The sequence below is a fragment of the Callospermophilus lateralis genome, unplaced genomic scaffold (assembly GCF_048772815.1).
Source record: "Callospermophilus lateralis isolate mCalLat2 unplaced genomic scaffold, mCalLat2.hap1 Scaffold_413, whole genome shotgun sequence".
NCBI lineage: Eukaryota > Metazoa > Chordata > Mammalia > Rodentia > Sciuridae > Callospermophilus > Callospermophilus lateralis.
In genome coordinates, this window is record NW_027514365.1 from 1,065,035 (window position 1) to 1,137,123 (window position 72,089).

At 43.4% G+C, this 72,089-nt stretch overlaps 1 pseudogene; it reads right to left on the bottom strand.

Moving 5' to 3' along the window:
* Nucleotides 1-16,707: 16,707 nt before the first annotated feature.
* LOC143388010 (protein-tyrosine kinase 2-beta-like) lies at nucleotides 16,708-59,258 on the bottom strand (annotated as a pseudogene).
* Nucleotides 59,259-72,089: the final 12,831 nt, after the last annotated feature.

The following is a 72,089-nucleotide window of genomic DNA, read 5'->3' on the forward strand; positions in this document are numbered from 1 at the left end:
AAATTTAAATAGTCAAAGCCAACATAGGTGTGAAATATCATATGTGTCATAGACATGTATGTTTTATGTATAAATACTGCACATTCTTAAATTGACACTTTGGGATTATATAGTTTTAGAATTTTTTTTTCCTCTCTGATTCATCTGGTTATCTGTAGTTCAATTTGTGAAGTGCCAAGAAGTCATTGACAGTGTTTCTTCATATCCTGTAATTTCTATTCTTATCATTATTGCACATTTTATACATTCCTAAATTTAGGTTCCTCATGCACTCTCTTTGAACATTCTCTTAAAGATTCCTCTTGCAGAAATAGTTACAGAAAATGCTAATTATGTGATATAAGTAGTTTTGGAGAGTTGTCAGGTGTTAGGGGAGGAAAATTACTTATTTCTGGAGTAAGTTTTGTTTGGAAAATAGTCTCTTAAGGAAAAAAACACCAATATGTGAAATGGCTGCCATACCTTGAATAACTCCTTCCTTCACAACCCCAAGCTAACACCTGAGGTACAGTTATAATTTCCAGTACCACAGAGTTTGCCATACATTATACAACCACATCTGGGAAGGTCACATTATTTCAATAATTGCATAGTTAACAGACACTCATTGAAAGGCTATAACATGTTAAAAAACATGGCTCATGATAAGCACTGGTCAATTAATTAATTTAATGATTGTAATGAAAGTAAAGGGGAAACAATCTCAATTGCTATCATGGTGTCTTGTAAAGCACATTTTTCATAATGATAACTATTAAGTTAAAATTTGTTAATGTTTATGCAGGAATGGAAAATTTAAGTTAGAGTGTCATAGATATTCTAAAAGCTAAACATCACAGTGCCTTTCACAATGTGATGCAGCGGCTGCAAGCCCCATTAATAAATCAAATTATCATGGTAGTAAAAACAACCCACAAAAGTCAAGAGTCAAATGAAAAAAACTAGAAAAAAAATTGAGCATATGTCATCTAAATACCCAGATTTTCTAACATACTTATCAATATTAATCTTTTTTATTAAATAAGAAAATGAATAAATAAGCAAAAACATGAAAATGTAAATGTGTCATACTCCTGTTAAAATTCTCCTCTGCCCTTCCTTTTTCAGTTCTATATAATTTAATTCAAAATTCCCAGAAATGTTTCTTTCCCCCATACAACATTAACAAAATTTCAGCATTTTGCCTGAAGCTATGGGCTGTCCTAATCCCTGAGGAAAGAGATACCAGAAAAAAAAAAGAAGTTCCACTTTTTTTCTCTACAATTTTAGAAAGTAGAGAGTATTGTACATTACAAAATTCATTCTGGTAATATCACATGTTGAGAACTTTCCCAAAGTTGTCAACTGTTCTCTCCATTATATTATGGAGACGTGTATGAGAATACGTAATTCTGTTCTGCTTTCCAACTTTAAACAACATGTGGATGTCTCATTTGAACCAAGTAGTCTAGATTCATAGAGTTCAGAGAACAAAGCTATAGGTGTAAAATGCAGAGAGTAATTTCTATGTTTGGTCCTCCACTTTATTGTTTTCATTATTTGTTGATTTAGTAACCACATTTATTTCTATTTCTTCACGGTGTAAAGATAAATCAAAGCTGCTTTTTCACTTATGTGTAAAATAAAAATAAATCCAAAGATACTATAGGACTCATTATTAAAAGGAAACGTTTAAGAATCTTTATTTCACTTTAAATGGCAGTGTGCATGTGGGTGAGTGCGCATGCGCGCCCGCACGCGCACACGCATGCACACACACACACAGACACACACTCCATAAATAACCTAAAATATCTCAAGACCAAGCTTACTCATATATTTAAAAATTAAAACACTGTTAATTAAGTCACTATTTTAACATTAACAGATCATCTAAAAATATTTGATAGTATTCAAGGATTGCTTAGATTATGGGAAAACATACAGTATCCTACCCTACTAGGGAAGGGTGTGAACTGCTCTCAAATTTTTAAAAGAAAGTTGGAAATATGTAAAAAAATATGAAGTGTAAGCTCCCATTAACATACCAATTTTAATTTCATTGATATTTTACATATTAAATCAAATAAGTACCGCAAATACACAATGTTAGGTACACTGACTTTCTGCTTGCAATAGACCAGAAAAGAAAAGAGACCATCTAAATGCCATGAGAGGACAGAGAGGAAGAATGGCAAAACAAGTAGTGTCACCTTTGTGGAATACAACACAGAAAAGGATCTGTTTAAAATGTATGTGGTTATAGTATTCTTCAATTTGCATAAGATAGCATATATTGTTCACATATCAACAGAAAGTTTTAATCAGGAGTAGCAAATGAATAGAGGATACAGCGAGATGATTCATAAATTTAAAAAATATATTGCCAATAAACATGTTGAAAACATGATTTTTCTAAATTAATTTAGAATAAATTAATTCTTTTTGAAAATAGCATACATTTTGTTTTAATAATTTAAAGTTCTAAAAAAAGAGAGAAATATTTATCCATAAACAACTTAAAAACAGCAGTAATCTTTCATATATAACATATATACATAGATTATTTCCCAAAGGCTATTTATTTCTGGTCACTGATCTTAATACTGTGAATGTAGAAAGTGGAATAATAAGATTGAACAACCTAATTTTTCTCCTGTCTTGGTTTCTTAAATCTTTCTCAAGGAGAACTCACCTTCAAGTGAAAATATCTTTCAAAAAGTAGGAATCCCAATGGAGTGTTTGGGTTAGCTATGATATAAGGAAATAATTGTAAATTATTTTCTTAAAACCCCTCTTGCTCAACAGTCATTTAAAATATTCAGACACATGCACACATACAAAAACAGGCCATTTTCAAAAGGAACATTATTTTGGAATAAATAAAGAACTAGTCAAAATATTGTTCAATAAAGAAATGTTTTCATGTCATATGACATTGATCAGAAAGAAAAATGGAGTAGGGTGAAGGGATGAATTACATGCAAACTATACCATTTGGATGCCACAGGTTCTCTATCCTGAGAGAGGGGGGAAAAAGAAAAAGTTAAAGCAATCTCATATCTCAGCTATACATACAGCACACCCATAGATTCTTATTTTAGAGTAAATCTAAGTTACATGTGATGTGAATAGCCATATGTAAAAGAGAAAGCAGACTCTCCTCATAAAAATGATAACAGAAAATAGGATAGAAGAAGACACTTTCTCAACTATGGTACAGGAAGTTATACAGCTTTTGATGTAGAAGTTAATCTGAAGCCTGGAGTGGAAGACCCACATGCTGTGAGTAAAATGCACCTCTCAGTAGGCTCCTGAACCTAGGAAAAAATGCATGGTTAAATTAAGCTCTGATTTGTACCACACCTAATGGGAAAATCTAAGGTTAGATTAAGAAGTGTTTGATAACAGTTAACATTCAGGCAAAGGTCAACATAAGCAATGGGCAACATTGCCTGTAGTTTATATAATAATGAGTGATTTGAAGATTTTATCATTCTCATGTGGGTGACCGCGCGCGCGCACGCACACACACACACACACACATACACCATAAATAACCTAAAATATCTCAAGTCCAAGCTTACTCATATATTTAAAAATTAAAACATTGTTAATTAAGTCACTATTTAACATTAATAGATCATCTAAAAATATTTGATAGTATTCAAGGTTGCTTAGATTATGGGAAAACATACAGTATCCTACACTTTTCTATTTTAAAATTCCCTTTAGAATTAGAGAGTATGATCAGTATTGGTAGCTCTCACAGTCTCTCATCTCTACTTCCCCCTATTATGAGAATGCTTTATATTTCAATGTACTTATTAAAGTACACTGCCAATTAGAAAATATAGAACATGTATATTATTTTGTTTTGCTCATTTATTAATGAAGAAATATTTATTTACTAATGCATAATAATAATTTTAAAATTCTCTTTTCTATTTTAAGCCCGAATAACCAACGATATGTGTTTAAACTGTTCAATCAGTAATTATCATCTATCACATGATTCTTAATTGATTTATGTCCTGGTATTAATTCCCTAAGGCTGCTGTGAAACAAACAGAAAACCAAACAAAAACAAAAAACTTATTGTTTTGGTACATTAAAAACAGGATTGTATTGTCCCATAGTTCTGAAAGCAAAAATTCTGTGTCTCCCTCTTTTTTCTTTTTTGGTACCAGGGATTGAACTCAGGAGCACTTGGCCACTGTGCCACATCCACAGCCCTATTTTGTATTTTATTTAGAGACAGTGTCTCACTGAGTTGCTTAGTGCCTCCCTTTTGCTGAGGCTGGCTTTGGGCTCTCAATTCTATGATCTTAGCCTCCTAAACTGCTGGGATTACAGGTGTGTGCCATCATGCTGGCCTGTGCCTCCCTCTTAATTTGGCTCACAGATAGTGTTATCTGCCTGTTTGCATTGTCTTTTCTGTGTTTCTGTGTTTACCCTTTTCCTTTTACATAAGGATATCTGTTACACTGTATTAGGGCCAAGCCTAATAATCTGATCTTAATTTGAGCATCTTCAATACTATTTCCAACTAATGTTATGTTCATAGGTATGGGGAACTGACACTTCAATAACTATATGTGGGATACATTTTAAACTGTAACAGTCCCTAAATTCAGGAGGAAAAAGACACTCCTATAAATGGCATCACTTACATCAAGTATTTTTTATTGAGGGAGTGGAAAATGGTAGGGAGTGGAAAGTTTTCCAAGATGAAAAAGAAACAGTAGCTGATATGTGAAGTTTGGAAAGAATGGCCTAGGTTGTAAGAAACCACAATACTGGCTAAAAAAGTTCCCTCACCTTTTGAATCACTGACAAATAGGGGATCCCATTCCTATTTTTGGATGGGAGATGCCTAATATATAATGATAGTGTATTTTGAGGAAAAGAATTACCATAACTAGCCTGTAATAGTCTAGAATTACAAGTGTTAATTCTATGAATTGGTGGCAAAAAAAATTCCTAGCATTTTATTAAGCTGACTGAATCATACCATTTATCTATTTCATTAATTTATTTTGAGATCATATCCAGGATAGGTACAAGACACAAGGGCACAAAGACAAGTTAACCACCTTCTGTTCCCTCAAAAAGACTGTAATTGAGGTGACAGCCTTACCAGAACACCCATAGAGAGGAAGAATGGCAAAACAAAATGTCATCTTTGTGATGTAAAACATGATATACTCTATATGGAAAAGGATCTAAGTTTAAAATGTATGTAGTAATAGTATTCTTTAATTTGCATGAACAACAGAGGTCACTTTAAGCAATTGCTCTGAAACTACTTTCCACTTGGGCACATATGCAAGATGCTTGTAGCATGCACAAAATATTCTTATGGACAAAGAAAACTTGTTAACAAAATTTTTTAAAATTATGGTAAAGATACTAAATAATTCAAAATCATTGCTGTATTAACATTCCTCAATGTCTCTGTACCAATTAAGTATAATGTCTCTTCTTCTCCCATAAAAGAATATGTGAGTAATGTTACAGAAATAATGTTGACTTTACAATATGTTACAAAAAATTACTCATAAACTTTAATAATGTTCTATTTAGTATACATTGATTTTAGTGCAACTGACATAGACAAAGAGGAACATAAAGATGTCAGATGAGCTTCTCTGGCTTAGAGAGTATGAGCACTATTGATAGCTCTCAGTCTCTCATCTCTACCTCCCCCTTTTATGAGAATGCTTTATATTTCAATGTATTTATTAAAGTACACTGCCAATTAGAAAATATAGAACATGTGTATTATTTTGTTTTGCTCATTCATTAATGAAGGAATATTTATTTATTAATAACTATGTTCTGGATATTTAGTACATGCCCTTGAAGAATTACATGTTAGGGATAATAACAGAAGACAATTAGACAAACAGATGATAAAGATAACCTTGATTAGTATTAAAAGCTGTGGAAAAAAAAGAAAGAAATGAGATACAAAGAGTGAGTAGTGGAGCAGATGGAAAGCTCTTTTAGAATGGAATCAAGGAAGGTATTGCTGAGAACATTTCGCCACGCTGCATCTGTGACAGAGCAACAAGAGAAGAAAACAGCCACAGCAAGCCCAAATGGTATGAGGAAGTCAGGGATGGTGGCAAAACAAAGTATTCCAGATTCTTACCACATTTATAAGTAGAAAATGTATTTTTAAGAGGCACTTCCCCCCTCATTTTTCCTTTTATTTAATTATATGCTGGATTATAAGATTTAATAACCATAAAGCACAGCCCATTAGTAATTGCTATAAAGGTTCAAACTCTAAGAATGAGCAAGTAAAAGAGCAATATTTTTAATATCATATTTAATTCAAAATACATGCTTATTTTGCCAGAAACACTTAATTGTGTTTACAGCTGTTAAATGGTACATCATCAGACGGCCAAATAGATGCTGTTTAGGGAAAACTTTAAACAAAATTATTTCCTAATGAAAAATTAGAACTCTTTCCTAATGTGGTGAAATACTTAGAAGTAAAATTTTCCTAATTTTAAAGTGCTAGCCTGCATGAGGTCCTGGGTTCAATTCCCAGCACTGCAAAAGAAGAGGAGTTCTCTTTTATTTTTCTGATTTTAAATGACACATTGAAATAAATAATCGGTGAGAGAAAATGTGTGTGTGTGTGTGTGTGTGTGTGTGCGCTCGCGCACGAGTGTATGTGTATAAGCTGCTATAACCAAGTACCATAGACTGGGTGGTTTATAAATAACAGAAATTTATGTCTCACATTTCTGGCAAGTGGAATCCTGAGACAAGCATGCTAGTGTAGCTACAGGTTATGGTAGGGTTCTTTTATGGTTTGGGGGCTGATGATTTCTCCTATGTCCAAATATGGTGGAAACAGAATGACAGAGCTTTAGGTATCCTTTTATTACAGGTACTAATCTTATAATGAGGGCTCCACTTTCATGACCTTCCAACACCTTACATTCTAATACCATCACATTGGGGTTATGATTTCAACATACAAATTTGGGGGATACAAACATTCAGTACATTGCGGGGTTTGTGCGTGTGTATGTGTGTAAGTGAAAGTATGATTGTGGGGTTTATGTACTCATAAAAATTCAGCTGCCTTTGTTTTCAGGCATGGTATATTTCTTTTTACATGCAAGCTATTAATAGTGAGAATGCATATACCCATATTCTAGGTGCGTCTGGTAAAGACATTTATTCACGTCTAACTTTCTGGCTTTTTATTCTTGTGGCTTTATTTCAAACCTGTAACCTCTATCATCAGTGTCTTGCTCCCTGCCTTGTCTCTCTCTTAGCTTCGTACTCTTGACTTCCAAAGTTGCCCATAACATCAGGCTTTCACAGCTTCCTCTGGTCTTGAAGGAGGAAACACTCAAATTTCTTTATCCACCACGGATTTCACTATGGACACTACAGAAATATATAAGATAATTAGAAACTATTTTGAAAATTTGTAATCTAGTAAAATAGAAAATATTGAAGACATTGACAAATTACTAGAGTCATAGGATTTACCCAAACTGAAGCAGGACTATATATACAAGTTAAATAGCAGTTTCAAGGAATGAAATCAAAGATGCCATCAAAAGCCTACCAACCAAGAAAAGCCCAGGATCAGATGGATTCACAGCTGAGTTCTACAAGACATTTGAAGAAGAATACCAATATTTCTCAAATTATTCAATGAAACAGAAAAGGAGGGAACACTTCCAAACTCATTCTATGAGGCCAATCATCCTGATTCCAAAACCAGATAAAGACACATCAAGGAAAGAAAACTTCAGACCAATATCTCTAATGAACGTAAAAGCAAAAATTCTCACTAAAATTCTGGCAAACCGAATACAAAAACATATTAAAAATAGAGTAAACCATGATCAAGTGGGGTTCATTCCAGAGATGCAAGGTCAGGTTCAACATACGGGAATCATAAATGTAATTTATTACATGATTGGACTTAAAGATAAGAATCTCATGATCATATCAATAGATGCAGAAAAAGCATTCAACAAAATACATCACTCCTTCATGTTCAAAACACTAGAAAAACTAGGGATAATAGGAACATATTTCAACATTGTAAAAGCTATCTATGCTAAGCCCAAGGCCAACATTTTTCTAAATGGAGAAAAATTGAAAGCATTCCCTCTAAACACTAGAATAAGACAGGGATGCCCTCTTTCACCAATTCTATTTAACAGTCTTTGAAACTCTAGCCAGAGCAATTAGACAGTTGAAAGAAATTAAAGGAATATGAATAGAAAAAAATAAACTATCACTATTTGCCAATGACACAGTTCTATACTTAGAGAATCCTTAATGTTTCAACAGAAAACTTCTAGAACTAATAAATGAATTCAGCAAAGTAGCAGGATATAAAATCAACACCCATAAATTAAAGGCATTTCTTTATATTAGTGATGAATCCTCTGAAAGAGAAATTAGGAAATTTACCCCATTCACAATAACCTCAAAAACAAAACAAAACAAAAAAAACCAAAAAACAACAACAAAAAAAAAATACTTGGGAATCAATGAAAGAAGTAAAAGACTTCTACAATGAAAAGTACATAACACTAAAGAAAGAAATTAAAGTAGAACTTAGAAGACAGAAAGATCTACCATGTTCTTGGATAGGCAGAATAAATATTGTCAAAATGACCATAGTACCAGAAGAACTATACAGATTTTTTGAAATTCCAAACAAAATCCCAATTATATTGCTCACAGCAATAGAAAAAACAGTAATTCATTTGGAAAAATAAGAGACCCAGAATAACTACAGCAATCATTTACAAGAAGAGTGAAGCAGGTGGCATTACTATTCCAGACTTTATACTACAGAGCAATAGTAACAAATACAGCATGGTATTGGCACCAAAATAGACTTGTAGACCAATGGTACAGAATAGAAGACTCAGAGACAAATCCACATATATACAGTTATCTCATACTAGACAAAGGCACCAAAAACCTACATTGGAGAAAAGATAGCCTCTTCACCAAATAGTGCTGGGCAAACTGAAAATTCATGTGCAGCAAAATGAAAGTAAGTCCTTGTCTCTCACCATGCACAAAACTCAACTCAAATTGGATTAAGGACCTAGGAATTAAACCAGAAATTCTGCACCTAATAGAAGAAAAAGTAGGTCCAATTCTTCATCATGTTGGATTAGGTCCTCAATTCCTTAACAAGACACCCAAAGCACATGAAATTCATTCAAGAATCAATAAATGGAATGGATTCAAACTGAAAAGTTTCTTTTTAGTAAAAGAAACAATCAGTGAGGTGGAGAGAGCCTACAGAACGGAGCAAATTTTTACCACATGCACATCAGATAAAGCACTGATCTCCAAGATATATAAAGAACTCAAAAAACTTAACACCAATAAAACAAGTAACCAATCAATAAATGGGCTAAAGAACTGAACAGACACTTCTCAAAAGAAGATATTCATTCAACCAACAATAATATTAAAAAAAAAATGTTCAACATCTCCAGTAATCGTGAAATAAACATCAAGAGTAGAGTAAGATTTCATTTCACTCCAATAAGAATGGCAGTTATTAACAATATAAGCAACAATAAGTGTTAAGGAGGATGTGGGGGGAAAGACAAACTCTTACATGGCTGGTGTGGCTGCAAATTGGTGCAACCAATCTGGAAAGCAGTATGGAGATTCCTTAGAAAACTTGGATTGGAAACGCCATTTGATCTAGCTATCCCACTCCTCAGTTTATACCCAAAGGACTGAAAAACAGTATACTATAATGATACAGCCACATCAATGTTTATAGCAGCTCAATTCACAATAGCTAAACTGTGGAAAAAACCTAGATGCCCTTCTATAGATAAATGATGAAGAAAGTGGGGTATATATACACAATGGTATATTACCCAGCATTAAAAGAGAATAAAATTATGTCATTTGCAAGTTAATAAATGGATTTGGAGAATATCATGCTAAGTGAAGTAAGCCAATCTCAAAAAACCATTGGCCAGATGTTTTCTCTGATAAATGGATGCTGATTCTTAATGGGAGGAGGAGTGGGGAGAGTGGAGAAGAGTTTGGGAGGAATGGAGAAACTTTGGATAGGCGAAGAGAAGGGAGGGAGCAAGGGCGCAGGGAAGATGGTAGAATGATATGGACATCATTACCTTAGGTACACGTATGAAAACCCTAATGGTGTGACTCTGCTTTGAAATGAAAAATTGTGCTTTATTTGTGTACTATGAATAGAAATGCATTCTGCTATCATGTATAACAAATTAGATCTAATAAATAAATTTTGAAAAAAATTCTTAACTCACTTAATACTTCTGTTGATCTTCTCTATTGTATACCAACCCTTTCTTCCTTTTTTTTCTTAAGGTTTTCATTTTTTATTTTGTTTATGTTTCCCCCACCCCCCATCAGCTCATAAATCACTTGGATACAATTCTTATGCTGTTAAAAGAATTAAAAAGTAATAGTTTCTCTTTATCCCTTACTCTTAAATGAACTGGTGCATATTTACATATTGCTGTAAGCTTTCTTTTCTCATGGAACCCATTTCCCTTGTTATAGAAATGATTGTCTCAAAGACGGCTTTAACTAGATGAGTTTTCAGTGTTATGCTTTGTCTTCAGTCTATTTAACCTCATTGCTTCTCCAAAATCTGTGGTCCTGTATGGTCACACTGACCTCCCTGGGTTTGCTTATGGTGCTATACTTGGGTTCTCTCACTTTCTCTCTTTTTGCTCCCTTTCCTCTCTCACCCATTGCTTCTCTTCTGTATATATTAAGTTTTCCTGGATAATTTCAGTCTTTCTTCACCACCTAGAGCCTTCTGATTTCAAACTTCATACTTTAACTAGACTTTCTTTTCAGCATCAAATATAAAGGTTCATCTTTCATTTACCAACTTTGATTTTTATATCTATATTTAATGAAAATGTCCATGATGGAAAATTTTAGGATTTTCACCTAAATCTGAAGCTTCTTAGACCATAAAGTAGGCCTTAGTGACATCTGTATTTCTAATACAAAACAATACTATCTACTTCACAGTAAAGACTAAATGAATATTTGAACAAATTTAATATTCAACTCATAATATGTTGTGAATTTTAAAATGTAAAATATGCTATTTAGATTTTTGCTTAAGCCAGAAGGACACCGGTAGGCAGCATAAACTAAATAATAAACACTGAAAATCACCATTTTTTACTGAAGGTAAATAAGAGAAAAATTTAGGATTCAGGAATCCCAACAATGCCATTTGATCTAGCTATCCCACTCCTCAGTTTATACCCAGATTTCTGTAAAGACAAACTTCCCCTAATCATCTATTAAGTTATTAAAACTGGTCTCTGCTTCTGTATTCTGTCTGCTTCTTCAGATGAATCCAAATTATCACAAAGATTCTTCTCTTTGAAATTATCCCTGAATAGGTTCTGACAGCTATTACTCTGGTTTGGGTACAATCACGAAAACATTTAGAACTCAGACATAGAAAAACTTGACTTTCACTTTAACTTCAGTAAAGCAAAAAAATAAAAAACTTATACTTGTAGGTAAGTAATGGATATCCTAAAATCTCCATCATCACTAAATTAACTCACTGTACATTTACTGTGCAAGGAAAACCTCAGCTTGAGGCAGCTTGCTATAAAATGCAGGAAAAGTTAGTAGCCATAGACATCTGTTTTGAAAAGATAGACCTCTGCTTCTTTTGAGTCTTACCAACAGAACTCATCCCATCTGGATCTAGTATGTCTTCTACAAGACTTCTGAAAATATTTTATGAACCTCTTCTGTTCGCTGAGGTCCCTAAAACCTAGAAATTCCAGGACGTATGTCCTATTTTATAACTGAACTCAATAGTGAAAATGACTTTTAGATAGTCGACTGCATTAAAAAAGTTTTTTTAATTCATATGTTGTGCAATCTCTGTACCTAGTTTTCAAGAAAAAATATGGGCATTTTGGGGATTGCTTTGTAAATGTTATATTTTCTTCTGTGAAAGTTTCTGTAAAGGAGATTCTGTTGGGAGAAGAGAAGTTCCCAGAAAAAGAAACAATGTCAAATACTTCTATAAGCCTATGGTACATGGAAAAAGATTCTGGATTGGAAGTAACTGACAAAGAATTAAATAGAAAAATAAATGTTATATATATATATATATATATATATATATATATATATATATACCCCTTGATATTATTTATGTGAACTATAAATTTCTAAAAGATACTTCATTCATTTATTAGACAAATATTTATTGAACACCTACTCTGGGTTCCTAGAACCTCAAATGAAGGTAGTTACAAAAAATAGCAGTTACAAACTTAGATTTAAAGCTCTTTTTAGGCATGTTCCTCAATCATCAATAATTAGATGAGATTCTGAACATCTGTATTCCTTATGTATTGTTATTTTCATATGAATTTTAAACAATCAATATGATTTTACAAAAATTAAAAAGAAAACTTTACAAAGTCACTAAAAATAAACCATTTCAGATTTTCTGAATAAAATAGAAGGTAACCATACAAAACTAAAATGAAAATGTTGGCCCACATGACACATAAACTCATTTATTGTGACAACAAAGGTATAGATTCCACACTTTGGGAAACACCTGTGACATGTAGCACTGCCTTGAAATGGTTTAATTTCCCAATCTTAACTGTTAGAGTCTAAGCATCTTGATTTCAGAAATCATGTCTAATAATTTTTAAATTCACTTCTTAATAAAAAATGGATAATCAATAGCTTGAATTACAGAATATACATGCACAGATCTCTTCAGTTATACATACTCAAATTTCTTTGAAGAGTAATTGCATCTTACTATGAAGAGATGATTTTAAATGAAAATCATTTAACATTTTATTTTTTAAAACCATGTATTCTAAAGAAAGACTTTGCTTTTGATTTGGTAACATGCATATTTCATGGGCTGTACTTTGAACATTTAACCAAGAGATTCGATGTGATTACTTCAGTAACAATTCAATTTGAAATGTCAACTATGTTCAGCATTTAAAAATTAATAGCTAAATTCCTTTAAGGATCAGGGAAATTTTGTTCTGACTTAGAATAATTTTATAGCCTATGAATCTCCTTGTAGATTGTTTGCATGTTTTAAGCTATTCTGAATAATGTACTCTCTGTAAGGGCCCATTACTTCAAAGAATTTTGACAGCCATAGCTCAAGGTATTAATTTTCATACTAGATATATATTTCTATTGGCAGCATGTTTGTCAAGACAAAAATACACTTCACCCAAATTTTGAGTATGTACATTTTGAATAGGTTACAGCAGTATATAAATATTTTTCAAATGAGAATTTAATCAAGGCTTCATCCCCCCTCCCTTTTATTTGATTTCTGAGAAGAGAATGAGTCAGTGAAGTCAGAAATCTGAAGTAGCAGGCTTCAAACCAAAGTGGCTGGAAAAGGAGTCCAGGCAGTGCTGTAGTTTTCTCCAGAAGCAAAGAAAAATTATAGCATTTCTGAGCAAAAGGGTGGGGAGCTTCATATGTAATATGAAAGTGTAAATAGGAAATACACTGATACCATACTTGTTGGTATCAGAAGCACTTCTTACCTAAATGAGGTTGATGGAAACGTTATTACCTCTCAGTGGCATCAAGAAGAACAGTCAGAAATTCCCCTGGACTGTCAATACCATCTTAGCAAAACCTGAGATGATATGTTCAGTTATTCATCTGAGAAACTTTTCTTTAATATATTATTATTGACATACTACTCTGGGCTAGAAATTGGTGAAGTACTCAGAAAATAACATGGGGTAAACAGTTCCTATCCATGGGAAGCTTGCAGCTAAGTGGGCAATACAGACTCAATCAAACACTACTGCCCATTAATATGTACTTAAAGAATGAGATAAATGGTAGGAAGGGGAAACAGCTTTGAAAGAATATTTTGCAAGACAGAAATCCTGCAAGGATTGTTGAATGAGAGTTAGCTTCTCTGAAAATTTGACAGTACCACACCTTTAACATTTTATCATTTTATTTATAGTACTTACCATGACCTAGGTCACAGTAAAATATGAAATTCATATTGCCACACATGGTTCTAAGGAACTGAGGATTCTGTATGAATTGATATTTAAAGGAAAACATAGTTAACTCCATAAACTCTCTTCCCAAGTTTTCTTCTCTATATAGTTCCAGAGTATATGCACAAAAAATAGCAGTTGAATATATATTTTCATAGGTGTTAGATACAGAGCCAATATCCTTTCACACATTAGAGAATATGGACTACGCTGTTTCTGAAGTCCTTGCCCCTTCCATATGTCTGTAAGCACCTAACTGCCTTTTTTCCTCCTACCCCATTTAAAATACCTCCAAGTACCCTGTAATCCATTTTGACAGTCATCAATTTATGAGCCCTCAACTCTAAACCCATCCTTTAATACTTGCTTTGTGAAAATAAAGCTGGTTTCCTTTTTCCTTGCCAGTTTGTGTAATGTTAAATTGTGTCAGCAGAGGGCGGTGGAAGGACACTGGAAGAGAAGGGTTTCTTTCTGGATTGGTGTTCTGGGCTCCTCCTTCAAAGCATGTAGCCTGTTCACTCCTGCTCTGTTTCCAGAATTTGATTCCTGAGGAGCAAGTGGCTAGTTCTGCAACATGCAGAGCTTTTTCAACACTTGGTTCCTATAGTACACAATCGTCAATAGCACCCAGCGTCTCCCTCATACTTCTTTCTGTAGTTACTTATCTCTTTGAAATTGGAGGGCCAATTTCTAGCAATTTACTGAGGGTAAATTTCTGGTCAGTTCCACTGTGTTAGCACCTCAGAAACTTCTGCCAGGCATTGATCATAAGCAAGCCCTCTCCAGCAAGATCTAGATCTCAGCCCTGCTAGAGTGGGGGATGAGATCTGTCTTGGTCCTAGGCTTAGTGGCTGTGCTTTCTGCTAATACTTTTTCCTCTACAATTCTCTTAATACTTGGAAACACTCACCTTAATGATGTGTTGTTAAAGTCAAAATTCTTTATATTAACTTTTCACTGTCCAATGTACTGAGGAATCTTTGTTTCCTTATCAGATCTTGACTGATACAGCCATTAATGATATTTTAAATCCCAAACAAGGGCAGTGATATCACAACTTTGGGATGTTTCATGTGCCACTTATATACTGGTATAGTTTCTGTTCAGTCTTTATGACATAACCAAGTCACTGGGATTCTTAATCCAGGTCTGGTCCTTGGAGAGTCCTCTCCACTCTCCAAGGACCAGACCTGAACTAGTGTTCTTTCTTCTCATTTTCATCCCAGTACAGTTTTGTCATGTTCTTACAATATTCACATAATTGTTGCTTTACTCATTTACCTCCCAACCACAATAGGAGGCTCTTTAAGGTATATACACCCAGCACAGCATATATTTATAATGAGCATTTTAAAAATTGTTAAATAAATGAATGCTTGAGTGAATTAATGATCACTCTTTTCCTTCCTACTCCCTGTCTAATCTGCTTTCCTTTCAGGGTCTTGTCCTCTCATTTGACTTTCAGAGGCAGGGTATCCAAAGCTCAGTCTTATTTCTTTTCTCCTTTCTCATCTCCCTGTTCTTCTCCCAGCTTTCTTTTTTCAATTCCCTCTTCCCATATAATGGTAGTTTTATTTCCATTTAAAACTAACTGTATAATGCTACTTGATTACTCTTACAAATGGTTTAATGCTCTCTCATGGGAGTGAGCCATGTGTGGAAGGAGTGCATTAATTCTTGAGAGAGGGGACTGCTATGAAAAATGTATTCTCTTGGGATCTTGTTTTCTGTATTGCCATGTGATCTCTCCTTCCTATATTTGCTCCCACCATGATGCCATCCATCAGACTGTGATGTAGCCAGAAGGCTTTCACCAGAGCTAAGCACAGGTCAGTGTTTTATTCTTGGATCTCTGAAACTATGAGCTAAACAAACCCCTCTTCTCTATAAAGTATCCAGCCTCAGGCATTTGTTATAGCCACACAAAAAGGAATAAGTACTCATTAAGCAATTGAAGCTTAGATCTGATACTCCAAAATGAACAAATTTTGAGGCCACAAATATCCTTGGTTAAGTGTCAATACCTGTAAACACAATGGTATGGCTGCCCCATACAATTTTATACTATTGACAAATAGTGACAAAAAGGAACTAAGTGCCTGAGGTTCTATATACAGAGATAAGAATATCTAGGTGTAAAAAAAAATACACAGACTGAGAAAGATTCAATGCAGAAAATATGAGTTACTGGAGTCCAGAAAACACTGTATAATTTTACAAATGCCACCACTTTCATGTTTTGTGTGTTCCAAGCTTAATCTTAGCAAATCTTTAACGAACAAATATTAGAAGACTCAACAGAAAGAGTCTTTCAATTTCGTAGTAAGACCAAAGGAAAAAAAAATGAGAGACTTTACAACCTTGAATGTCTAGGCTGGTTTTTCTGAAATACACTCTAGGTATTCTTCCCAGGTCATGGACAGTTAACACTCCCTTTGTCTTTTAAAATGATGTTCATGAGCCACAACACCTGCCAGCCTCGTTACCCCCGCCGCCTACCCTTCCTTGCTCAAACACCACACCACTTGCCCCTGCCTCTTCCATCCCTACATTCCAGTTTTTTCCACTCCAAATTTTCTCCATCCTTCAGGGCCCCACTGAAAGCCAGCAGCAGGCAGGAGTCACTCTCCCCTCTGAATACCCTTTACGTGTCCCCCACAACTTTCTGGCTCACATTACCCATGAACCTGCACTTGACCTGCTCCTTCTGACTGACTGTAAGCTCCTTGAAAGCAAAACCACGTGTTCCTCCTTCAGCATCCTGGACAGCACCCGCAAGTGCACAGGCCCACTGTGGCCTGTGGAAATTCAGTACTGACTTGTGAAGACTCCGGAAAGGAGATGCTGCCATCCTGACTCTGAGGCATCCCACAGGCTCCCAGATGAGCCAGGCCATGGGGCCAGTCAGGAGGAAAATTGTTGTTACCATCTCTGAGCATTGCTTTAATGTTTCCAGTTGCCTTGCAGGGAACCTCGTCAGCACTTCGCCTGGGAGAGAATTTTCTCAGTGTTTCTGATCTATATTTTTAATCTTTTCTGTTTGGTTAAAGAAGTGCTCATTATGTTCTTGCAGGCAGATTTTTTTCTTAGCAATTACTTCTAAACCTCTGACACAAAGGGTCTTTTTTTTCTGTGGCACAGTCTGTCTTTATGGAATGGAACAAAATCCTCCCAGTGGAGCAGGGCTTAGACAAAGGCCATGCAGCCCCTCACGTATACAAAACAGCTTCTTTCTAAAAGCACAATTTTTAAAGTAAAGCTCCCTAAAACTTAATTATGGATAAAGAGTCGAGGGCAGAAGGGTAGAGAAACTGCATACTGCCTAAATTATAGTACATGCTTAGAACCATAGTTTTATTATTGTTATGCATATGAAAAGACAGAAATTGTTTAAATTAATGTGAGAGAGAAAAACGAGGTAGGTTGGGGAGAATTTATTTCACAATAGATCTCGCAGCCTGGAATTTGAAGCTACCATGGGCATTCAAATTTTTACTAAATAAAGAATAACAGTACAGATATATGTCAACATACTTGCCCAAAATTTCCAAATCTCTTATGATAAACACATATTTCCTTGCCTCCAAATTTTTAGAGACATATATGTTGAGCCTGAAATATTAGACATATATACAAGTTAGAGCTCAAATAGTGAGTTTAGCCTGTTTTGTAACCCAGTTTGGTAAAATGTGTCAAGATTTCATGGCAACAAATGGCAAGAGGTCATTGCATTAAAGGAGATGATTGGTGGCAAGTGAGCATCTGCTTTCAAGCAAAGATGGTTTTGTTACATAAGATCTGACAATCAACAGATATTCCACAAAGCACTCAGTGTCTCACAGTCGCTGATGACATAGCGATCAATGGGGAGGTGGCTTAGCCTCTCTAGCAGTTCATGAGCCTGTAACCACAATACCCTCTAAGCTCCTTCCCACCCAGCAACACCTTTACAAAAGCAGCAGCAGTAGAAGCAGCTGCCAGGAAGCCTTTCTTTCCTCTGATGGAGGAGAGATTTAGCAATCAGGCAGGATGGCAGAGTGGGGCAGAACATCCAGGGTCTTTTATTCTCCAGCATCACCAGGCCTGGCTGCACTCCACCCACCAGCCTCCACACTAATGCACTGCATCAGCCTCTGGGGCTCAGAAAAGGAAGGGAATTTTACATCATTTGCCACAGCTCCAGTGTGGACAAGGGTAGTTCCAGCTGGTGTCCAACTGGTGTCCCCAGGAGCAGAGCCTAACTTCATCCCAACTTTGATATATTTGCAAAGGGAAGAGTCACAGAACACCTTGATGACTTGACTGGCACACAGAAGCATGGAGGGCACCCCCTGAGGCTGAGAATGTGGGGTTCCTAGTATCCCAGGCCACCTCCCTCCAGTAGCTTCCTCAGTCCGGGCTGGGACTCAGCATGCAGTGCCCTCTTACCCGCATGCTGTGGCGCTTGAAGACATTGTGCTGGTGGAGAGGTGGGGTACGCAGTGAGTTAATGGGAGATGGGTACTCTATAGGGCTGGTGAGCATAGGGGAGCTGGACACAGACCCTCAGGGACCTATTAAGGAGAAGCAAAGAAGCACTAGGCACAGGACAAGGCAAGGGGGTGGACAATCAGCTGCTACAAACAGGAGCACAAAGAAGTGATACAAGAGCATCATGGGGGACACAGACTTGCTCTCTCAGAGTTGCTGAAGAATGTGGTGTGGCATTTCCTTGGCCCTGTTGGAGACACCTGGTGGAGCATCATGGCCTCTCATCTGCCTAACACTCCCCTAGTGGTATTCTGCACACACAGGGTCCATGCAGGCTGCTATTGAGACCATGACTCCTCCCTTGGGCCCTTTTCCAAACAGTTATGTTTCATAGTCATGTTACAAATTGACAGATATGATTAGTCCATTGATAAATAAATTCTCACACACATAGTTGTCCTTCCATATTCAAGGGGGATTCATTTCAGGACACCCTGAAGATATCCCAAATCTGCAGATGCTCCAGTTCCTTGAGCAAACTGTCATGGTATTTGCATGTAATGTACATATATCTCCCAGTATGCTTTAAATCATCTCTAGATTGCTTTTGCCATCTAATGTAATGTAACTACACAAATAGCTGGCATAGAGTAATTTTAGGGGAATGGCAAGAAAAAAGTCTGTACATATCCAGTATAAATGAGATTTATTTTCCTATGTTAATATTTTTGATTCCTGGTTGGTTGAATCCATAGATACAGAACACATGAATATGGAAAGCCAACTCTGTGTGTGTGTGTGTGTGCGTGTGTGTGTATGTGTGTATGTGTAATTTTCAATAATTATATATAATTTAATTTAAATTTAAATAACATCACTATTTTAATTATGTTTAGTTTTTAAGGACGTTGCTTCCACCTTCTGAATCAAAGCATTTTATTTTCACATAAAGGATTTATCTGGGGCTGAAGATGTGGCTCAAGTGGTGGTGCGCTTGCCTGGCATGCGTGTGGCCCGGGTTCGATCCTCAGCATCACATACAAACAAAGATGTTGTATCCACCAAAAACTAGAAAATAAATATTAAAAAATTCTCTCTCTCTCTCTCTCTCTCTCTCTCTCTCTCTCTCTCTCTCTCTCTTAAAAAAGGATTTATCTGTTGGTTCTTGGTTGGGTTTACTCAGGCATAGGGCATTTCCTTGGGAGGAGATACACAAACCTGGGGAACAGCCCCCTGTAAGGAGCATCAGTAAATTGACATTGTTGCTATTGGTTGAGATATTCCAGTTCTGAATGGCAACACTGATTGGGGGATGAAAGAGAAGGACAGAGATGAAGCCGGGCTCCCTCTTACCCAGACACAAAAAAGGACTCAGGACAGAGGCATTCTGAGTCAGGGACCTACAGCCTTGGTGAGAGACATGGTTGGTGGTGACAGAGGTGGAGAAGGCTCAGATGGAACCCTTCTCCCTTCACTGGCTACTCAGGTCCTGGCCAGGACCTCTGCAGGGAGCCTCAGGGATCCACTCTATTCTCTGGAGACATCATCCTTCCCCAGTTCCTAGGGATTACTTCTCAGAGGCTCTGCTCAGGGTAGGAGGCCAGGGAAGTCTTGGACATGGGGAGGGAGCTACAAGCAGGTACACAAAGCAGCAGACACTGCAGACAGACAGACTAGGCTACAGGAAGGTCTGCTTAGCTGAGGACAGTCTGGCAGGACTGAGTTGCTATTCTTTTGATGTGAGTTCAAGTTCACATCAAACAGCCAAACAAAGAAACAAAGAAGAGTCAACCCAGCTATCTTTATCATCTGAGCAGATGGCTGCTACTCCTTAATGGCACAGGAATGGAATTTGAAGAAACACCTGACAAGGGATGGGCCTGGCCATTCCAAGCCCCCTGGTTACACATTTACCTGGAACTGTAGTTTGAGAGTGAGCAGGTTGGTTTGTGGAGGGGGTCTAAACAGCAAGAGGTCATTGGACTGGCTGGGGTGGAAAACAGGATATAGAGCAGTGTCAGTTGCATTTCTCCCATTAATAAATGAGTTGGCCCACTAAGGGGAGCATCAGGTTGAATGTAGCTCAGCCGTATTCACAATGAAGGAGCAATAGTGGACAAGGTTATCATTAAAATAATTTTGCATCCACTTCTGAGCACCAGTTACATGCTGAGAGATGGGAAGTCACAGGGGCTGGCCTCTGCCACCTGGGCTACGGCTAATTGGGGGTTTAATGACCTCTGTGTGTGCAGCCTCCCTGTATGTGGGAGTGCCTGACAAAACAGCCATGGATAGCCACATTCAGAGCAGGAGGTCACTGAGGGCTCAGGGACTCACAGAAACTTCATGGAGATAAAAGCTGCATTGGGCCCTAGGGAAAGGGCAGCACATGCCTGGCAGGAGGAACAATGAGAAAAGACCTTGGTCCACATTATGCATTATTATAGACTGAATGTTTGTGTTCCCCTCAGTTCATATGTTGAAGTCCTGTACCCCAGTGTGATGGTTTAGGAGGCAGAGATTTTGGGAGGTGATTAGTGTTCAATGAGTTCATGAGGATAGGGCCCCATAAAGGGATTAGTGCCCTTATAAGAAGAGGAAGAGAGACCAGAGGTTTCTCTCTCTTTCCACCAGGTGAGGACACATTAGGAAGGTGGCTATCTGAAAGCTAGGAAGGGGCCCTCACCAGATACCAAAGTTGCTAGAGCCTGGCCTTGGACTTCCAGCCTCCAGAAGAGACATAAGTGAATGATTTAAGCCACTCATTCTGTAGGATTTTTTTAGGGCAGCTCTAGCTGACAAATACAGGCATGGTCTCTGGACCCCTCCCCCACCTGATGGTGGAACAGCTGGGCTTTGGCTCCTGAGCCCAAGGCTGTCATGGAGAGCATGGACAGAGAATGGACTTTGGGGACTTAGGATACTCTCCATCCATGTATCCTCAGGGAGAGCTAACTTAGCCCTAGGAAACTCTCAGAAGAAAAGTGCCCAGGTTCCCAAGGGAAAGTTCTGAGAAATGACTTTTCCACAAGGTGTCTGCTGTCTCAGATGACACCTGCCAGGGCATGAAGATGACAAGGGGTGATTGATAAGTAGCTGAGTTGCAGAACTGAGAGAGGATTGTAGGAAAGCATCCTGCTTCCATTGAACAGGCAGTGGGTCACACAGGTACTGGCTCTGTTGTGGCTCATGGAACTAATAGCAAGGCCAGGGGTGGCTTACCTTGGGTGGGGGTTCCTGGGAAGCAATGGGCTCCAATATTTTAGGTGAGCATTCCTTTCTTGCTCTATGGCAATGTCCTTCTCCATCTGATAAATGTCACTGCCAAGGCAGCAGGTCAGACAGGGTGAGAGGGCCAAAGCGAGTCACTCCTCTCTACGACATTGAAACTAGGAGAGGCCTGGACAAGGGCCTTGATCCCATTTTCATTTATGTTTTTTCTGAAGAGTGACCTGGGGGACCCCTCTGAGACAGGCTGGGGTATGGATCCTGAGGGCACCCTGCACCAAGTTGGGAGGACCACAGGGATGGGTCCAAGGTGGGAGGAGGTCCCTGGAGAGCCAGACTTAACCCAACAGGTCAGCAGAAGCCTGCTATATCCCCAGCTCCCCACACTTCCTGCTTTTCTGTGCCTGCTATTGGTGCCAACCCTGTTTAGATTTCCAGTGTCCCAGTCAACTTCATGATGAAGGCCTGGGTTTGACTTGTCATTAAACAATTCACCATCTGGTTTCTGATGTGAGCAAATGGGCTGTGGATTCATCTCCCCCAACCCTCACCTGTTAGCCGTTCTAGTGCCCCTCACCTTTCTGCCCCAATTCAGTGCTTCTCAACCTGGGCATCACAGACCCCAGAGGCCTCTGGAATTACTGCAGAGGCTCCATCAATCCACACTTTCAAATGGGTATGAGTGTTATGTACTTTTGTTTTTATTTTATTTTTCTTTAAAGAGAGAGAGAGAGAGAGAAAATTTTATATATATATATTTAGTTTTTGGCAGACACAAAATCTTTGTTTGTATGTGGTGCTGAGGGTCGAACCCGGGCCGCACGCATGCCAGGTGAGCGCGCTACCTCTTGAGCCTCATCCCCAGCCCCAGAGTGTTATGTACTTTTGAATACTGCCTGGTACTGTGTTTTCAAACACAATGTATTTTGCCAATCAAAGGATTCTAAAATTACGATTACATGGAAGAATTCTCCAAATTTGACCTTTAAAACAGCCCTTCCTACCCTACAAGATTGGGAAACAATAATCAAAACCTTTATTTCCCCTAAAGAAGGGACTGTGAACTGAGGTAGGCAGCTGGGGTCCTTTGGGTCTTTGAGTATCCTTCCTTTGCATCAGAGAAGCCTGCTTTAAACTGCATCATGGTGGGGGGGTGGCTGGCCCATTGCCTCCGAAGGAGACACCTCTCATCTTAGGCACCCCATCATGCTCCCCTGGTTCTCCAGATCCCATAATGGATTAAGACCACACCGTCCTCACTCAGAACTTCTGCTCTCTCAAAGTACAGCTTTCAATACATTTCTCCCAGAACTCCCTGGCTTCTTCAATCTTCCTTGTGAGGGACAATGCAGATGAATTAATCAGGACAGCCAATGAAGGAGGAAAATAATTTTTATTTTGAGACAAGTCTTGCTAAGTTGCTTAGAGTCTCACTAATTTCTGAGGCAGTCCTTGAACCTGCAATCCTCCTGCCTCAGTCTCCCAAGTCATGGGGATTACAGGCATGCAATACCACACCCAGCCAAAGAGGATTACAGGTGTGCAATACCACACCCATCCAGAGAAGCTTTTTAAGCTAGAGGTTTTGCAGACTATGTTGGGGACCCTGCCCCACAAATAAATACACGGTCATCCCTGCTGCCCCCTGCCTGGGCATTCCCAGCCTCCTCCTTGGTGGCCTTCAACCAGCCAGTTTGTAGGGGTAATTTTCTTGCCCTCACTAAAATTTGCCAATATGTTTATATGATATCAATGAGTAGTATTAACAACATGTTAATGTTGTTAAAGGTCAACTAAGCAAGAGATCTCCTAAAACAGAGGTCAGCAAACCATGGTCAAAGGCCACATGTGGTCTCCCACTTATTTTTCTATGGCTTCAAATTAAAAATGGTTATCACATTTTTTTAATAATTGAAAAAAATAAAAATAAAATGATATTGTATGCCACATAAAAATTATGGTATTGATGTTCTTATTGAACCCAGCTACCCCCATTCATTCACTACTGCCTATGACTGTTTTTAAGCTGTGGAGACAGAGATGAGAAGACTGGACAGAAGCCCCAAAGATTCACTATCTGGTCCTTTACAGAGAAGGTCAGCTGACTTCCTTGCTAAAGTATTCCTAATGAAGGGGACCACCCTTGGGAGCACTGATGGCAGGCATTCCACCAAGCAAACTGGGGACTCCTGGACCTCTGAAATGGAAACACCCTTTACCTGTGACCTTCCAGTACCAGGGGAACAAGTGTCTTGGCACTGAGAAAGATAAGGCTTCAGACTCCTAACCCCACTCAGGAGACAGGTGTTTTCCAGCCAAACTCTGAAGACCATAGGTGTCTGGGCCATCTTTTTTTTTTTTTTTGGTACCAGGGATTGAACCCAAGGGGTGCTTAACCAATGAGCAACATCCCCAGACCTTTTTTATATTTTATTTTGAAATGGAGTCTCACCTAAGTTGCTTAGAGCCTCGCTAAGTTACTGAGTCTGGCTTTGAATTTGTATTCCTCCTGCCTCAGTCTCCCAAGCTGCTGGGATACAGGTGTGTGACACCATGTCTGGCTGCACCAGACATATTTTTATTCCAATAGAGAAAATACCTTCTAGGCACAGCATGAGCAAGGCACAGGGCTGGGTTGGAGATGCCCTGATGAGCAAGGCCTCCCCAGGCTCACCTTGTCTCTGAACTAGTATCTGACAGTGAACCTGGCCTCAGCCTTTCAGCCCCTGACAGAGCTGCTTCTGTACCGAGTGCCCAATGCTCATCATGCCTCTGCCAAGGACCAACTCATTCTGTGTGGTCATGTGGCTCAGAGATGATCAGAAGGGAGGTCTGGGTACATGTCCTGCCTTCCTGTCACTGCCTTGGGCAAGTCACTGACTTTGAACCTGAACTCTTCCATTCAGCAGATGGGAATGGGGCCATCTGCTGCATAGGCCTGAGGAGCCCCTGAGAGCACTGACTTAGCTGTAAACCTCTCAGTGCCACCGGCAGCAGCTTGCCTCTGGGGCAACCCAGCCAATGCCCCCCACACCAGCTCCCCAGCCCATGCTCACCTGAGGCTGCACACGAGCTCCATGAAGTGGGTCCAGACACTGGGGTCATAGTCCCAGCAGCGAGTCACGAGGGTGTAAAGAACAGGTGGACAGAGGTCAGGTTTGGGCAGCTGGTCCCCTTTCTCCAGCACCCCAATGACATCCTTGTTTTCCAGCCATAAGAAAGGCTGCTTCCCAAAGCTTAGGATCTCCCACATGCACATAGCTGAGGGCAGAGGGGAAACCGTCAGGCACCCTGCTGGGAAGTGGGCACCCCGGGGACACTATGGCCATTAGCACTTGGTCCCAGCAGGGAGCGTCTGTGTTATTTTGCAGCTCCCTCTATGGCCACTGGGGTCTTACCCACCATGGTGGTCCACTCAAGGGACCAATGACCTACATCTGTGGTACATGAACCAGGGCTTCCCCTTCCTGACTCTCTCAACATGGAGCTGGCTGGATTCTGTAGGTTCAGGAGGTGGCCCACGTTGGAACCACCAGATCCTTCTTGGGAAGGTTAGGAGCTACAATAATAGGGCAGGCACCACCTCTTGCAGCCTGTATGATCATGGGCAAGCCCCTTAATGGTCTGAGCCTCAGTTTCCTTATCTGGAAAATGGGGGTAACAATGATGAGGTTTATAGTCAGCTGTGGGAGAACTGGCAGGTAACTTGAAGTGCTGTGTTTGGTGAGGTTGCCCATTCACACCCAGCTAGGCACTCTCCACTCCCTGCTTCTCCTTTCATGAAAAACCTGAGTTTTGTGTTTGAAGCTCACCTCCAAGGCATCCCCATATTTGTCCTCAGAGCTGGTTGGTGGGGTCCATGCTTATCAGAGCCTTTTACAGGAGGATGAACCCAGATTTTCTAGGCCAGTCCTTGGCTCATGTCATCTCTGACTCTACCACCACCTCCCCACCTCTGGGACTTCTCAGTGGCTACAGTGAAATGGGGTATTTGGGTTCAGGGATGATCCTCCTCTTGAGGATGATCCTCAAGAAAATTTGAGCCCATTTCCACACTCTACTGAATTGCCTCATACCAAACATCCAGATGTCACTGGCTGTCGTGAAGCGGCAGAAGTTAATGGATTTGGGGGACATCCATTTGATGGGGAGACGAGTCACAGAGGCTTGGGGTGGGCAAAGAGGTTTACAGGCATTATTAAGGGAAGAAAGATCTAGAACTTTCCAGAAAAACAACCTACTGTCCAGAAGCCCATGGTCTGGGCTCCCCAGTTGTAGGCTCCTGAGATTTTGGTTTCAGAGACAAAGCAGGGGCTGGAAGTTCCCTCATCCTTGTAATATGTGTCATCCTCAATGTATGAAGAAAGGCCAGAGTTCCCCAGCTTCACACACTCTGGGGAGGCCACCAGGATGTTCCAGACAGTGATATACCTAGAGAAGGATGTGGATACCAGGGTGAGGCACTGCCTAGGACCCTGGGGCAGGTGGGAGAGCTGAAGGAAGGTTCCAAGCAGGTGAGTGAAGGAAGAGGTTGTATACAGTTAGCTTCCTGCAAGGTGAGCTCCAGCCTCCTAGAGGAGCTACTGGTACTGATGGCCTTGGTCCTAGCATGGCTCCCCACCCCAAACCAGTGGGCATGTTGGCTTCTCACAGGCAGCTCTGCTCCAAAAAGTCTGCTTCTGTTGTTAAAATGCTGACATGAAAGCATGCAGGCTTAAGTTCCCCAAGGGGCCTGACCCATCATTCCACTCCCTTAGCCTGCAGCCACTGACAGGGTTTACCTGACGTTCATGCTAGGACATGAGCTTCACAAGGACAAGGTTTGTCTGTTTTGGTGACAACTTTGTCCCAGAATCTAGGACAGTGCCTGGCACCCAGGAGGAGCTCCATAATACTCACTGAATGAATGGATGCTTCCTGTGTGGCTTTGCATAGGGTCAGGCACAAGGCCACACAGGCCACATCAGTGGTGGGGAAGCACCTGGTAAGTGCCCAGGTAGTCTCCTGGGGCTATGTTCCCATGGCAGTAGCCTCCTCTTAGGGAATGGGAACAAGGCCAGGTGGGGAAGAGACAGCTCCACAGCCCCAGGGGCTGGGGAATGAGGGTGGTGCTGGGCCTCAACCTCAGGATCTCCAGGTGCTCTATTAGCTCAGATCCTCTTCCTGGACCCCTCGCAGCTAAGTGGGCAGGCTGGAGGAGGTGAAGCTCTGAGAGGGTGGGAGGAGGTTTCCTGGCATTGCAGGGGAGGGGCAGAAGGTCTCAGCTACAGTCAGACGCTAAGCTTTGGAGTTGCTCTGGAGCTACTTCTAGTGACAGTTCTCTGAGGCCCACACAACTGTTTTGACTTTTTAGTGAGAAAACACTTTGTAGAGGTGCTCAAGCACTCTAAGCTGCTTGGTGCAGGCCCAGGCAGGGACTCCAGCTCCTCCCTGTGGGACTCTGGCCCTGATCCTCAGTTTCCTCTGGGGTCAGGGATGGGCTTCACTTTCCTGCTGTCTCCGTGAACCCACCTGTGCACACAGCTGATGCTCTCCAGGTAGGCCATGGCTTTGCATATCTGCAGCGCATACAGGACAAGGGTGGGCACCTTCAGGGAGTTCTTATTTCGATCTAGATAGTGGCCCAGCTGTGGGAAGGGAGGTGCTGTCAGGACCCCAGCATGGAGCCAGGGCTGCTGGCAGCCACTGACCCTCCCCTTCCTCTGGGGCAAACCCCAAGTCAGCAAGATGTTCTGGCGACTTTCTCTATCAACAGGGCCTCTGCTTCTGCTGAGTATGGAAGGCAGGAAACTGGAAGAAGTGTCCTTTGCTCCCTTGGTGTCCCAGCTATCTTCAGGGTGCCTGGCCTGCTTCCTCCAGCTCACCTCCCCATAGGAGTACAGTTCCATGATAATCCAGGTGGGCTCCTCTTCGAAGATGCAATCAGCTTCACGATGTGGGGGTGGTTGAGATTCTTCATGATCACTGAAGTGGGAGCAGGAGGTCACACAGGGGAATGGGGAAAGTGGGAGGAGAACCCTCCCCTCTCCTCTTCCTTAGAAGGCCAGGGAGTCTGGGCCCCGCCCAGGTGTGCCTACCTGCCTCGCTCATGAACTTTTCCTTATTGTCCAGGGTGCAGTCCTTCTTGCAGGTCTTGACAGCCACATTGATTTTATCACCTTTTTGCAACAAGAGGGTTTTGGGAAGCTTGGTCCAGCCTAGTGCTCAAAGGAAACCGTTCCCGCCCTTGCCTCAGCAGGTCCTTCCCACAGACTTTGCCAACTGCTGAGGGGCAAGGCGACCTGGCCTCTGCAGGACACACCACCCCTTCCTTCCTTCAATTTCTCTCCCCTTTCCCCATCTCTTCCTCTTCTTTCCCTTTCTTCTGGACCAGGCTGGGTTAGACCCAGAATGAGGTTTGGAGATCAAAGAGCTCAAGCTCAGCTGTTCAGACCAAGATGCTGAGATGAGGGGCCGCGTGATCTGCCCTGGATAGCAGGTGACCCCAGGCCTTCATGAAATGTGGTCTGGCTGGCCCTGTTCTCTCTAAACTTGGCTTCAAACTGTGCTTCCTTCCTTCCCTGCCCACACCCCGGCACTGCCCTCCCCAGGCTTGCTGAGCATGGCCACAAAGGTGAAGCCTGTCCACCTAGAGGTGCCCCGGATGAACTTCCACTTGGCTGGGTCCACCCTCCTGCCCTCCGTGTATTCTCCTACCAAAGCCTCACACCTAGACAGGTGGAAAAAGAGTCAGGAAGAGTCTGGGACTCACGTGATTTGTGTGGACCCCTTCATAGACCTCCCCAAAGAAGCCTTCTCCTAGAATACGGTTGAGAACCACATCCTTGAAGGCAATGCCATACTGTGGACCTGCACAGATGGAGAACACAGCCTCTGGGCACACAGACTACCTGGCATCCCCTGGTGCCCCAGAACCCCATAACACCTCAGCCAAAAGGCACAGGCTGGGCTGGGAAAGGGGATCTAGAATGTTCCACTGCCTCAGATCCATGAAGGAGCCATCACCCCATTTCCTGGGTCCCAGGTCCATGTTCTTAGAACCCCCATATCCCACAGACACACAAAAGCACACAATCCATCAGGGGAGGACCTCAGCTCTCAACCCACAGGATCCCAGGTTGGCTGCTTCCTGAGCACACTTGGGGCAGGAGGAAGGGAGGGCAGGAAGCTCCACGGTGGTGTCCCAGGAATCCTCATCATGTCACTTCCCAGACCCCTGACTGGTCACCTTGGCGGGGTCCAGGACCTACCTCCCGGCCGTCTCAAGGTCTCGTTGGGAATCTCTGCATAGATGTCTGACTCTGGAATGACAGGAGGATGCCCAGCACATGGGTGAGATGTCTCATCAGGCAAGGAACCTGGGTGTGGCTCCCACCTGGAGCCCAGCATAGCCAGAGGTCAGGGTGCTGAAGGGGGGAAGCTGGGCAAGTCTGTGGCTCCTGTCCCAGGCTTTGGGGCAGCCACTGAGCCTGGGGTGTCTTGGCTCAAGTCTCTGTTTTGTTATCTAGGGCAAATCCATCTCCTTCAAACATACCTACCACCCATTTAAAACCATTATGAACTGGGTGCTTGTGTTTCAAAGCACTGACTCAAAATTTGATGGTTTTAGGATATGCAGCTTGGAGGGGCAATTAGATGAGGTCAGGGAGTGGAGCCCCCATTACAAGATTAGTGTCCTTATAAGGGGAGGAATGGCCACCAGAGTTCCTTCTCTCTGCACCACAGGAGCACACAGTGATAAGGCAGTCACCTGAATCGGCTGGTTCCTTGACCCTGGACTTGCCAGCCTCTGGAACTGTGAGAAATCAATGTCTATCTGTAGTCATGTGGTCTGTGGATTTTGTTTGGAGCCACCTCTCATTACGACAAACTCAGTATGTGTACAGACTACTCAATATATGCTTGCTATTACAACTGGCGATATTTTAAAGCCAGCACTGAGAAGGGATAGGAAAGTTGTTCTCTGTAACTTGGAGGGAATCGTCAGAAGAGCAGGCAGAGGGACCAAACATGGGGAGGTGGGCACAGGCCGTGAGCAGGGTGGGCAGGCTTACCTATGCTGCAGCTTTCTGAGAGGTGGGACCACCTCGCCTCTAGGTTTCTGCAGGAGGTGAGAGGGCAGGAGGCAGATGAACCCAGAGCTTGCAAAGCTCCCCCAGAGCTTTGGTCCCCCTCACCCACCGCCTGATAGCAGAAGCAGCCCACCTGGCTGCAACAAGCTGGGGCATGGCCTGGGCCTGGGATGGGGCTCAGCAGCAATCCTCCCAGGATGTCACCAGGGGGCTGCATGGAGGGCAACACACTGTGGGAAAGGCCAGGGTCTAGAGTTCTTTCAAAAATGAGGGGGTGGGGGCACCCTGCTTGTTCATCCTCCTCCCAGCACACACTGGCTGAGCTCAGGGCCCTTCCAAATCCCCACTGTACTCACAGGGTGGGGATCTGGGGTAGGCTGTTCCACATCTCACCATCTGGGGAGAGAGGACAGGAGGGAAGATTGGAGCCAGGGACACAGAGTCCGGGATGGATGGAGGGCCTGTCACTGCTCCACAAGGAGACCCCTCCCCACCTTCTGTCCCCTCTCAGCATCAGGGTGGAAGCTATGTAGGCCTTGGACCAGAATCAGAATCCTCCTTGTAGGCTTCCTCCTGCCAGCACCCTGTGATCCATCTCAGACCTATTTGCTGACCCTGGTCCCAAAATGAGGAAGGTCCACCCATGTCCTAGCAATGGCTCTGATCTCCCTGTTACTACAAATACAGCACTTCCAGAAGCTGGCCTCTATGAAGCTCTGACTAGCAGAACCAGGGGTGGCTGTCCAGGAACAGGGCCTGTAGCTGGCGATCCAGGATGGCCTCACAGGAAGCACCTGCAGGGCTGCTTGAGTGCCTCCTCACACCCCTGAAGAATGCGTTTATTCAAGGGCCAATGGCTCCACGCCCCCATGCCTCTACATCACCCTGCAGGCTTGGCTCAGTGTGCAGCTGTCCACTGTGCCTTTTAGAGAAACTAACCTTTCTTGGGATGGATGATGAGAGAGCCTTTATGTTTCCCCTGAATCTGGCAATAACCATCTTAGAGGTCAGCCATGTTCTCAGCCTCTGCCAGAGATGAAGTTTTGATGGACAAAGACTGCAGAGAAAAAGCCAGCCAAAGGTGAGACCTCAAGACTTGGCTACACTGTACCCTCTAGTGCTGCTTGAGAGGCTGCAGGACCTTCATCTCCAACCCTGCTGCAGGACCCCCAACCCCAACCCACACTTCCTCCCATCTCTGCTCGCCTTCCCTGTTGCCACTAGTGGGCGTGCTTGTGCTCCCTCCTACTGACCACCTTGAGCTCTGGGGAGACTAGTGAGAAAGCAGGATGCCTTGTACCATGTGGGGTGTTCCCTATGTAAAGGAGAAACTGAAAAATGGAAAACAGAGTGGAGCAGGGACAGACTGGTGAGAGCAGAGATAGATGCTCTGCAGTTGGAGGTCTCTGATTCTTCCACCATGAAATCCCCCCATCCCTGGGATCTTGACCTATAAGTCATTTTCACTTGGTCAATATTAGACCCTACTTCTTTCCTGACATTAAAATAAAAATACAAACCATCATCCCAGCACTTTGTTAGGGCATGGGTGCAGTTTTCTTAACAAGATCCTCAAAGCCACTGAAGCCCTGGCTTCCTGCTTGTCACAGTCATGTTGACCCAAGGGCATCCTAACCCAAAGTGATACCCCTGAAGAGACTCCAGGTGTCCAGAGAGGCTTACCTGGGGTGTGCCTTCAATACCCAGCTGCAGGACAGCCTGGCCCTCCTCCAGCGGGAGGCACCTGATGGACCTGATCTTCTTGAACTCAGCCAGGCAGGTGGGCTGTGGAGAAGAAGGGGGCCTTAAGAGCATTCCATTGCTGGGATCAGGCAATACAGATGAGTCAGGAGGGGTAGGGAGGAGCGACTGGGAGTCTCTCTGCAGATGAAGGGAGAAAGTCTGGAAGGATCATAAAGTCCAAGCCCCTCACCTTACAGAAGAGAAAATGGGGTGTGGAGAAAGGCAGGACTTGCCCAAGGTTATAGGTCAAGGTGGCAGTAGAATCAGAACTGAACCCAGAACTGCCTCCCTTTGCCACTTACAGAGCTACTCTTCTCTCTGTATCAGGAGAATGTCAAGCATGTCCTTTTCTCTCTCTCTGCACCTATGTCTGCAATAAGGAGCCATCTGCCCAAGCTGCCATCCCCAAACACTGTCCACAGAGCTCACGCCAAGGGTGTGGCTCTCTGCTCTCAGGAATGGGGGAAGATGAATGATTGGGCAGACAGAGAAGGAGTCAGAAATCTAAGACCTTGAGCCAGGGGCTGGCGTGGCCTCAGTGCTCTCTACCTTTGCATCTTGACTTGTTAGCTGGCGGATGCCTTTGGGGCCAATGACCAGGTCCACTGTAATGTTCCACCCTTGCTGTAATAGAGGAGAGAGAGGATTGTTATCTCTCTTCTGCCACCTGGTGTGTTGACACTCTAAGAAAGGCTAGACAGGGACCACTGTCTATACAGCTCACCCCTCTGGATAACTGCCCACCTGCCCACCTCCCACAGCTGGAGGCCAACATTCAGCTCCCTGCTTGGCACATGGATTAACATGAGTTCCGCCATAGGCAGGTAACAGCAAGGCCCTGCTGTCTGAACACTGTTCCTGGCCCCAAATGGCTCCCTGGCCCCTAGCCTGCCAGGCCCAGAACCCAGGCCCAGAGAGAATAAGGAGGGTGGTCATTACAACAAGTTCACAGTGATAGGTCTCCTGATCGATGTTGGCAAAGCCCACCAGGGTATTGAAAAACTTCATGACACACTCCTCCTCCTGGTGTGAGGCATACTGCTGGAAGGTCTGCTAGATCATCTTCCAGAACTGCTTAGGCTGGGGAGAGTTTGGCAGTGATTAGCCAGGCCCTGCCCCTCCTGGCACCTGTCCTTCCACTAGGTCTCACTGGGAGGATGCCCATGCTGGAATATGCCCCCAGGGCTCCTGCCGTGAAAGCAACACTGACCTGTTCCTCAAAACACACTCAGTGGTCTCAGGCGGGGCCCACCCTAACCCTGAGTGAGAGGCAGGGAAGTCGGCCTCCCAGGGCTCAGGCTGCCTCTTGGGAGGCTGGAGCCAAGTGCAGCCCATCCTGATTCTCCACCACAGAAGTGGCCCAATGTCCTGGCTTAAGACAGCATAGATGCCCCAGCTTCTTTGAGGATCCCCAGCCCAATCCTTGTAGTTCTAGCCCAGGGGATCTGCACAAAGAAGGTTTTCTGGGCCCCTCACCCTTTGATTTTCTCACCTTTAAATTCTCCTGCATCTGCTTTGGGAAAAACAGGTCGAGTCCCACTTCCTTTCTGAAAACAGGGAAATAGAAGCAGCATTTGACTCTCCTTCTCTCCAGCTCAGGACTTCTGGCTAGTCTGGAGGAGGTACCAGGGCTTGGAGACAAGGAGAAAGGCCCTGACTACCCCGCTCTGATCCAGGGCTGAGTGGGAAAGGAGGCTCTGGAGGGAAGGAAAGGAGGCAGGTCAGGAGGCAGCCCTGCACTTACTCCAAGAGCTGGAAGTTGGACTTCTTGTCAAGGGCGTTGTGGGGCATGTCCTTGAAGAACTGCCTGGAGAGAAAGGAGTTACGAAGGGGAGACCCGGTAACTGGAGAAGAAGGCCATCAGGGCCCTAAAATAAAATAAAACAAAATAAAATAAACGGGCACTCATGCCCAGGAGTTGGCCTGGAGGCCCTTCCCCTGCCAGAGGTGGGATTTGCGGAGAGGGAGCAAGGTGGCAGGGGGGTAAAATTGGATCTTCAGAAAACAGTGAGGACAAGGAAATCCCCCAGACTTTGTTCCCAGAAAGGCAACATCCTCGTGCTCTGGGAGACCCAGCTCCTGGGCTGTGGGCTCTGAGGCTGAGGAAGAAGATGGCGGCCAAGCCCAGGAGGCCAGAAACACCACCTGCACCTTCAGGTCCTGGGTTCCTGGGCACTTTCTTTTTTGCCTATTTGCTATCTCTGATGTGTGCATATGTTTGTGTGTTCACCTAAACAATTATTAAATAAACATGTTAAAATTTTTGAATTTGTAAAAGAAAATATAAATAATCCATAATCCTACCACCAGAGGTGGCATCTATTAATATATGACACATCTTCTTCAAGTCTCATTTCTCCTAAAAATATATGCATTCATGAAAACTTGTATGTATGGTCAGATGCCACATAATGACCTTTTGGTCAACAATGGACCACAGATATCATGGTGGTCTCATAAGATTATATCACCTAGAGTCATAGCTGTCTTTGTTTGTGTAAATGGACTCTGTTGTGTTAGTGTGACAATGAAGTTACCTAATGATGCATTTCTCAGAATGTATCTCCATTAGTAACTGATGCATGACTGACATATTTATTTGTAGCAATGGTGGTTTCAGCTGAGACCAAATAGCCAATGTCCCTGCATATGCCAGCCTCCCTTCCCTGTCAGGATTGCTGTGTCTAGTCATTTCACTGACTATTGCAGAGACTGTCCAATCTTACATTAAAGTAACTGATGCTTGCAATCCCAGTGATTTGGGAGGCTGAGACAGGGGAGCCTCAAGTTAGAGGCCAGCCTCAGCAACTTAGTGAGATCCAAAATTAAAAATAAAAAGGGCTGAGGATGTAGCTCAGTGATAAAGCACCCTTAGGTTAAATCCCTAGTACCAAGAAGAAAAAAAAATAACTCAGTAATCCTTTAAGCCAGGTGTCCTATAGACATCTGGGACCAGTTTTGTGCTACTAATACTATAAGCAGAGAGAAGCAAGTAACTTATGACCCCAAAGCAATGAGCTCAGACTGCTCACCCTGTTTAGAAAATAGGAAGGTTGGATCCTCACCTCAAACTATTATCTAGAATATTTATTTTTTAAATATAGATAAATATAGATATAGATTAAACTTAGATAAATATAAGCAATAAAATCATTATAAAGCTAGAAAAAGAAATCTAGGAAAATATTTTCATATCACAGGGTCAAGAACATCTAAAGCATGAAACTATAGAAAAAAAACCCCAATAGGAGCATAAAAATACAATATTATGTCCTGAACAATTTTTAATAAATGGTGTCTTTGAATATATTGTCAAGCAACATAAGTAGCTGTCATTCACAAGAAAATAAGCATGCTGGGAGACACAGGGATGGAGCTACCCAGTGAATGGAGGCCACTGAACTCCAGGCACAGTAAGACAGGGGGTCTTCCTACCTGGGGAAAACTGAGTCTGTTTAAGATGCCACAGGGGGACAAATCATTTGGTTCCTCAAACTTATTTCTAGCATATAGGCCATGAGTTTCACATTTTAACTTAGAGCAGGAGATTTAGATTAAATAATATAGTTGGCATTTGTAAAGCATCTCCACTAGATCAATAAAACATCAGTTAGGCTGCACTTCAACTATATGATATTCTGCAAAAGGCAAAACAAGGTGACAATATAAAGCTCAGCAGTTGCGGGGAGTAAGTGGGAGGGAGGGATGAAGAGGGGGGACATGCAGCATTTTTGGGGCAGTGAAACTAGCCCGTATGATATCATAGTTGTGGATGCAAGCATTTGTCCAAATCCCGAGAATGTGCACCTCCAGGAGAGAAGCTTCATGTGCACTGTGGCATTTGGGTGATAATGACGCATCAATCGGAGCAATTGCTCCACACTCGCAGAGTGGCGATGATGGAGCGCTGTGCGGGTATGGGAGAGGAGGCACAAGAGAATTCTGTGCCATCTGCTCAGTTTTGCTGCAAATCTAAAACTTCTCTGAACAAAAGTCTATTATAGACAAAAAAAGTAAATAAAATAAGGGTTGAGAGAAAAATGTCAGCCAAGTAAATACACACTTACAGAACACTTTAGTCCCTGTCATGGTTGTAAGTACTTGAAATATAGTAACTCACTAATTCCTCCTAACAACCCTGTGAAGTTGTTCCATCATTCCAATTTTACAGATGAAGGAACTGAGGCACAGGGAGATCAGGCGACTTGCCCAGAATAACAGAGTCAATGCCTCAGGATGCATGCCCAGAAAGCCCAGCTTCTGACCTGTGTTGTACATCATTATATCCAATTCTCCAGATAGGATCTGATCTGAGTCCACAGAGGATTCATGTCCCTAATCTCATGTCTGCTGCACCTACCATACTTCTTTTTTACACCAAGAAACAATGCATACTCTTTTCCTGGTGATGTCGTTAGCCATAGGCAAAGTGTATAATCTGTGATGTTAACAGGACAAGAGACTGTTACCCATGATTTTCAAGCAAGAGTCACATCCCTGGAAGAGTTGACTTCATGGTATGATTTTCAGAACCATATCTGACTCTGTTCATGACAATAGTCAAAACTTCAATATAAAATAGCCCAACTTCACATAAAACCACATTCCATCTACCCTTTTCATTTAAAAATGATCAGACCTGAAAAATCTTCTATCAGTTTTACAAAGTAGGTTTTTCCCATGCCCTTTCCCCATCAGCACACCCCCTGACCTCAGGGGTCACTGGTAAGAATAGGAACCTCTATCTGATGCTCCTGAAACTCAGGAGAATGAGGCTGTTTCTTTTCAGGAAACAGACCTGGGAGCAATCCTGGCTGATCAGAGAGCAGAGAATAGCCTACCTATTCCTGACCACACTCTCTTCCAGAGCCTCGTCCTCCAGCTTCTTAGCACAGGCCCTGGCACTGAAGCCACAACCAATAACAGTTTGGGGATGACTGGAGGATGTAAAAATGTGAAGTAGAATGCAAATGGATCCCCCTGTGGGTTGTTTTCACTAAGTGATGACTGACAGGTGATTCACTGGAGTTTCCAAGTGATACCACAGCCCTAAGTGTGAGATCCACCAACAAAAAAGAAAAGATAAATTCTTTAGGACTGTCTAACTCCAGAGGGGAAGACTATAGGATGCCATGCATGGTATAGGGACTGCAGGACTCCTGGAAGGCAGGACAAGGCACATGGTATCTGTTGTCCTAATGATGTCATTAGCCTGCCATTATCATGGCCTCTTACATGCCAGCCATCTTTGCTCTCCAAGTTCACCCCACCCCCATTCTCTAGTCTATGCCTTTCTTCCTCCATCCCTGGGCGGGCTAGAATGCATGTCCCACTGGGTGCCATTATCTGCCAACCAAGAGGTATTTTTTCCTTCCAGGAGCAGTTCAAATCCCCTCTCCCTGCTGCCTGCAGGCAAGGTTAATGGCTTCACTTGGAAGCGGTACATGTTCATTCTGCCTTGTATTATGATTAATTGTGTACAAATCTGTCACCTCCTAAACACTGTGAGCTCGAGGACATCGCTGAATGCTGTGCTAATTTCACACAGAGTACCTCCTGGAGCTGCGGTGCTATAGTGGGCAGCAAAGATGGGTACCCCTACATTCCAACAGCCCCAGGGCATGGCCTTGTGCTCTGAAGCATTTACAGAAACACTTGAAAAGGACAGAGGGAGAAGCAGGCATCCCAGAGGCAAGGGCAGGGCAGGAGGTGGGGACTGAGCAGAGGGAGCTGGTCCTTCTCTCCCATTTATTCCAAGGACCAGATGATGAGCACCTCAGAGGCCCACTCTGCTGGCTTCCTCTCCTCCCCTTCTCAGCTCTCACATGCCTACTCCCACTTCCACCCTAGATGCTTGAAAGTCCAGGCCAGCCTCTGGCCCAGCTCTCCAAGGTGAGACCTTGAGGTTACTTACCTGAGCTCCAGACAGCCCAGCTGCAGGGCCATGCCTTCGCTGACCTTGCTGGCATAGCACTGCATGTAGTCACTCCGGAGCTGGAAAGAGAAGGATCACAGTTCAGACTCACACCCTCATTGTCCCCTTTCCTGAGCAGAGGCCCCAGGAGGTGACACACCTCTGCCTCCGAGCTGTCTCATGCTCACCCAACCACAGACAAGCACTGAGCAGGGATGGGGAGCAGGATGGGAGCTCCCTCTCAGCTCTGCCTCTGCCCCTGGGCCCCTGAGCCCCTTCACAGGTGAACTTTCATACACATTCTCTTCCTGTTTCAGAGTCTTCACCCCATCCCAATTTGGAGAGAACCGACCCCCCCATATTTGGGGAGGAGTCATTAATTTTTCCAAAGCTCTGTCTAGATTAGTGTCCAGGAAACCAGAGGGGAGATGCAGCTGAGACCAGCTGGAAAATAATGAAAGTAGCTCACTCTTCCTTGGCACATCTTCACACAGGTGCTGGGCACTTATTTAATGCTATAGCATGTCAAAGAGGCTTGGCAATTGTTCAAGAGAGCCAGTTATCACATCTTTAGAAGTTTTGTGAACTGGTGAATATCCCATTGGTAGCTTGAATCAGGTCTTAGAAGGAGCATTTACACCATGGGAATTGGCAGGTGCTCTAAACCAGGGGTCTCATCTTCCCAGAGACAGCTTACCTGCACAGTGCCAATGATGTCATTTGATCCTCACAATAGCCCCCATTGAGTAGGTATTAGTATTTTATAGACAAGGAGACAGTTTCATGCAGGTAAATGAAGTCTCTGAGAATACCAGGTTAGTAAATGGCAGAGCTGGCTAAAAACCAGTTATGAAAGACCCCAGGGCCTGTATTTTAACCTGCTTCTGCTTCATCAGCCCAATCACCTGGGAAGCCAAGGAAGTCCTAGAGGAGCTGGGAGCTTATGGAACAGGTTGGTCTGCACCAAGGTTGGAACAACTGACAATGATCCTCAGGCATAGCAAAAAAGACAAACCTGGGCTTTGTCTTTCCATCATCCTATGGATACACTTGGCCTGGAGGGTGCAATGGGACTCTGGAGAAACTTTTTATCAGTTGGTAAAAATAAAGCAGCATGGTCCTGTTCTCTTTCAGGCTGTCCATGAAGTCTTCCGGCAAGTAGCGGATTTGAAGGTCATACCTGTGATAGGCGGTCAGACTGCAGGGAAGCTCGAATCTCCAGGAGAAAGTGGGTCCCTCCATCCTCCCTATCCTTTGCTCCCCTTCACCATAGCACTACAGTATCCCAACTGGGAACATTTCTGGATACAGATTTACTGTGAGTCCACGTCAGGCTTTGAAAATGCATGCATTAGATATTGTAGGAGGTCTAAGTCTAGGATGCCACTTGGATTTTCTAGAAGATTCTGAGGATGGGGAGTGCTTTGGGGAGGACCTCCAGGGCTTCCCCACCCCACATTCCTACCTCCACTCATCCTCCACGTGTAGACATTCATACTTGTCCTGCACCTCACCCACCTTCATCTGGGGGTGTAGCCAGTGGATCTCATCTGACTTCATGTGCTTTAGCCTCAGTCCATAGCACTCAGGCAGCTGGATGTTGGGCCAAATCTGCCCACTTAGCAGGATGGAGGTGATGATCTCCTGCAGAGAAGAGAGGGACACAACTCAGGGGTGTTCCTTACTGGGTTCCCCAGGGTGTGTGATTCTCTAGGGTGGGATTCTGCCTTAACGATGTACTTGTTTCTGATTCCCTAGCACTTAGTGCAAGATGTGGTACACAGTGAGCTGTATGTTGTGAATGAACAAATGCTGTTCATTTAGCCAAAATGAGACAGAGACAGAACTGAGGAGACAGCACAGGTGCTGTGCTTCTGCACTGCATTCCAGTTGAACCAGTTAATACTCACTGAGCACCTGCCAGGTAAAAAGCACCTTCATAATGGTTCCCAAGTTCACCATCCTTACTGAGTACCGGACCAGGCACTGCTAGATACTTTACACACACGATTTCACTGAATCTATACAACATGGGGAAATAAGCAGGTGTCACTGTCCTTGTGTGACAAAGAGGAAACTGATGTAGGTCACACAAGCCATGGCATTATGCTGGGATTTTTGAACCCTGGCCTGCTGGACTCTAGATTTCTACTAGGCCAAGCTGATTCACTGGGATGATGGAGAGGGCAATACAGAAGGACAAGACTCACCTCAAGGGAGCAAGTGGCACAGTCCCTACACAAGAAGGATAGTCATTGGAAATGAAGATATGACAAGAAAGGTGGCCTCTAGTTAACTGGGCCACTTGCCCACAGCCTGATGTTCTAGCTTCCTGGCCAGAGCCAGGGCTGGATTGACAGGAGGGCCACTTGGGCAGCTGGCTGCCTGGATGTGAACCTCTGAGGCCTTCCCTTGTTCTGACATCACTTTTGCAACATTTTTCCTCAAGCCTCTTATGTGGTTCCACACGTAATGGGTGACTGAAGCCGACTCTTGACAGCAGAGAGATGGCTCAGATGCAAACTTAGAAGCCCGCAGGCACTGACCTATCCTGTTGGATGGCTTGGTGGTGTGACAGACGGATCGATGCCCAGGCAGTTGCTGTTCTGACCAGGAAGAGCAGAGGCAGTTTATTATTTAGATTTCATGATTTTTTTGTTGTTGCTATTTTTTACCATGCCTTCCAAGAAATTCTCTAATTTAGTAAATAAAATGCAGCTAATCTCTTAATTGGAACAAAAAGAAGGAGATATGACATCTTTTTTCTCAGAAGAAAATCTGTTTCTTTCTATCTCCACTAGGAGAATGTTAAACTAATATTAAAATAATATGACTATGAAGAAATGCCCAGTTGTTCATCTGCCCAAGCACACATGTGTCTGGGTCCAGCTATCTCCTACCAGGATGCTAGAAGACCCTCAGCCTAAAACCTCCCTTTCCCCTCAGAGAAAGTTGACTACTGCAGAGAAGTTGACTACTGATCTGTGAGAGAGCTGGGGAAACTGAGGCATAGCATGAACATGTCATCAGTTGTAACAAATCAGCATGGGAATCAATTGACGCTCAGGATGTGGAAGAGGGCAATGACCTAGGGTACCCACTGGGAGAGGGACATGGGTAAGAGGATGTGAAGTAGACAGTTTCGTCACTCTCCACCCACTTATACCACTCATCTTTACCACTCTGTCCACAAGGTCCTCATGATATGGTACCCAACCCCTTTTCCCTCCTGAGCCCCATCTGGAGTTCCCAGTTGAGGTGTTTAAACTGAGAGCATTCCCTCTCCCCAGTTAAAACTCATTAGGGTAATGTCTAATTTCCTTAGGGCTGGGCCCCTGTGCTGTTTATTATTGAAAATCTTTAACATATGTACGGTAAACCGAGAAGCATAATAGCTTCCCTTGTACACACAACCCAGCCTCAGCAATGACCAACATTCTGCCCCTCCTGCTTCATCTGTGCCACCCCCTACTCTCCAACTGTGACTCAACTATTAATTTATTTTGTGGTTCTTCTTTTAAGGTAAAACTTATATAAATTAAAATGCACAATTTTAACTGTATGATTTTGAAACATGAATGCACCTGTGAAACCCACACACCAATTAAGAAAGGCAGATCCCTGGAAAGTTTTCTCTTCTCCCTCCTCAGTCATCCCTCGTGGCTCACTCCAACCTCTCCCTCCCAGGAACCACCCCCTCCAGAACTTCACATAAGTGGGGTCATTTTATAGGTGCCATTCTTTTGTGTCTGGCACAGTTTTTTTTCACCGAGAAAAATATCTGAAATTTCCCCACATTGTTGTATAATTCAGTAATGTGTTTCTTTTTATTAATGGTGACGTTCTACTTTATAAAGAAAACACAATATGTGTATTTATCCCCCTACTCTTAGAAATAGGGGCTATTTCTAATTTTGACCATTATGAATTAAGTTGCTGTGAAAACTAATTTACAATATTTTTGTGTGTAGATGCTCTTATGGCCTTTGAATAGACACCAAGGAGTAGAATTGTGTGGCCTTATGAGAAACTGCCATGCTTGTTCCACTTTTGTGTTTCCACCATGACACAGGGCTTCTGTTACCCTGCACCTTCTCCAACATTGGGTGCTGTCATCTTTCTAATATGTGTCATCTCAGTAGGGAAACTGAGGCACGGCATGCATGTATTAGCAGATCAGTGTGGGAACCACTTGAGGGGCAGGGCTAGTAGTATATTATTGTGCCTTGATCTGCACCTTCCGATGGCTAACGACATTGATCACATTTTTATGTGTGTATTGGCCATTCACACTCCTTCTTTATGAAGTGTCTGTTCAAGTCTTCTGCCCTTTTTTCTATGTTGTGTTTTTGTGATTGAGTTTTAGGAGATCTTTATACATTTTAGCTAAAAGTACTTTGTATGATCTATTTTACTACTATCTTCTCCAGATCTGTAATCATTTCCATATTAGTGTCTCGGTATCTATAATTTATCAAAAATTCCTTTTACGGTTAGTGCCTTATGCGTCCTAAAAAATCTTCACCTGCTTCCAGGTCATGAAGATATACTGTGTCTTCTTTTATAAGAGTCATAGTTTTGGAGCAGTGGTAGAGTGCTCACCTAGAATAGGTGAGGCACTGAGTTTGATCCTCAGCACCACATAAAGATAAATAAATAAAAATAAAGGCATTGTGTCCACCTATATCTAAAAAATATTTTTAAAAAGATTCATAGATTTAATATTTACTTTTAGGTCTTTGATGCATTTTAAATGAATGTTTCTGTGTGGTGTGAAGCAGGGATAAAACACTTGTTCATATAGTTCTACAGTCATTTGCATTGGTTGTTAACTTTCCTTTCGAAGTGAATGGTTTTCCTGTCTTTGTAAAAGATTAGTTGGCTATCTAAGTTTAGGTCTATTTCTGAATTCTAACTCCTTTCTATTGATCTTTCTTCACACCTCGCTGATACCATAAATGTACACATTACTGTAGTTTTAGGGATCTTAAAGTCAAATGGGATAAATCTTCTGTTTCTCCCCAAGATTAATGGTTTTTTAGATCTTCACATGTCCATATTGATTTTAAAAACAGCTTTCCCTGTTCTTTTCCAGAACTTTGTAGCATTATTATGATTGGGACTGTGTTAAATCTCTAGTTTAATGGGGTGGGGAGGCAGGGATGGATCTCTTAACAGTACTGAGTCTTCCAATTCTGAACATGGTATCTCTCTGTTTCTTTAGATTTTCTTTAGTTTCTTTAAGTAATGCTTTATAGTTTCCAGTTATAGGCTTTAGTCCTAAGTGGCTGGTGTATTTCGATGCTTTTTTAAATTGGGATTTTTAAAAGTTGATTATTCATTTTGCTCACCATTTCTGTGACTCCCTTCTTGCTGCTCTGCCAGCCCTGAGTTCTAACCACTTACACCTTGGGCTAGCAAGGCTGCTGCTTTCTGCCTGTGCCCCTCCCAGACTGGATAGTATCCTCCAAAGAAAAGCCAGGCACTCCCACTCATTCATCACAGTCCATGTCACAAGAGCTGATGTCCTTCTTAGTCTCTGCTTGCTGTAGACACTCTTCAGTCCTTAGAGATGGCTTTAAAATTTTGTCCTGGTTTTATCATTGTTACCTGCAAGAAGATGAGTCCAACCAAGCTATTTCACTGTTTTTGAAATCTCTGTGCTATTTTATGAACAAATCTGTGTCCTCTGAAAATGGAAGAGGCCTGGGTAGCTGAGAGCTCCTTTCAAGGCACTAACAGCCAGACAGCAACATAGCAAATATCAGGAATAGCAAGCCCTGGTGCCACTCTAGCAGGGCCCAACCACTCACCAGTACCCAGCTAGATGTCCTTGGACAACACTGATGCTCTCTGGAATCCGTTTTTGTTTCTTTATTTCTTTATTTTTTGTTTTTAAATCTAGAACATGGGGAAAATGGCAGTATTTGGAATGGTTTTGTGAGAATTAAATTAATTAGAACTCTTTAGACTATCACTTGACTCAAGGTAAACACTAAAAACACAAACAAATAAAACATTGTTTTAACAACAACCTTTTGCAAAGTCTGGTGCTTCATAAACTAGATTGGGAAAACAAAATTTTGGAGCCTCCTGTTTTACTCCTCTTTTTTTTTTCTTTTTCCTTCCCTAGGAGGTGGTGGCACGGCCAAAGGTCAAAGTGGTGAGGCTGAGGGCCCATTGCAGAGTCAGCTAGTGATTAGGAAATTGGCTACACACAGGGGGCTGAGCAAAGAAGAAATCTATGAGGATGCTGGGAAACTTTTACTGGTGGAAGGAGTACACAGACTATTGAGAGGGGAAGGCTATAGAGGACCCCATATAAGGAACTGGAATTAGAAATAGTGTTTGACTCATAGTTTAAGACAAAGAGAGAGAAAGAGACTGAGCTTTGTTTACGAAAGGGCTTAGGGGCAAGGACATTCCCTAGTGATTTGCAAACCAACCACCCAAGTCTTAGTTTACAGATAAATACCCTTCTTCACTGAAAGTTATCTAAGGTTCCTTGGAGAAATGGGTGATTCCAGAGCTGGGGCAGAAGAAAAGAGAAAAGTACAAGATGAGCCTGAAACATCATTTTTGTGCCAGGAAAAGAGAAAATGTTTAGAGGATGTTGGGAATATATGACAATGAGACAGAATGAGCTTGAAGGGACACAGAATGGCCAAATCTGGGAAAACCTAAGTATTAACATATAATGATAGGAATTACATCCAATGGAAAAAATATACTCTGAATAGATAAATAAACGGGGGAGAAGAGAATGCTTCTCTTCTTAGTAGAAGGCCAATTAGTAAATGTAATGAAAAGGATGGAAATACAAATCACCATTTGGCAACAAGCTCAGTGTTGGTTAATCAGTGCACGGTTCATCAAAGGATGATGAAGTTGGAGAGTGGAGGTCTGATGGTGGGCAGAGGATTGACAGTCTCAGGGCATTGCTCCTCAGATGTCAACCAAATACAAAAGAAAACCTGGCAGGCATGAAAGGCCCAGTTGTCCAGGTTAGCATCTCCCAGTTTAGGACAGACAGCTCTGGTGCGCTTCCTGCCTCCATGTGACAAGAAAAGTACAGCTTCACTTCTGAGATGTTCCTGCCAAGAGTTTGAGGCCCAAGTCTGGTGATGAGACCCAGAGTGAGGGGTCTCCCCAGAGTTCCTGTGGAACAAAGGATTGAGGATCTCTTCCACATTGGAGAAAACAGAAGAAATATGACAGCAATGTATGCTCCTGGACTGAGGGACATGGACATGGCTGGGTCAGTCAGATGGAGTTTGTGGGTTGCACAGTGATATCAGGGATATGGGCTGAATGATGGTGTCAGAGGTGTGAGTTGTGTGGTGGTATCAGAATAACACTGACTTCCCAATTTACATGGCTGTAGTGGAACTTGGCAGGAGAGTGCCCTTGTTTGGGGAAAATAAACACTGGAGCATTTTAATAATGGGCAGCATTGCCACAACTCGCCCTCAAATAGTTTTAAAAAAAGATGAAGGGCATGCTTGAATGAATGTGCTTAAGAAGAAAAAGAGCTAGTAAATAAAGCAGAAGACATTGAAAAACTGTGGAACCAGAGTGAAGGTGACTTGAATTCTTAGAACTGCTTTTTCAAACTTTTTGTTAAATTTGAAATAATTACAAAATAAAAAGAGAGGAGAGACTCCTATAGGACCTAGGACATGTGAAAGAAAAATACTATATCAAGGGGATAAATAAAACTTCTGTCAGGCCAGACAGAGCCTTGCTGCTTTCCAAGGTATCTGAGAGGGGTTGGACAGAGTCCAGCTCTCCGTTTCATGGTTGGTGAAACTTTCTAGGACCTGCCCTGGGCAATAAATTTCCAGGTTTCTTTCTTGGAAGTGAAAGATTCTGTAGAGAAGATAGTGGGGTAACTCTAGATCCTTGGAGTGGAAATTCATAACTCCTTGCTTAACAGATGCTCATAGAAAGATAGATTTCAGCCCCAGGAAAGGAAGAACTTGGGATTTCTCTAAGCTCAAACACACTCTCTGGGAGGCTGTCCAGTGCTGGGAAGATTCTTATCAGGGACAAACCTGATGCTCCAGGGAAACTACCAACATGACTACCACTAGTCACTGAGGTTGTATGGTGAAGAATCTGGCTATTCTATGACCTTCGTTCTGGGGAAGGAGCCTCTATTCCCAAGTGATAGGATTGCCTTTGAAATTCATGATGGGTACCTGGACCACACTTGAATCTATGCTAATGAACGGAGAGGGACCCTAGATGACTTCAGGATGGGTCCTGGTCAACCATGTTTCAGGCTTTCAAGTTGGAAAGACCAACTCTGTGATTAGAGTGTTGGAGCTTTGAGCCACATGATGGCCTTACCTTGAAGGAGGGAAGAAAGCTGGAGATTAAGTTCAGTGTGGCCAATGATTCAATCAGCCATCTAAACAGGCCCCCATAATAAACACTGAGAAAACCCTGGAAACTTGTGGGCTCAGGTGAGCTTCCTGATTGGTGATGCATCCTAAGGACATGGAAACTTCATATTTGGGATCCTCTTGGACTTTGTGTTATGCATTTCTTCCTTTGACTGGTCAAAACTAAAATCATTCATGTGTATGGCACTTTTCTGAGTTCTATGAGTTGGTTTGGTGAAACTTAAGCAAATAGAGGGAACTCCCACATCCATAGTCAGTTGATCAAAAGTGTTGGTGGTCTGAGAATGCTGGAGCCTGCATCTCGGGTCTGAGGGGAGGGGTGTCCTGTGGACTATGCCCCCAACCTGTGAAGACTATATGGACTGCAGAATTTACATTACAAATGGGCTGATCCATTAGGCATAGCAGGGAGAAAAAAGAAGATTGATGACCACAAGTGACACAAAAAGAACAGTAACTTTGGAGTTTCTCAAACCAGTGATTTGCAAGGTGTGAATCCAATTCTGACACACTTTTAGCAAGATAGGACAGTCCTCTCCCAGTTGTTCTCTATTGAGCTGCAGAAAGGGTCTTCCTTCAAACCATCAGCAAAAATCGACCCCATTCACACCGTGCAGAGCAAATTAGGGGCTCCATTATTGGCATGCAGAGCCCTCAGCTGTGGAGGAACTTAGATTTTGTAGGTAGAAGAAAGTGGTTGAGTTTCAGGGAGGAGTCAGAGAAGTACAAGCTCAGGGCCTTGGGGCCACCCTCCCTGTGTTGGCTCCCATAGTGGTCCTGTCTTCTGTGCTCCCTGCTGCTCTCTGGTACCTGCACAGCTTCTCAAATGGTGGAAGCAGCAACATGGGTGCTCTACCCACTGTCCTCACCTGTCACTAATGAGTCAATATTTCTTTCTCTATTCATAAATCACTCCTTTAAAATTATAGTACAAGATGCATACTACTCACTCAATTGCCATATGAAACATGAATTTTTTTAATGGTCTTAGTTTTCTCAGTTGCTCTTTGGATAAGCCCAGGATTTGTTTTCTGCAAGAAGGCCTTGTTTGCCCTGGATGAAGCTTCCAGGCACTCAGCCTGCCCTTGGTGCACAGCCTGGATGTGAGAAGCCTTCTGGCGCTTTTTTGCAAACATTGGCATTTCCAGGGCTTCTCTTTCTATTTGGCTAATGATGATTTATTTTCTTTACCAAATAGTGTGAAAACCTCCTCCAGGAGACTTCTCCTATCTCCCCATTCTCTGGCTTTTCCTCTTGTAAGTCATAAACAAAGAAAGAATATGACTGGGTGTCTTGTCTCTAAGAGCAGGAAAACTTACAGTCATGCACTACATAGTCAATAATGGACCACACATAGGATAGCAGTCACTCTGATTATAGCATCTAGTGACATCAGATGTGTGTGTAAGTGTGCTTTACAGGGTTCACATGAGGATGAAATCACCTCGAGATGTATTTCTCCTGTCATTGAGTGACACTCGACTATGCTCCCAAACATAAAAGACATCCAAGCACTTATCTTCTCCATTTACTTTCTCTGTCTTTAACCACATCAATCACACTGAGGTACTTCCCCTGTAATCTCTGTGGTCTATTTTCTCAGGCTCATCTGTTTTTAGGCAACACCTAATCTTTTTGTTTTCCTTGAGCTTATTAGACATACTGTATGTCTGTGGCTGGATTTTTCAAAACAATGTGATAAATGTGGTCCCCATCATCCTCCACTCTTTTGCAAAAAATGGTCCTTGCCTAAGGTCACATCCCTGATGAGGGATGGCTCACATACAGTGATTGGTCAATAGATAGTCATCAAGGCCTGTCCTTTCATCCTGATTGGGTCAATGTCATTGAGCTGCCCTAGCTCCAGAGATCCAGAGTTCCATGTGGAATGGACTGTGTCACAGCCGAGCTTTTCCCCAGCCGATCCTGCATCTCCTGTTCCAGGTGCATCTTGTGAGAGTCCTCGTCCACACTTCTTCCACCCAGGCCTCCAAGCTGGGTCTGCCTCCTGGGAGTCCCACTGGGACTCTGGCTTGTAGACTATGTTCTGGGCTTGATTCAGTTCACCCTCCTTACTCATTGCCCTACCAAGACTAAATGATCCTCTTTTTAAAGATAACAGAATTCAACCTTTAATGAATAAGATCTACTTAAGCCTTGGTTCAAGAGAGTCTTGCTTCAACTTTGTCCAAAAAGGTGTCACTCTAAGATTGAGAACAAATTTAAATCAAGTGACTTCAGTTGAAAATTCCCATTGGTTCCTTGTTTTCTATATGAAAAGAGAATAAGAACCAAACTTTCTTTAGCATTAGGATTAAAAGGCCCTTTGGAATGTCCCTCCATATGTTCTTCCCAGTGCTGTCTTCCCCTCTTGACCCACAAATTGCCTAGCCCCAGGGCTGGTCTTTCCACCCTCACCACAGCATGCCATTGCTTTTCTCTGTGCTTGACTACATCTTCTTCCTGCCTGGCTCCCTCTGTCTCTTGACTTCTCCTGGAGATCTCCCAGTCATCACAGGTATCCTTTAAGGACCCAGTCCACACTTAAGTCCTCTGGAAATCCCTTCCTGACTGCCCTTGACAGAGCTCTTGTTTTATCACTGAGATAACAAAGGACTTTGCTTATGAATCCAGCAAGAAACTGTTATGGATTGAGTTTGTTCCCGCAAAAAGACACATTAGAGTCCTAAACTCTAGTTCTTAGAATGTGACCTTATCTGGAAATAGGGTCTTTGCAGACTACTCAAGCTCAAATGAAAACTTTAGGATGGGCTCTAATCCAATATGGTCAGTATCCTCCAAAAGGGAGAAATTTGGAAACGTAGAGAGAAACACACGCCGTGGAAGTGCCAGGTGAAGATGTGGGATTTGAGTGACACATCTGCAAACCAAGGAACACCAAAGCATGCTGGAAAGTCATCAGATGCTAAGAGGCAAGAGAGGGTTCCCTTAAGGTTTTAGAGGGAGCGTGGCCCTGCTGAGGTCTTGCTCTTGGCTTTCCTGCCTCCAGAAATGTGAGATGATCCATTTTCATTGTTTTAAACCACCCTTTTGGTGAGACTTTGTTATAGCAGCCCTGGGAAACTAATGAAGACATTTTTCAATATGAACTAAAACCACAGTCTAGGTCTGATCTTTGATAAGACAAACACCAACTATCATTTTAGTTCTAATTGGTAAATGGTTATGAGAATTTTAAGAAATTTTGTTACCTATATTAACAGTGATCTTCCAGTGATACCTTTCCAAGTGATGACAATAAAGATTTAAATATATTTCCAATTATTTTTAGATGTCAGACTAACATTTTCTGGAGTGTGACACTGAACTAAGACTGGCCGGCCTTATGTGGATCACAGATACATAAAGAGCTTAGTGTAGTGGTTGGCATACAGTAGGTGCTTGACCTGGCCCAAAGGTCAAGTCAACCTGAAGAGCTGAACTGATTGGCTCAGGAAGTCTGAGACCAGGGGATGGAGCATCTCTCCAATGGCTCAGGCTTTGCCTGAGTGAGTGGGAGCTGGTGCCTAGGCAGAAACCCAGTAGGTAGGGGCCAAAGGAAGGGGCCAGAGCTGTGGGCCCAGAGCTGTGGGATGCAGTCACTCAATACCTGCAAGCTCCAAGGAAGGGGTGCAGTGTTGAAGAAAACAGTCTTTAGAAAGGGACCTGAGGGGGGCTGGGGTTCTGGCTCCAGAGGTAGAGTGCTCACCTAGCATGAGTGAGGCACTGGGTTCAATCCTAAGCACCACATAAAGTAAAATAAAAACATTGTGTCCACCTATAACTAAAAAATAAATATTAAAAAGAAAGAAAAGGACCCGAGGCTGTTTGCGAGCTGAAGCCAGTACCAGCAGAGGTGGGTGAAGGGTGGTAAATGATAAATGATCCTCTGGGACAATCAGGCCATGGTCACAGCTGATGCAGCCATGCCACCTGGATGAAAGAAAGAATGAAAAAAAAATATTTCTTCTGCTCAGATCAAGAGCCATGAAGGGCCTCAGCCCCAGCACCCCACTCAGCCCAGCAGCAGCTTCCCTTTTCCCTTCTGTAGTGAGACCAGAAGTAGGCACAAGGAAGCCATGAAGAAGAAACAAGAGCTTCTCTGTGGCTGACTTACAGTGCATGAGAGGTGCCCCCCCCAAAAAAAAAACACTCTGTTAAAGGTAAAACCATTCTATCTATATTCAGATTTGCTAATATACCACCAGTTTGGGCCTTTTGCTAAGTTTTGGAGGAATGATGGATAATGATGGATAATAAAGATTAGGAAGAAAAGTACCAGGTGGTGTATTTCTTCAAAAATTTCTGCCTGTTAAAGTAATGACTTTCCAATTCACTATGAAGTAAACATGTAGCATATGCCTCAGCAAGAGGGGTGGGTGACGTGGGTTACTTCAGGGTCCAGGCAAAGCAGGTTTTTCTCATGTCCAGTGATGGGTCCCAGGCACCCATTTTACTATAATGCTCCACAATTGTCATCAACGAGTATCAACAGGCACCACTAACATTTGAGGCAAGAAGTTTCTTTGTCATGTGGGTCTGTTCTATACCCATAGCTACAGCCCACTGACAGCCATGCCCCAGACCCCAATTGTGGTGACAGTGAGGAGAATGTGGATTTGTGGCCATTCTCTTTGGGCTTTATAACTGGAACCCATTGGTCCATCCATCATTAAATAAGGACCATTAATTAATTCAGCAAATTGGGGAAATGAAGGAAGTAAGAGAGAGGGGAACAGAGCTGCTTTTTTGTAGAAGAGCCTTCCAGACAAATGGTCTAGAAATTATGGAGGGCCCTGGGTGGGAGGATGTGAGGATTCAGTGTGCTTGGTGCCACAGGAGCTGGGGTGGAGACAGCATGGAGGGAACTGATAGGAGGAAAGGTCAGGGAGGCTCTGCCAGGTGTCAGCAAATGTTTTCTGTAAAGGGTCAGGTAGAAGATATCTGAGGCTTTGTGGACCATAGGATATCTGTTGCAAATTCCCAACGCTGTTACTGTAGCTCAAAAGAGCTATAGATAATACATGAGTGTGGTTGTGGTTCAATAAAACTGTATTTACAAAAATGAGAGCAACCAGCTGTATTTGGCCTGAAAACAATAATTGCTTGTAAACCCTGTTGTGAACCAAGGTGAGACTGTAGATTTTAAGTGAGATAAGGAGCCACTGGAGAGTTTAAAGCAGAGCAATGATATGATCTAAGCTATGCCTTAAACATGTCCCTCTAATTGACCTGTGTTTTAAAAATTTACCATAGCTGCTGCCTATAGGGTGGAGCATGTGGGTCTAAGGGCAGAGCAGTTAGCAGGCAAATGAGTTATTCCAGACAAGAGATGCTGATGGCTTGGACCAAGAAAGAGGCAATAGATTGTCGAAGGGAGTCAGAATCTGGGTGTTTGTGATGGTGGAGCCTGACAGGACTTCCTAGTGGACTGAATAGAGTCTGAGAGAATGAATGAAGTCATGACAGCTCTAAGGCCTGAGACATGGTTGGCAAAGAGTGGAGCACCAGGTAATGAAAAAGACTGAGGAGAAGACTGGTGGTGATGTTTGATTCTCCACATATGGTCAGTGGAGATGGCAACCTGGCAGGTGGGGAAGAGACTGGGAGTTGTGGGAGACTGAAGTTAGAAGTACACATATGGCACCACTTAGGTTAGAATCATAGGTAGGGGAACTGGAGGAGATCACCTGAAGAGTGACAAGGCAACACCCTAGGGGGTCACATGCTTGGCAACATCACAGGAAGCCTCACATTAGGGCACACAACCTGCAGGTGGCCAGCAGCTGAGAATTCTGGGAAGTGGAGAGGAGGGGTAGACTTGTGTCAGCCATGTTCAAAGGTCAGTTCCAACGCCAGTTGTGTGTCTGGGTGGAGTGTGTGCAGAAAGCTCACACTTAGGTCTGTACATCTGTATGTCCTGGTCTGTGCTAGCCTACATACAGAAACCAGTGACAAACAGAGTGATACTGAGAGACAGCTATCAAAAGTAGAAGAATGGGGTCCCCCAAAGTATGCCTATGTCCTAACCTCCAGAACCTCAAGGTGACCTCATTTGGAAAATGGGTCTATATAGATGTAACTGAGTTAAGAATTTCAAGATGAGGTCATTCTGGACTGTGGTCATTCTGGCTCATAACCTGTATGGCAATGTTCATATAAAAGACACACAAAGAGAAGGATTGTGTGTGAAGACAGAGGCAGAGACTGGAGCGATGCTGTCATTAGCCAAGGAACACCTGGACAATCAGAAGCTGAAGAGGCAGAGAAGGATCTGTCCTAGAGCCCTCAGAGAGACCAAGGCCCCACTGACACCTTGATTTGGGACTTCCAGCCTCCAGAACTGCAAAGGAACCATCCCTATGTTTTTGAAGCCCCAGGTTTGTAGTAATATATTATGACTGAAATAGGAAACAGATTCAAAGGCCATCCGAGTTCCATGTCCTCAACACATAAGGCATAATTTTCAAAAAAGTGATAGAAGAACAAAATAATAAAAGTTAGCATAACTTCTCACTCTGAAAGCATTCAGTTTGAGGTGATAAAAGCCTCTAACAAGGACATTTAGCAAAGCAACCACCAGGTTAAAAATAAAAAGATAGACACCTGACTGCTAATTTGTCGTTGTCATGAATCTAAGCATACAGATAAACAAAGGGGCTCAGAACTCTGCATGTTTGCCTTGCGCTTGCCTCAGTAGGTGTCTGTGTGGGTGGGTGGCCAGGAGCACTCACAGGAAATGGGGAGGGTGCAGAAAGGAGGAGGCCTGTGAGTGTGCCTCTTCTATATTATTCTGAGTGTCTGTGTGGTACCAGCTTGCGGCTTCCTGGCTGAGCCTTTCCTCTCCTATGCCATGGCTAAGACAGGCATGGCTGTCTCCCGTGTCTCCCATGGCTAAGACAGAGTGTGCTCTGGCCTCTCTTCATCTTATAAGGGCACTAATCCTATAATGGGGGCCCCACCCTCAAGGTCTTATTTAAATCTAATTACCTCCTATCTTAGTCTGTTTCTGAGGGATAAGGGATAATTATAGAGGGATAATTATAAACAACAGAGAATTACTGCTCACAGACCCTGAGGATGTGAAGTCCAAGATCAAGGTACCACCAGATTCACTGTCTTTCCAAGATGGTGCCTTCTTGCTGCATCCTCACACGGCAGAGAATTGAAGAGGGTGCTTCCTTCAACCTCTTTGTAAGGGCAATAATCTCATTCATGGGGCCACAGCTTTTGATGCTGTCACACTCAGTATTAGGTCCAATGTAGCCTTTTGACCAAGTAGCTCCCAAAGACCCCTCCTCCAAAATGCCACCACATCAGGGGCCAGGACTGTACCATGTAAATTGGGGAGGAGCAAAAAACATCCAGTCCATAGCACACTGTGCCACATCAGGTGAGTGGTTAAAGCTTGAAGCTAAGTTGGATGGGAATTTGATGGTGTCACACAAGCATAGGGCACACTTGGAAACTGGACTCTGCCCTCATCCCGTTCCAGGGAAGCCACACCCAGAGACCACACCTGCAATGCAGAGACTCTGCTGTGGGTGGTCGGAATGCCTCTGGAAGGACAGGAAGGACACAGAATGGCTTTAGTTCCTGTCCCTCCTGGGGATGCAAATATGAATTCCCAGTGCAGTGACACTTCAGGAAAAAAATGAAGATGTATCTCAAATGTGGCTTTTCAGCCTAGTGGAGGCTGGCTGAGAGATAGGTTAGGAGTGGGGGTCCTGCTGGCAATTCTGCATTGCACCATATCATGGACGAATGCCCATTTTTTCTTACTACCCTCCTGAGAGAGAAAAACAGGTGGTCTGATAATAGGGATGCACACACACAGAGAGTGGGTCTGCTGGTGACAGCCAGAGAGAGAAGACACCACGAAACAGGCAATCAGTGTGCCAGGCACAGGGAGGACAGAACATGGCACTTAGAAGCAGGTGACCAAACAATTCAACCTCACATGCATCATACTCTGGGGCTTGGCAGGGACATTCCTAATGGTTATCTCTGGACATTATGTGTAAGCTGGAACTGAGACAAACCAGGACATATAGTAAGCCCTCCCACCCAAAAGAGAATGGGAAGAAAAGGAGAGGGAGAAGGAGAGAGAGAGGATGGGGGCTGCATGCACATAATCGTGATCATGAAGGAGACACCCCGTGTTGGCACGTCTGGGTGATGCTCTGCAAGTTGTTTTCAGAATGCCATTTTAGCCTCTTTCCCAGACAAGCAAATTAGCACATTAGGAGAAAATAGATGATATAAGCCTCTGCTTGCTACAGAGATTCCAAGCTCCCAAACAAACACAATTTCCTCTGAATAGCAAACCAAAGGGAAGTGGAAAATCAAGAAGAGCCAAGTATGGTTTTCATTTGTCACATTGCTGAGTCTCTCCAGCACCTACCTGATTTCTGAGGGGTCCTAGGAACCAAATCCAGGGAGTACTTTTGTGGTTTTGAACGTGGCAAGCATCATGAGTCTATTGTATTTGCATAGAAGTAAGTTGGGAATAAAGATAACTCTACGAAGTCAGCAAGTACGCCTGGAGTAACCATGTTTTGGAAACATGCCCCGGCAGGGACTGTGCCAGGGTGAATCTCCATTGCTTCTATTTGATCAGATGCAGCCAAGTGGGGGGTGTTGGAATTTCAGGAGTGTTCTTATGGAAGGACATGTGCTTGGCAAATCTGGAAGTGCTGGCAGCATTTTGAGTACTCGGAGGATGGTGAAAGAAGATATGGAGCTGGATATGAAAAATTGGTTGAAGTCAAAGCCAAGCTAGGGAAAGGAGGCTGTCAGGAAGTAGATGGAGGGAGGTACTTCTCCAGGAGAATCTCAGTCAAGGATGCCAGGCCTGGGTTCCCTATTGGACACTCCCTACTGGACACCTCTAGTGGGCTCTGAATAGCAAAGCTAGTCCTTGATGTTCAGACCCAACTCTTCTGTGTTATTTGTTCTCCTAAGCCTTGTTTCTTCCTGTCAGAGCTTTTGCCTCAGTTTGTAATCATTTGTTCTTTGGTTTAAGTCAATTTTGGTCTCACCCTTGGCCAGGAAACCCAGTGAAAGCAGAGAGTATACCTGAAGGTATACTCTCAGGCCAGCGTGGTGCCAGGCATGGGCACCCAACTCTGTTTGTGGAATGGAAGATGGAATTATTCAAGGCTCTTTCCACAGTGACCTCATCCACAGCCATGGTTTCAACCACCACCTTGAGGCTGGCCACACTCGACTGTCTGTGCCCACACTAGTTCTCCCCTCCAGAACATGCACCAACGGTTACTCAACATTTCCATGTGAAAGTGTTAAAGCACCTCAATCGCACTGAAAGATCTTTAACTGCGCTGGGGAACACGTCACTCCCCACCCAGTCTCTCCTCCAGTGTTCATCATCTTAGGGAGGGGGCCCTGTCCACCTGAACCAGAGCTGCCACTCTTCACACCTCCCTATCCCTCATTCCTTCACCTCCCATCCATCACCAAAGCCTGTCACTTCCATCTCCTACAGTCTCTGGATATCAATTAAATTACATCAGCATCTTCCCACAAGGGATGGAGTAAAGATCAAAACTATTAACATGTTTTAAGAAGCCAATCTTAAGGAACTCTCAGCCTCCAACCTGCCATGTACCTTTCCACTCAAGGGCTACCACATGTGGTATTGTCTGGGCTGGTGACTTTGTTTCTCTTGCTTTCTCCTCTTTCCTTCACTTCATAGTCAAAACTGTAAAATGCTAGTTATTCTCACCATCTCTACTCAACCATCATTGTACAATGATTCCTGCCCCCATCTCTCCACTGGAACTGCCCAGCAAAGAGTCAACCATGGCACCTGTGGCTGAAGGCAATGACCCTATTTCTGCCCTCCCCTGACTTGACTTCTCTGAGCACCTAACATTGCTAAACACTCCTTCCTTAAAGCCCCTTGGCCTTTGGCCCCTCTGACTGCTTCTCTCAGTTCTCTTCATTTTTTTGGGGGGGGACTCTTCTTTTCCTTCATTTGCTTCTCTTTCTTCATCAGTCCTCTGGAAATTAACTTCCCAAGGTTTCCCAACTGGAACTCTTGCTCTTGCTCAACTCAACCTCCATGGATGATTCTGCCCTCTTGCCTGGCATCCATCACATGACAATGCCAAATCTTTACCTCCAAGTCCTTTCTTCCTCCTAAGCTCCAGGCCCACATTTCGCTGTGGAGGTGCTTCTAACACACTTCAAACACACCACAAGTAGAGCTAGAATCTCAAGGCCCTTCCTTTCTCTGCTCCTATCTCAATGAATGGTGCCAGCTCCCATTCAGCTGCCCAGGCAAGAGCTTGAGTCATCCTTGTCTCCTTCCTTTCTTTCCCTCCCTACATCCAATTAATCATCAAATTCTGTTGACTCTGCCTCCAGAGACACACTCAGATGGGTTGACTTATCTGTTCCCAGTGACGCTCCCTTAGTTCAGGTCCTCATCAGTTCCCTCCCACACAACAGCCACCACTTCCTAACCCACATCCCATTTGCCAGCTTCTTTCTCTAACCCTTTGTGTTCTGCTGCCAGGGTTTGGGGATAAATGTTCCCTAAATGATTTTTCAGAAGACTAGTGGACCAACTTTTAAAAGAGCATTTATTTAGGCCAATAAGAAACAGCTAGGTAGAAAATAATACTTCTGTGCCCCTGTCTCAAAGACTCACTGGGCATATTAGCTTATTAAAGGTTCTGAGAAAGCTTGCTATAAAAGAATCTGTTCAGAATTGTTTAACCAATTATCTTCTAAGCTTCCTTGAGATAAGACCCTTTCTTCAGGGCAACCTCATTGACATCTTTCAGAACACCATGTGCTATTTTAAAATACTAATGTGATTGTCTTCTCAGTTTGAAAATAAGAAAGATGAATGGATAAATACCCAAAGAAGACAACTTGAACTTCATTCTCTGGGCATTTAGACCCTCGGAGATTTTTGAGCAGGGTAATCACCTAAAACTCATCCATGCAACCAATATTTCCAATTATTTGAGACCCTGTTGTGCACTAGGTACATTTCATCTGCCATCTCCAATCCTACAGCAAGGCTGCAGATGGACATGGTCCCCAGGGGGCAGACTGATGTGCAGATAGGTTAAGCATTTAGACCCAAGGCCACACACCACTAACGGTAGGACAGCTCATGGCTGGAAGTCCAAGTGGCTTTATGGCCACAGCTGTTTGTAATAATCAGTGACATTAGAAGGTGACCTTTCGCCAGCAGGAGACACTGGAAGCAGAAAAAGTCAAAACGTGGATAGAAACTCCTAGAAGGCAATTCCATCCTTCTGTTGTTGCTGCTGCCCCACCTTTGTCCCCACACTCCTCCAGATGATGCCCCCAGAACTGGTAGCCATTCTTGAGCTTGGGCCTTACTGACCTTTCTATAGGCCTCCTGCTCTTCCTCCCCTTAGACACCCACCAGGCCATCACACAACTCTAAGAAAATCTCTCTCCCCCTTCCTAAAAACTAGGTGCTGTTCCCCAGTGCCTGCCCAACTCCAAATTTCTAACCTGATGTTCTAGGCCTCTTTATCTGCCCTCAATTTCTACCTTGGCCTTGACTTGAGATGCTTTTCTAAATAAATCCAATGCTTCCATCAAGCCAGACTACCCACCATCCAGCAGCCTCCCAGCCTCTATCTGTGTTGCTCCCTTCTTACCCCAGAGTATCTGCTTTAAATTCCACCCATCTTTTAGGGCCCTTCTCACTGTTAACTCAATAAAACCTGTCCCAAGCTGAACCAACCAGATGTTCTCTCCTTCTCAGCCAAAAGGTCAATGAGTGCTCCTCAAACTTGAAGATCAGGTTAACTTCTGAAAATTACGATAGTGAGGCTCACAGTGGATGGCATCATCTATGTATGAAAATGACATACCTGAAGGAAGACTCATGAAATGGACAGTTAAGAAGATAGGAAAATGTCCCCTGGAAGAAGGGGGCCAGGGCTTATATTCAGGCACATTTATGATCCCATATCAGAAACCATATGACAAGTAATCAAGGCCCTAATCAAATCAGTTACAGGAAACAGAAGGAGTCAATGGAGCCAGAATCAACAATGTTAACTGGCCAACATAGTGAGCTAATCAATTACACTCTGCTCTGTTGTGCGGAGGCAGGTGCATGCCGTAACAGACAGCAGGTGGGATGGTGATGTGGCCAAGCTGCCAAGAGCCACTCACAGAGTTGAGAGGCACAGGTTTTCAGGAAACAGGAAGGGTTGGCAATGCCATGGAGAAGAGCTCAGGCAGCTGTCCCAGAGTTGGTGCCTTTCCTCCAAGTTCCCTGCTTCCTTGTTCAAATCACAAATCCTCCAAGCAACCTTCTAAGAACCCATTTGACTTTCCCTTCCATTAACAATAAGGAATGTTCTGGGCAGAGGAAAGATGCATTCTCACTGAATCCATCTCTTGGGGCCATTAGAGGATTTAATGAGATCATGAGTATAGAAAGACACACCTAACTGTTCCCATGTAGCTATTGTTCAATACATGTAGGTGGTGAAATCAGCCAGTATATTGGAACTCTGCTTTTAATGACAATTTCATTTAGACTTAGTTAAGTTGAACTGAATTCCTGGTATCTAGACGCCTTGATGAGGTGGATACCTGGATCTGTTAACAGATTTTAGGACCCTAAGTAAGAATAAGCCCATTGAGCTGTTGCTCTGGCAAAAGAGCCTGGTGACGCCCATCTACCCCAGGGCATTTGTAGCTCATTACCATCCTCTAAATCCCCCACCAGCTCCATCCTCTAAATGTCCAGCAGAAATCTTAGATAGCTTTTTTTGAAATGTAATCACTTGCATATGCCTCTAATTCCAATTACATTGGAGAGTATTTGAGGGGGCTTTTAAGTCCTTTGCAGAGACTTAAATGTCATAAATACTTAACGAGTTGAAATGAATTGAACAAAGACCAAACAAACAATCAGGGTTTCAAACCAAGGTTGTAGCATCTGTCCCCCAAGCCCCTAGGGAAATGGAGTTGCACACCTGGAGAGGAGTTTGGCCACATCAGCTGAGAACATCTCTCCTGATGCCAACTTCCCTCTGCCAGGCAGTACAGGAGATCCTGCTGGGCGGAAGGAGTGTTGCTCAACTGTCCAGGAAGCAGAGGGTGGAACAGACAAACAGAGTGCACAGGTCTCCAGCTTACCTGGATCTCTGTCTGCACAGTGCATTTGACCAGTTTGAAGTTCTTCCCATTTGCTTTAGAAGCAAACCTTGAGGATGAACACATCTGCCTTTTCCATGTTAACTGGTACCACCACCATGGGCTCTGGGGGACCCTCAGGCCAGCATAATGTGCCCACCTTTACTCGGCTCAGGGGCTCGGACACCCCAGACATTCTCCCAGACAGAAGCTGGGACTAGCACATCTCAGTCCTGTGGAGACAACAGAGAGACATTACTGAAATGAGTGCCTAGAAGCCCTCATGCCTTAGCCCCCCGGGTGCAACCACCAACCAAATGACCTATTCTCCTCTTCTTGAAAACTCCCCTAAAGGCATCAAGTGTTCTTGGATGTTGTTGTGAAGCTATAGCAGGTGGAAGCAGGATACATGAACATTCAGTTATAAAATCTGGACTTGGAGCTTCCAAGCATGCCAGCCCTCTCCTCTGGAAGCCCCCTCTACCTCCCGTTTCTCCCCCCACAATGGCTCCTATGAAAGGGAGACCACACAGAGCAAATTCAGCTGTGAGAGGAGCCAGCCACAGCCTGGTTCCAAGGCACAGCGGAGCAGAAAAGTAAAAAGTGGGGCAGGAGAAAATAGCAGGAAAGAAACAGGGACAAGGGGGAGAAAACAGAGAAGACATAGATTTGGAGAATGGACAGCTCTGAGGAACCTGGAACAGAAAAGGAAAGAGAGGGGATAGATGGTGAACCTGAATTTTGAATGATGACCTGACCATCCATGGCCTCAGCTGCTAGCCAGAGCTTTCATGATAGGAAGCCTGGATCCCCCAGCGACTCATCAAATAGAGCATATCTCAGCACACGAAGGACAATTGCCACCCTCTCTCCAGTATGTATGAACGTGTATTCTGTAGGGTAGGAGGGACTGGACTCTAAGATTAATCCAGTTCTCATGATAGCCTAGCTTGTTGCAGATCAAGCAATAAGAATCCTATGAATCTGTAGTTCACTCCAAATTTCAGCAAACTGATCCTGTCCTCTGGATCCAATAAGACTTCCAAGGACCTACTTTTTAGAGGTCTAAAAAGGGTGTGTCCAAAAGAAGTGATGGAAATGCTTTGGATTGATGGTGTCAACTGAAGCTCCATATTGAGGTTACGTGGGAAGTTTTAAAAAACACTAACTCTGGGTTCTGTCTACAGAAGGGCCACTGAGGTCTGAACACTAGTATATTTTAAATTTCTAGGAGTGTCTTAACATTCACCTGGAGTTAGCTTAGCTCTCATGGTGAAATCTACCCTTATGGAAAAAGATCTCAAAAGATACTGATATGGAGGGAAAATTTCTGAACCAGAAATTGGGGGAAACATGTTGGTGTTGGCCATATTAAAAAAACAAATGTCTGGTCAAATATTTACAAAGTGGAATTACAGCCTATGATTTAAAAAGAAAATTAGACATACTATGCTGGGCACTAGTTAAAAAAAAAGATTTAGACAGTCAGCAGCTTTGAGGAACCATTTATTTTAAAAAGCAAATGTGTGCTAGGAAGGTTCAAAGAAATATTGTAATGCTGAGGGGAAGAGCAGGACTTGTCCCTCAGCTGAGGGGCAGATGGACAAGGGGACACACCAGGATCAGAGTTCTCAGGGCAGCTACATATACATGTACATCTTTATATACATATCTATACACCATCCACCGAGCATCATGGAAATGTCCACTCCATCTTCCCAGAGACATCACTGAACACATCCAGGTGCCAGTTGTCTGCTGTGCAGTGGGATGGATCTCAGTTCCCCTTGACCTGCCACAAAAAACCTAGGGGAGATCGTTTGAGAGGTGACCCCAGGAAATACTACTCGGAAAGTGCAGAATGTGTGAAGGGAAGGCAAGATAGCTACAAAAGAGCTGTCTGGTGAGGGGTCACATGAACAGTTTAAATAATTCTGCTGGGAATCCCGGGAGCCTGACAGAACACACACACCCAGACCTTGAGAGACCTGGGACATTAAGACTCTGCTTTGTACAGCCATTTTCCCCAGCATTTCCAGCCAGTTCTATACAAGGGAGAACAGAGAAATTCCTTAACAAAGATGCAGAGCTGGTGGCTTGACCTTATAGATAGGATCAGTCAGGATCTTTTTTTACAAGGGACCCAACAGAACTCTGTCACCCTCTTTCTGCCACATGTATCAGCAGGAAGAAGGCCCCCACCAGAACCTGAGCATGCTCCCACCTGATCTTTGACTTCCAGCCTCCAGTACTGTGGGAAATAAATGCTTGTTGTTCCAGTCACCCAGTCTATGGTACTTTGTATAATGGCCCAAACTAAGACAGAACTCCTAGGACTCTAAAACAAAAGCTGACAGCCTGGCTTCTCAATGGCCACTGGGAAACCTGGACACCTGTAATGCTGAAATGTCATGCTTGTAAGAACATGCTCTCAAAGCTGGAAAGAAGGGCACTGTAGCCATATCTGCTGCTTATACTGCATTCTCCCAGATAGCCTCCATGAAGGGAATTGGTGTTTCTGAAGCTTTGGGATCCCTAAGAGGTGTCACCTCAACCCAGCCAGCATTCTTACCAAAGGGTGATGCTCCAGTGAGCACACACAAGACACTTCAGTGACTTCCTAAAATATCCTGGTAAGAATATGAGAGAGAATATTTTAGGAGTAAAATGTCTATATGATTCAGAGATCTCACTGGTAGGACCTGGGGAAACTCCATCTTCAGTGTTATATGTATCTACTGGCAGGTGGAGTGTGGAAGCAGAGTGGTATGGGACAGTTAGAAGTCCATGCCTAGGACAGGAATAGGGCAAAGTCTGAGGGGACGGTATTAGACCTATAGGTGCTTCTGTGCCTAAGCTGCTACAGCTGATGGTACAAAAGCAGATAGTGCTTTTAAACTCAAGAGAAAACAGGACACAAAAATGTGGAGCAACAGGAACTCCCCTTTACTGCTGGTGGGAATGCAGCATGATGCTGCCATTTTGGAAAATAGCCTCACAGTTTCCTACAAAACTAAACATGCTCTTATGATAAGATGTAGCAATCACGCCACTTGGTATTTACACAAAGGGATTGAAAACACATGTCCATACAAAAATGTACACAGGGATAATTGTAATAGTATTACTCCTAACTGCCAAAAGGTGGAAGTAACCAAGATGCTCTTCAGTAGGTGAATGAATGAATAAACAAACTGTGGTACATCCATACAATGAAATGTAAGAGCTAAAAACAAATGAGTTGTGGAGCCACAAAGTACATGGAAGAACCTTAAATATTTATTTTTAAGTAAAAGTGTCAATCTGAAAAAGCTACAAAGTAGAATTCCAACTGTATGACATTGCAGAAAAAGTAAAAGTATAAAGACAGTGAAAAGATCAATGGTTTCCAGGGTTGGGGGAAAGGGAGAGATGAATAGGTGGAGAATGAAGAATTTTTAGCAGTGAAACTATTCACTATGGTAGTGTAATTGTGAATACAGGTATTTATGCTTCTGTCCAAGAAATAGGAAGTACAGCATCAGGAGTGAGCCCAAGTGTAAACTATGCACTTTGCTTCTTCAAGGGTGCCCCAAACTCTCACTATTAGATACAGATCTGTAATGAACTCCCCAAACTCTCTGAAGTAGAGTACCTGAGAGAAGTCACACAAGAAAGATCCAGGCTACCTGTCCTTGGGGTCTTGGAGAACTCACCCCTCTACACTCCCCATGCTCACTCTGCCTGTGTTTGGGTTCCACTTCACTCTCTGACTACTTCCAGGACCTAACCCAAGTAGCTTAACCTCGCTCTGCCTCATTTTCCACATCTATCAAATGGGGACAGGGCTACCTGCTCTGTTTTCCTTTTGGAAAGGTTGTGATAATGAAGTGGAAAACATAAATTAATGTTCATTAACAGCATCCAATGGCGAGTCTCATCACAGTTATTAGTTGCCTATTTTCCAAAATCTTGCATGTGTTCCTGTTATGGTTTGGATGTGAGATGTCCCCCAAAAACGTATGTGTGAGACAATGTAAGCAGGTTCAGAGGAGAAATAATTGGGGTTTGAGAAGCTTAACCCATGAGTAAATTAATCCCCTGAGAGGGATTAACTAAGAGGTAACTGAAGATGGGTAGGATGTGGCTGGAGGAGGTGGGCATTGGGGACATGCCTTTGAGGTATATATTTTGTATCTGGTGAGTGGAGTGTCTCTCTGCTTCCTGATCGCCATGTGGGCTTCTTCCCTCTGTCACAGTCTTCTGCCATGTTGTTCTGCCTCACATCCAGCCCCTAAGAGTGGAGCTGGCTGTCTATGGGCTCGGACTTCTGACACCATTAGCCCCAAATAAACTTTTCCTCCTCTACAATTTTTCTGGTCAGGTCTTTTAGTCAAAACAGTGAAAAAGCTGACTAAAACAATTCCCATATATTGTTCCTCCTGCCAATGGCTCTCTATAACAAAAAAAGAGTTCTGATTACCAGCATTTGCCAATTTCCATGGTGTAAATATTCCCTCCATGGCTTATTTCAAGATACTAACATATATCATTGAAAGTTGAGTCGGGTAAAGGTAAGCACAATCCTCTAGAAGGCTCTAGCTCCTCTTCCTGATAAGCAAACTTGCTTGTTCCTTTGAATTTTGCCTGAATATTTGAATTTCTCATCAATATCCCATCTCTGGTTTTATATAACTGCAGTCTTCTGACCCTCAATGTGTGAGACAAAAGCCCTGCCCCTTTATCCAGACCTCTTTCCTGGCTCTCCCAGCCCTGGCTCCTGCTCCTCCCTTGTCCTGGTCTGCCTCAAACCCATTGAGTGGTGTCAGAGGCGCCTATATGCTGTGGCATTAGCAAAAACCCTGGCCCTGAGCCATGCTGGGCTCCAACTTGCTTTCCAGCCCTCAGGTCTGCCATAGTCACAGTCAAAGAATAACAAACACAAGGAAATGGGCCCAGATTAAAACAGGAAAGGTCTTGATTGGCTATAAGAACTTGTTGGCCCTAACCTGCAATGGGTACTCAAGGAGACTGTTCAATCTCTGAGTCCAAGAAGCTTCAGGAAGAAGATAAATTTTGCTCTTCCTGAATGGCAAGACGTTTACCTGCCTGAAGGAGGGGCGACTGAGGCAGGATGTACATCCCTTGGAGATTTCACAGGTGATCCTGGCCTGAAAAAGATGTTAGGGCTACAGGGGTAAACATCACATAAAAAGAGAATTCGTGCCCTTGAAGACATTGTAGGGTAATGCTACGCCTTATTGAACATATACTGTGTGCCAGGGAGTTCACATAAATAATCTCTGATTTTCCAGAAAAATTCTGCAGGTAGGTCATATTCGTGTCATGCCTGAGAGAAGAAACAGACCTACAGTCTTGTCCAGATCACTCAGGTGGTAAGTGGCAGACATTTTGCCTGACTTCAAAGTCCACAGTAAGTAATGTCCTAGTGATGTGTCATGAAGACCCCGAGGACATAGGTTTTAAATCCAGGTTTGAATGAATCAGCTGTGTCAGCCTTCTCCGTGATGTCACACTTCCCTTCTCACTAATGCTAATTACCAAATGCTGGGAGCAGGTGTCATGTCCTGCTACCACAGTTATGGGGTAATGTCACAGCTCTGCCACTACTGGCTCTGACACCTGGAGACATAAGGCTCCCCAACAATGGCTGATAGGTTGATGGTGGCCTTGACGTTTTTTCAAATGTCCATGGAAAAATGGAAAAAATAAGGACACTGCATAAAATTCATCATAAAGCTCAATTTGAAGGACAGTCCTATTCTAACATTATGCTGTCTACCTTTTCCTGTATTTATGATGCTCATTCATTGATGAAAGGAGAAAAATAGTTTTTGGTAATTTGGGGCTAGACATGTCTGCCACTTACCAGCTGTGCATCTGGACAAGGTGACTGACCCCTCTAGGCCTTGGTCTCCTTTTTGGGGCATAAGGCTGAATTCTTCAGAACTTTTCTGGAGAATCAGAGGATACTTCAGTAAAGTTCCTGGCTCATATGTTTTAAAAATGCTTATAAATTGGCAGAAGAAAGAACTGGAAATGTACTACTGAGACCCTTTCTTAAAAGAACACCTGGCTTTGTAAGTGCGGGACCGGGTGGTCACCACAGCCTCTTCAGCTTCCAGAGCTAAGAGGCTCCGTTCACCTCAAAGCCCACCTTCCTCTCTCCACCCACCACCTAGGAAGGTCACTCTCCCTCCTGCTCTGCTCACATGCAGGTTGCTGCTCTGGCCTGAGCACTCAGAAGCATGTTCTGTGGAAGGAAGCTCACAGAAGACAGACAGAGCACCAGTCCCTTGGGTCCAGATTGAAGTCAGAGTGTCACGAGAGGCACACTTGATTTCCACTCTGTCTGAGTCACTTCCCTTGCCATTTCCCCATCAACATGATGGGGAACATAGGCCTGCTGGGTGCAGCCACTTAACTCATTGTGAGTGGCTTTGCAGTGTCAGGGAGCAGTTCCTGTGTCTCTGGACAAGGTTGGGCCCTGCTGGCTCCAAGTGGTGCCCCCTCACTGCCCAAGCCCTTTCAGTCCCCAGTTCCTGCAGGGAAGCATTCTGCTGCCAGCCCCTGAGCCCAAGCACTGGGCTAATCCCTTCTCTTCTCTCCAGGCATCCCTCCCCATTACCTCATGAAGGAAGGAGCCAGAAAGGTTGTGATTACTGCCAGCTATAATTCAGAACAATTCTAAAAGCATTTGTTGAGACTTTACCACGTATTTGGCTTCCCACCCCGGGGCCCATTATCCACCAGGAGTAGTTCTGCTGCCAGCACATGCCCACCCAGGGGTCAGCTGACTCAGGAGGGCAGGAGGGGTGCAATGAGACATGTTACCCTGTTCTTCCTTGTTGAGGGGACCTCTGCTTCCCTCGCCAGTTCAAGTCCTCTGCCCTCAGCTGGCCAGATTCAGCTCTCCTCCTGTTTGATCTCTGGGTTCCACTGCTTTACAGACCCTTCAAAAAATTTACAATCCCCTTGCTCTTTATCTGGCAGTTCATGAATGGCTTTTCTCCTCCCTCCTGCATTCTTCCCCTCCTTCCCCTGTTCCCTCTCCTCTCTTCTCTCCCTATCTACCCTCTTGTGTCTCAGGAGTCATGCCAGAGCTTGGAAATATAAGCATAAGCAGAAGAGGGAAGAGGGTCTCTGCCTAACAGACAGACCCTTCTCATTCAGAACAGAGGGAAAAGACACACTCACACATCAGCCACAGTGTGGCCTGGCACAAGAGGACCTCAGGACAGGGCTGAGGACTGGCTTGGAGACCAAGCAAGATGAGGAAACCAAATGACCCGATGTCAGCCTGAGAAAGAGAATAGGTGAGGAGTTGCCGGGAAATAAGGCTAGAAGATGGCAGTATGTTAAGAAATTTGAGCTTTTTTCTGATGAAAAGCAGATTTTCATCTTAAAATTATAAATCTGGCAACAGATGAGCACCAGGGTGAGCTGGGAGATAGCAAAGCCATTAGTATAGGTTGGTGCATGTTTGCCACCGGCAAACCAGAGAGGGGAGGCCTCAATTTGTAGCATTGGCCAATTTCTCTGGTCTAAGTTTCTCTGGCCAATTTAAAGCTACAAGAGTAACCTCACTGGAAGCAGAATTGGAGAGAAATGGGCACCAACCACTTATGAGAGGTGGTTACAGCCCACCACTGCGAGGACAGTGAGAGAACTCAGGCAAAGAGTGCAGATTTCTGGGTCACTGGTCTCCAGCCAGCATCTGACCCTTGATTTCCATTTGTTCCTATAGTGGTGTCATCACCCAGCACTGCAAGACAGTGAAGTACAGGAGACACAGAAGCTCCACAACTCAAGAGGAGGCCCTTCTGCAAGGAACTTGCTTCTGTCCAATCTCCTAGAAGCTGAAATTTTCAAAGCCACACTCTTTGTCATCTCTAACCCCAAACTAGACTCTCCAATTTGAATCATGCTTTCAGCTTTTGCCACCAAACCCAGAAAAAATCTCATTTCCCTCTGTGAGTAGAATTTAGAGTTGGTGGTCAGGCAGGGAAATTTGGTGCCATGATGAATCAATGCTTTGGCTGGATCTTTGACTGAGTTCTTCCCCATTTGCTTGAAAAGTTAAGGAGAAGGCCAGATAATAAGCAGGAAAATTCAAAAGTGGTGGAATGGTTTCTTCAAAGACTGCTGATCAAAATATCCATGCTAACCTTAAGGACTGACTGATGTTCTAAATACCCCTCGTGGGCACCTTTTAACTTGGTATGAAGGAGTTTGTGGTCATCCAATGAGAGGCAGCAAGTTGAGTAAAGGATTGGGAGAGGTTATGACTCATGCCATGGATCAAGAAGGATTCCAGGGACTGGAATTGTGGCTTAGTGGTAGAGTGCTTGCCTCCCATGTGGGAGGTACTGGGTTGGATCCTCAGCACCATGTAAAAACAAATCAACAAAATAAGGATGTTTGTCCATATACAAGTAAAAATCAATAAATAAAGGATCCCTGAAGTCCTCACAAGCTGGCAGGACATTCCCATGTAACAAAATGTAACTTAGAAAATGGAATAAATGTAGCCTTCTTAAAGGCAAACAGCAACATATAGTTCTCCCCAGTTTTTGATGAGGAAGATGTGGTTTGAGCAGCAGTATGGTTTAAAAAAAACAGGGTTAAAGCTAACTGTAAACTCACTGTTAGTCACTGTGATGTGGCTGCCCAAAACAAAACATTAATGCAGTGTTGGGGTTTTAGAAAATCTCGAAAAGGAGAATAGTAATTCCCCTTGGCTTTGCACACTTGGTCCCAGCTCAGCACTGCCTGCTAAGGGCCCAGAGGCTTAAGAGTCTGTGTTCTATGTGTGGAAATTGAATCCCTGGGAGCTAGGGACCTTGGTGCAGGATGCAGACCGCTGAGACCAAAAGGAGAAGTGAGTCTGGGGAAGGCAGGATGGATTACAGATTTCTTATGATCATTGAGCTGCCATGTAAAAAAAAATAAGATGAGTCTGATTTCTTTAACCAGGTCAAGGTTTAAAATAAAATGCAACACACAGAGGATAGAAGGGAGGAGGATATATATATACTATTATTACTCAATATCTGCAGATTAGTGATTGCAGAACTTTGCAGATAATCAAAATCTAAGGATGCTCAAGTCCCTTATATAAAATGGCACATACTAGCATCTAAGCTAAGCACATCCTCTGGATGACTTATACCTGATATAATGTAAATGCTATATCAATAGTCGTTTTACCCTTTTATTTGAGGAATAATTACAAGTTAAAAATACTCTGTACATGTTCAGTACATGTGAGGTATTTTTCTTTTTTCAAACATTTTCAATACTCAGTTGGTTGGACCCATGGATGCAGAACCTTCAGACATGGAAGGCCAACTGAATGACAGTTACCCATTAATGTGTTTGTACCCTTATTAATTTGCCGATGTCTCCCAAGGCAGATGTCCCTCCCAGTTTGAGGATAAGAAAAAGTGACCCAATAAAGCCAGCCAGCCTAGGGCCTCCTTTCTTAAGTGGCAGAGCCTGGACCAGATCTCAGATTTCCCATCTTACCCCACATTCATACAGAACCTAAGTCTTCAGGTTGCCCGCGCCTCTGTCTCTATGCCCAAGAAGTGCTCAGAGGAACCTGCTTTCCAGAATTCTGATAGAACCCAAACTGCTCACTGTAAGCTTATCAACATCTAGCCATGTGGCCCTGAAATAAAGGTGAGCTTTCAACACTATTAATAGGTGTGGCAATGTCAGAGGCATAGAGCTTTCTTAAGGCATCTCATAGGATACAATAAAGAAACAATCCAAAACAATTGGTGGTTAAAAGAAGACTCAGTACTTTTCTTTTTTAAAAAATCCAAAAGCACAAACACAGGTCTAACAGCACAGGTGCTGTCCTGTGCATCCATCACCACCATAGAAGCAACACAAACATCCCTTGAACAAGCATCTCCACCTGCCAGCCTCCAATCTGCCACTCATTGCAAATGCAGTCTGCACCCAAAACTTGCTTCATGTAAACAAACACTGAAAACATCCAACTTGACAATGCCCCCATCTGTACACTGCAGCAGTCAGCCTTCATTTTAACAAGAGCTGGATAAAACACCAATTTAGATGCCCTGTCAAGCGAACAGAACACCACCTGTATGTGAAAGACTTGGGAAGATGAAAAATACATGGGCAACACCTCAGTGGTTAAAACTGCAAATAAAATAAATACTTTAAGGAATCACTAGAAATTCATCAAACAAGCCAAGAGACCTAAAGACAAATAATATTTTAAAAAACACCTACATTTATATTTTATGAAGAAACTGGTACAGTTGCCAATGAACTCAGCACTGGCTTCCTGAAGAACAACTTAGTTAAACATAAAATAACTTAAATGTTGACCTCGTCCTCCACCTGAGAGAAACATACCGCACAGGGGGTGTGGGTCATTTGCACGAAGATGTTCACACCTGTACCACTGATCATAGTGAAATCATGAGAACCCAGACAAAGTGCTCAGGGAAATTTTCAGAGGAAAAGCTGAGCAATACCAATCATGATATACTATGAAAAGAATATGGGGAACAGTTGCACATGAAAAGATTTATATAAAAATGTATGTGACAGAGAATGGAATTTACATACTTATTATAACTACAAAAAACAGATCTATATTTAAAGTTACATGCAATTAAAAGGTCTTTGTTCTCTTACTGTTAAACTGGTTAAATATATTTAAAAATATGTACAGTCTGTCCCCAAGGATAAAGCTGTCCCCCTTTCCTGTGCATCTGCCTCTAGAGCCTTTTCTTGTGGTCTGATTTCCTGTGCTCTTCATGCAGCCCATGGAGAGGGTGGCCAATGTTCTTGCCACAAAGCTAGACTAGAGAGCACATATGGCACCTACAATGGAAATTTCTGGATCCTATCAAAAAAAAAATCAGGTTTGGGGTAAACAATGCAGAGAGACATCTCAGTAAAATTTGACAGGAGAGACTGAGACCACTGGAGTTGTCCCTGATTCTAAATAGTCTGTCAGGAACCCAGAGTGTCTTGCAAGGGTTCAAGATTCCTTCCTACACTGCAACTGTGGGTCACTCTGCAGCCCTCATACCTTAGCCCCACCTGGGCCCTTTTCTCACCCCTCCCTGCTGTCAAAGGTCTCATTTCTGAGAAATTATACAGAGCACTTTCCTCACCCTGTCCCAGCCTAGCACTTCACCTACACCATGAGTCCATTCTGTCCTAATAACAGCTCAACAGGGAGGTACTGGTATCTCTTGTCTCATCCATGGGGAAACTGAGGCTGAGCAGGTAACTCCCAAGGTCACACAGCAAGTGGAGAGCAGAAATGGCACTCCAATGGAGTTGGACAGGGTTCCAGATGAGGGCACTTTGCTGCCCCGACCCGCACTGATGAAGGGTCTGGCAGTAAGCCAGAGTCCAGGCCTGTCCACCCAGGAGACCTTACCCCAAAGCACACCCAGAGAAGTGCCCTGGGGGCTCTGGATTTTAAACTTTCCAGGTTAGAAACATAACCTGGAGAAACACTATGCATCCCTCCCCCTAAACACTCGATCAGTGTGTCACCAGGGGAGGTGAGGCTCGGACCTCCCAGGCCTGAGCTCCATACTAGAGTGCAGACCTGTGTGGATGGGCTCAGCCTTCTCTATTTGTGATTTTTAAAAACATTTTTTGACAGTCTCACTATGTTGCCCAGGCTGACCTTAAACCCCTAGATTCAAGCAATTCTTACTGCCTCCCACATGGTGAGACTATTTCCATGTGCCATCAAGCCTGGTTTTGATTTTTAATAGTTTTTAGTTAATTTAAAAAAAATTATGGTAATGGAGATTGAAACCAAGGGTGCTCTACCACTGAACTACATTCCCTAGCCCTTTTTATTTTATATTTGGAGACAGGATCTCGCTAAGTTGCTCCTGCCTCAGTCCCCCAAGTAGCTGGGATTACAGGTATGCACCACCATGCCCATGCCCAGCTTATTTTTTTTAATTAGTTGAAATTGTATGTCCAATTGTATGTACAATGTGTAATATTTTGAAATACATATACATAGTGAACTGATAATTGTGATAAAGGTTGTTAATATATTCATCTCTCCATATAGTTACTGTGTGTGTGTGTGTGTGTGTGTGTGTGTGTGTGTGTGTGTGTGAACATGTCAGATCCACTCTCAGCAGATATCCAGTACATAATACAGTGTGATAAATCACAGGACATTAGACCTCTAGGGCTTACAAATTCCGTGTCCTAGAAGTTCTGTCTCCTTTGACAACCATCTCCCCATTTTCCAGGGGGTGATGATAATTGCCTGCCCAGTGAGAGTGAGGAGCTACTGCTCTGGTCCTTGCCTCACTGGTGAGAACTGAGTTTGAGAGATTAAGTGGTGCAGTCTCTCAGCTGGAACTGGGGTCTCCCAGTTCCCAGGTGGCAGACCACCCACTGTGCATCCCTTCCTCCGAACCACACGTTCAGTGTTCAGGGTGGTGTCCACGACAAGCTTGGTGTTGCAACAGGTCTTAATGGGTTACAATTGGTAAATGCCAATGTGTCTCTGGACCTCTGATTTCAGAGTACAGTGCTGGTTTCTATTTTAGTTTCTTCTGGTTATCCAAGCCCTTTATTGGGAAATGGGCAGAAAGAGAAAGAAAAAACAGTTTCAATTTTTCACAGCTTACAAAATTTGGGGGAACTTTGGTCTTCTGAAACTCCAGCCATGAAAGTTCCAAGTGGAGAGTCTGGGTGTAGACCCAAGAAACTCCCCAGCACAAAGCTCTTCTCCAGCAACTTTCCCACCACTGCTCAGGCTGATTAGTAGTTTTCCTCTCTGATTAGAGAGTGAAATAAAATAGAAAACCTCATTGACACTCTCCTGAACGCGAAGAGTAGAAAGACAACTCTTGGGGTTTTAAGAGTTATAGAAGAAAATGATCACATGGAACCAGAGCCAGGCATAAAAGTTTAGACCTGGGAGAGGGCTGGGCAGGAAAGAACCAACCCTTAGACTTGCATGTGGACCACAATTTGAGTAGCAAGACCCTGA